At 46.5% G+C, this 70,476-nt stretch overlaps 2 protein-coding genes across 4 annotated transcripts in view; both read right to left on the minus strand.

Annotated features, from left to right (window-relative positions):
- The window catches only part of TNK2 (tyrosine kinase non receptor 2), a 111,238-nt gene extending 94,675 nt beyond the window's left edge, over nt 1-16,563 (minus strand). Inside the window, exons 1-2 of one of the 3 annotated variants that reach the window (XM_081862187.1) lie at nt 15,384-16,563; nt 1,679-1,957 (exon numbers count right to left, since the gene is read on the minus strand). In XM_081862187.1, the coding sequence (XP_081718313.1) occupies nt 1,679-1,702 (24 nt within the window). In that variant the 5' untranslated portion in view covers nt 1,703-1,957; nt 15,384-16,563. Of the gene's footprint in view, nt 1-1,678; nt 1,958-5,785; nt 5,807-15,379 lie in introns of those variants that run through there. The other 2 variants (XM_081862186.1, XM_081862188.1) reach the window with 2 other exon arrangements.
- A 10,517-nt stretch (nt 16,564-27,080) lies between these two features.
- On the minus strand, nt 27,081-49,270 carry TFRC (transferrin receptor). Its single transcript, XM_081862383.1, has 19 exons — nt 49,247-49,270; nt 41,693-41,751; nt 40,390-40,603; nt 38,888-39,095; nt 38,631-38,759; nt 38,093-38,183; nt 37,098-37,220; nt 36,533-36,631; nt 36,158-36,297; nt 35,134-35,300; nt 34,458-34,577; nt 34,281-34,366; nt 34,131-34,194; nt 33,206-33,273; nt 32,525-32,571; nt 31,648-31,729; nt 30,586-30,819; nt 30,049-30,189; nt 27,081-28,984 (listed from the first exon to the last, which is right to left on the minus strand). The coding sequence occupies exons 2-19, from the start codon at nt 41,723-41,725 to the stop codon at nt 28,742-28,744; spliced, it is 2,289 nt and encodes a 762-aa protein (XP_081718509.1). The 5' UTR covers nt 41,726-41,751; nt 49,247-49,270; the 3' UTR covers nt 27,081-28,741.
- Between the last annotated feature and the right edge of the window lie 21,206 nt (nt 49,271-70,476).

Raw genomic sequence — 70,476 nt, forward strand, 5'->3', positions numbered from 1 at the left:
TGCCCATAAAATGCCCCTTTCTTTGTCCTCACCTCCCCATAGGGTGGGGAGAAAGAAACAGTTTGCTAGCTCCATGCTTGGTGCTTTGGGAAATGACGGAAACAATGTCCTTGAGCAGCGCAACGTGCAAGGGATTTTGGACAGGTGGGTGGGGCAATTCACCTGTCAATTATGTGACATCATCATGAGGGCATGTGACTGCCATATGGGTCCCGCCCACCTGTCGCATTCTGCCCATAATGCTGATCCTAATTAGCGTCTGACTTGAGAAACCAAAAATAGGTCTTCCCCCTTTATGTAGGCAATGCTGAGCCACTGAGTACCAGATAATGCACCTCCTTCATTTTGGGGGGTTGGGCTAGATGACCCCTGGGGTCCCTTCCAATTCTACAGTTCTATAATTACTAAGTTCCCAAGAAATGGAGCAATGAGCTGGGGAGGCCAGGTTTCAAATGCCACCCCTGCTGGGCAGAGATCAAATAAGTCTTGAGCAAGCCACACACAAGCCTGCTGAAACTTTCGTTTTCTGCCAGCCTCAATGACAGGTTTCCTGAAAACGGCTTGCACACCCAGGAAGCCACTTGCGCAATTCACCACCCAGTTAGATGCCATGCTCAGAAACATATGCAGCAGCCTATGTACTTAAAGGTAAAGGTACCCCTGACCATTAGGTCCAGTCGCGGACGACTCTGGGGTTGTGGCACATCTCGCTCTATAGGCCAATGGAGCCTACGTTTGTCCGCAGACAGCTTCCGGGTCATGCAGCCAGCATGACTAAACCGCTTCTGGCGAACCAGAGCAGCGCACAGAAACGCCGTTTACCTTCCCGCTGGAGCGGTACCTATTTATCTACTTGCACTTTGATGTGCTTTCAAACTGCAAGGTGGGCAGGAGCAGGGACCAAGCAGCGGGAGCTCACCCCGTTGCAGGGATTCGAACCGCCAACCTTCTGATCGACAAGTCCTAGGCTCTGTGCTTTAGAACACAGCGCCACCAACGTCTCCCAGCCCATGTACTTATTCGCCAGTTAAAACAAGAAATAAATAAAACCTTAGAGGTCTTAACTCCGCACCATCCGACCCCGTCCACAAAAAAGCCATTGAAATAATTTTTTCTATTAAGAAAAACCTAGACGCTACTTAGCAGTTCCAGGTTCGATGGTATCAACTCAGAGGACGCGCTAAAACCTCGGGAGGGAGGAAATAAGCTCCTGGTTCTCAGCGAGGTGGAAATCCTGTGTCTGGGCTGTGCAACTTCAGAGCAAGTGGTGTGTGTGGCGGAATCCCTCCTCAAAACACACCAGGGAGATATTTAGCCTAGAATCCTTCTCCCTGCTAAACAAACAGGCACTCAATCACCTGAACCTGCTTTTAAAAATAAATTAAAATTAAAAATAATAAATAAATAAATAAAAATAAATAAAATTAAAAAATATAAAATAAATAAAATAAAAAATAAAATAAAATAGGCATCAGGTCCTGAAGATGCGTTTCCACTGTAACCATGTCTGGACTTTTCTTAAACGCGGCTGGTCTTTTTTGTACAACCTGGAAAGTCAACATTGATCAGTCCTAGGCTGGACAGCCTAAGCATGCAATCCTATGTGCAGCTCCTTAGAAGCCTATGAAGCTCAGCAAGGCTTACTTCTGAGTAAACTCGCCTATGATTGTTTACCTACCTGAGGCTGTGTTATTTGGGTCATCTTCTGCCTCCCAATCGCAGCGTTTCCTTTCTCTCCAGAAGGCTCTGGAAGAGAAGAGTCAGTCCTTTGGTTCTTCACCTTCCCTTATGGCTTGCTTCTTCTCCCTCAAGAAAGGATCGACCTGGAGCAGGAGATCTACTGAGAGGAGGCCATCTAAGCACCCAGCTGCTTCAGACGGTTAGGGTCTCCCTCAGGCAGAGGATCTCAGGATCCCAGTTATCACAGGGTGGTCCATGGAGGTGAGTCACACCCAAACTGCAAGAGGATGGAGAAGACAGGTGTCAGTCACTAGAGATTCCTGTCTGGAGCTGGAAGTGTTTGAGGCAGAACAAGAAGAGGCTTCAGCAAAATATGGAGTTTTGTATTTAATAAAATTAGAGAATCAGAGGCCTGACTCTCTGCCGTGCTCTGTGACACTTTAAAGCTTCGAGTCCTCAGTTTTCTCCTTCCCCAATAATTCCTCCCCAGTCTTGGTTTCTATTTTCTACACAGGTAAGTTGGCCCCTGTTTCCCCCTTCCATGACAAATGGCCATCTGTCAGGGATGCTTTCGTTGCGATTCCTGCAACTGAAGCTAAGCAGGGTCTGGTGTGGTTTCAAATTGGGTGGGGGACCTGCATGTTGAGATTCCTGCATTGCAGGGGGTTGGGCTAGATGACCGTCAGGGTCCCTTCCAACGCTACAATTCTGAGATTCTAGGATATGTGCCCACTCAGCCATTCTGGTCTGTGGAACTTGCATTGCTACAAGGGCCATGTCATACCCATTTGCCGGTTGAAAACCATTTCACTGCATTGCAAGGTCCCAAATGCTGCAAGTGTTTCCTCGTGGGGGGGGGGTCTCAATCATTTGGGTGGCCTGATCCTAGTCACACAGATGCCCAGCCTAGCAACTGCCTTCCCCAGCCAACTCTCAGGCAAGGTCAGGATCAGGCCCTCCTCCCCCTGCACTTGGCTACAGCTAAAGGGAAAAGCCAGTGCTTTCTTGGCCTGCGAAGAACAACAGAGTTATTGTTGCTAATGGGGGATGCTGCTGTGTGATTTCTCGTGAGTAGAGCAGCTCAGACCTGTAGGAGGGCAGATTTCCCACGCCCTGTCGCTCCATCCCCTTCCTCCTCCGGCCAGCCGGCCAGTAGCTCTGCTTGGGAACATTTCGGGAGATCTGAGAACAGAAAAACACTCCGCTCCGTACAACACCCAGCAAAAACAGCTATTCCCAGGGCGATAGGATACGATACGATAATCTTTATTGTCATTGTCCCATACAGAACAACGAAATTGAAAAGATCTACATAAGACATTCAAAAACCAACAAGCCTGCTATCCCAGCTATCTCCACCTGGTTAGCCCCCTAAAAACTAATACCCCATTTTTAAATACAATATACTCCCATAGAGACTCCTTATACTGCGTTTAAAACCAAAATCGCATTTGGATAGAAACTGTTCTCAGGCGGCTAGTCTTAGTCTTTATAACCCTGTGGGATGCAGGTGGCGCTGAGGGTTAAACCACAGGGCCTAGGACTTGCCGATCAGAAGGCCGGCGGTTCGAATCCCCGCGACGGGGTGAGCTCCCATTGCTCAGTCCCTGCTCCTGCCCACCTAGCAGTTCGAAAGCACGTCAAAGTGCAAGTAGATAAATAGGTACCACTCCGGCAGGAAGGTAAACGGTGTTTCCGTGCACTGCTCTGGTTCGCCAGAAGCGGCTTAGTCATGCTGGCCACATGTACGCCGGCTCCCTTGGCCAATAAAGCGAGATGAGCACCACAACCACAGAGTCAGCCACGACTGAACCTAATGGTCAGGGGTCCCTTTACCTTTTACATTACCTTCTTTCAGAAGGCAGAAACTGAAAGAGATACAGTGGTGCCTCGCAAGACGAAAAGAATCCGTTCCGCGAGTCTCTTCGTCTAGCGTTTTTTTCGTCTTGCGAAGCAAGCCCATTGACGGGTTAGCGGATTAGCGCTATTAGCGGTTTAGTGGCTTTTAGCGGCTTAGCGGCTTAGCGGATAAGCGGCTTAGCGGCTTAGAAAAAGGGGGGGAGGAAAAAAACCCCACAGGAACTCGCAAGACATTTTCGTCTTGCGAAGCAAGCCCATAGGAAATTCATTTTGCGAAGCACCTCCAAAACGGAAAACTCTTTCGTCTAGCGAGTTTTCCGTCTTGCGAGGCATTCGTCTTGCGGGGCACCACTGTAATTTCAAGGGGGCGCATTATCCTGTGCTATCTCTGCAGCTTTCTTATGGCACCTGGAAGCATAGATTGGATCCAAGGTGGGAAGAGGGCACCCAGTTTGCCTCCAGCTCTTCTCCCTCGCTCTGCCTTCGCGAACCCTGGATACAGAAAACTTTTTCTCCCTCTCTCCTAACTCTACAAATCAGGGACATCTCATGAAGCTAAATGCTGGAAGATTTGGGACACGCAAAAGCAAGGACTTCTTCATGCAGAACACAGTTAAACTATGGAACTCCCTGCCACAGGAGGCCACCAACCTCGATAGCTTTAAAAGAGGATTACACAAATTCACAGAGGAGGAGAGGGCTATCAAAGGCTGTCAGTCATGGTGGCTCTGCTCTGGTCGACAGTTGGAGGCAGAAATGGTTCTGAATGCTGGTTTCTGGAAACCACAGAAGGGGAGAGTTGCTCTTGTAATTTATTATTTCTTCTTCTTTTTCTTTTTTATTGGTTTTCACATATTATATTACATTACAATACAGCTGTACCAAAGCCAACACCATTTCTTCCCCATATATTTACATTTATATTTCCTCAATCCATCGTATTATTCTTTTCTCCTTCCTCCCACGTCCCTCCGCCCCCACTCGATTTCCTCCACATTATACAATTTACAATAATCTTTGCATTCTACAATCTTCTCAGATCATCTATATATTCTTATTATCTTTCTTTACTCATTTTTCTTCCATCCAGTACTTCACATTTTAATCTAGGCATATTAGCGTATCTATGTTTTGCCATATATTCATCAACACATTTCCACTCCTTTTTTAATTTTTGATTCGACTGATTTCTTATTATAGAGGTTAATTTTGCCAAAATTAAATATTCATTTAGTTTACAAATCCATTCCTCCTTTGTGGGTATAGTTTGTGACTTCCACCTAGCAGAAATCACTATTCTAGCAGCTGTACTTGGATATAGAAAAATTCTCCCCCCCCCCCCCCCCGGTCTCTCTTCATCTATCAATCCAAGGAGATATGTCTCTGGTTTCTTTGCTATTGATATTTTCAACATCTTCTTTAGTTCTTCATGTACTACTATCCAAAATTTCTTGATTTCCTCACACCTCCACCAAATATGTCTTGTTGTTCCTATTTTTCCACCACATCTCCAACAGAGATTGGATTTCAATTTATATATCTTTGCCAAGTTAACTGGCAATAAGTACCACCTATAGAACACCTTTACAAAATTTTCTTTAATTGTATATGAGGCAGTAAATCGTATATCCTCTCGCCAGAGTATCGGGGAGAGTTGCTCTTGTGCTTGGGTCCTGCTTGTGAGTTTTCTATTACAGTGGTACCTCAGGTTACATACGCTTCAGGTTACAGACTCCACTAACCCAGAAATAGTACCTCAGGTTAAGAACTTTGCTTCAGGATGAGAACAGAAATTGCACGGCGGCAGCAGGAGGCCCCATTAGCTAAAGTGGTTCTTCAGGTTAAGAACAGTTTCAGGTTAAGAACGGACCTCCAGAACGAATTAAGTTCTTAACCCGAGGTACCACTGTGGTAGTAGTAGTAGTATACCGCCTATACCCACAGGTCTCAGGGCGGTTCACAAGATAAAATCACAATATAAAAACATGAAATACAAAAATTAAAATAAAAACAAGAACAACCCAATCGTTCCCCCAACCTGAAAGCATTTTAAATGGGCTTCTACTCAGCCACTGGCCTGATCCAGTTCTTCATTGTAGGTTCAGCATTGCAGGCAGAAATTCAGGTGGGCAGTGTTGCCCAGTGGTTAGAGTGTCAGACTAGAACCTGGAAGATCAGGGTTCAAATCGCCACTCAGCCATGAAGCTCACTGGGCAACCAGTCACTGCTTCTCAGTCTGGCCTACCTTACAGGGTGGTTGTGAGAATAAAACAGGCTGGAGGAGAACCTTGCAGGCCGTCTTGAGTTCCTTGGAGGAACAAGGGGGGATTAAATAAGAGAGGCTTCTGCTGGATTTCTGAGGGCAGGAGAAAAGCGAGTGAATGCTAACTCATAGGAACATAGGAAGCTGCCTAATACCGAGTCAGATCATTGGCCCATCTAACTTAGTACTGTCTACACTGACTGGCAGCAGCTATCTGGGATTTCAAACAAAAGTCTCTCCCAGCTCTACCAGGGAGTGAACCCAGCGTTAGAAACTCATATATATATTCCGGTAATCCAATTGCCAAATAGCACCTTAAACCTAGGTTACAGTTGCCCCAATGGAATGTCTAGGCACCTTTTTTGTCAATGGAGATTATTATTATTATTATCAATACCGTTTTATATTTGAAGGGGGGAAATCCAAAGCAGTTTAGCACCCATTAAAACATCAAATAAAACAATCCTTCAAGGGAAATATTCCAGATCTTTCTCTTTTTGCTTTCCCCAGTTGCCAACCCAGCATCCAGAGATTTCCATGCGGCCGCAACTGGACCTGTGCCAGTCGCAAAACGCACCTGGCTGATTTCTAACTCTGATTTGAAACTGGGACCTTCTGCCAGTGAGCCACGATCCCCTTCCCCCAGCCAATGTACCAGATCCCCACGGATGACCCTAAGCCCCCACCGCTGCCTCCTGCAACTTTGGTTATCAGCAGAGAGTGGGAGAGAGCGATTAACGGAACAGAACAGAACAACCAAATGCCGTTATCGTCAGGGCCTTCCTCCCTCGCTGATTGTTTCTTTTCGAAGCATCCGGGCAAGGCGGGGGCCCTGCCCAAAGCGTGGACAGAATGGGCTCCGCAGAAGATAAGGCTCGGATGCCAGCTTTCCGGCGGGGGCTCAGCCTTCCCAGGCCGGGGGGTGCCCTCTAGACGTTGGGGCTGCCAATGGGTCAGGGACAACAGCAGCCATGGTGCAGGAGCATGGGGAGGGCACCAGGTTGGGGAAGGCTAACTCAGGCTCTTCAGGCCTCGGACATAAGATCTCCAGGTTGATGGACTATATGTAATTCACGGAAAGGACTGGCAGAATCCGAAACCAGGGAGAGGAGTTGATGGAAGAAGATTGGAAAATTTAAAGTTTATATATAGAAATATCGCAAAATTAATGAGTGATAGAAAAACGGCGGATTGATATTTTATGGATTTAGCAGAAATGTTATAAGGAGTTAAGTATATATAAGTATTTTAGTTTTAATGTTAAAATAAGGTTAAAAAAAAATTGGTGAAAGGAGGGAAAGTAAAGTTACATTATATTGAGATAAATTACAGAACAAAAATTGGAAAAGATGGAAAGGATTTGCTGAAATAGTTAATCGAATTAGAATACAAAAAAGGGAGGTGTGAGGAGGTCAAGGAAACAAGCAAATGAAAGATAAGTTGGGAAGATTAGTCGTGTTTTTTGTTTTTGTTTTTGTGGTGTTTTTTTCTTTTTCTCTTATTGTGATGTGTTGTTTTGCTTTTGTTTAATATGGTGTTATTACTCTTATTTTTGCTTTTTGTAACCCTTAAAATTTTAATAAATATTATTTATCAAAAAACAAACAAAAACTCAGGCTCTTCAGAAGAGTGCCATCAAGAATTCTTTGTTGTGCCCATTTCCACAGCTGAACAATGAGTGGCTCACAACATCATAGGGAATAAAATGCAACATGGTTCAGGATCTCAATACTATACCTTAAGGACTGTCCCTCCCCATACGAACCGACTCAGACCCCGAGCTTGTTATCTGGGGCCCTTCTCAATGACCCCCATCCCAGAGAGTTTCAGAGAACGGGGCCTTTTCGGTGGTGGCTCCCTGACTGTGGAATGCTCTCCCCAGAGAAGCTCGCCTGGGGCCATCATTACATGACTTTAGGTGCCAGGCAAAAACATTCCTCTTTACCCAAGCCTTTGGCTACTGAATAATCTATGGCTGTTAAAGCTGTTATGGCTGTTATTATGATTCTTTTATTATTCTGTCCGCTACTATGCTTTTTATTACATTTTTATTATCCATGCTCTGTAATACAGTGGTACCTCGGTTAAGAACTTAATTCGTTCCGAGGGTCCGTTCTTAACTTGAAACTGTTCTTAACCTGAAGCACCACTTTAGCTAATGGGGTTTCCTGATGCTGCTGCCGCACAATTTCTGTTCTCATCCTGAAGCAAAGTTCTTAACCCGAGGTACTATTTCTGGGTTAGCAGAGTCTGTAACCACTGTATGTTCGTAATGTTGTACAATGCCCTGGGATCTTTGGATAAAGGGCGGTATATAAATTGAATAAATAATATTAATTTCAAGATAATGTGTTAGGAGTCACAAAACAGAGCGCAGCTCAAACACCTGTCGAGATATCATCTGCACCAGCCTTCCCAACCTGGTGCCCCCAAGATGTTGCTCAGCTGCAGCTCCCATCGCCCTTCACCATTGGCCAGCCTGGCTGACGCCCATCTACATCTGGAGGGCAACATCTGGTTGGTCTCCTCCAACGAACCACGGCTCTCTAGCGCCGTTGGAAAAGAGCCGTTCCATTCCTGCTGCCCTGGCCTCCTTTGGCAGGAAGGGCAGGGTACAAATTCTACATTATTATTATTATTATTATTATTATTATTATTATTATTATTGTCCTTCCTAGCCCTATTCGGTAGGCCAATGGCCTGATCCAAAAGGCGCTTCTTACATTCTTGCAAGGCCTTTGGGAATTATGCCGAGGGCAGCAAATGGCACGGTTTTGCACAGATCATAATCCACCCCACAATCTTTTGTCGAATGCCAACAGACAAGTTCTGGTTTTGCAGGGCTTACCGTATTTTTCGCTCTATAGATGCACCTTTTCCCCTCCAAAAATGAAGGGGAAATGTGTGTGCGTCTTATGGAGCGAATGCAGGCTCCTTGGCTTCAGCGATAGCAACGCGAAGCCTCCGAAGTGCAGAGGGAGAGCTCCCCCCATGCTCCGAAGGCTTCCCGTTGCTTTCGCTGAAGCCGCCTGAAGCCCCCGGAGCGCAGGGAACTCTCGCTGCGCTCCGAAGGCTTGCGGATAGCCGCCTGAAGCCTGGAGAGCGAGAGGGGTTGGTGGACCCCGATCCCTCTTGCTCTCCAGGCTTCGCTTCGCTGGAGAGGCGCTGCACAGTTTTCCCTCTCTGCGCAGCACCCCTTCAGCGAAGCGGGAGGAGAAATGGAAGGGGCTCCGTTTCTCCTGCCGCTTCGCTGAAGGGGCGCTGAGTAGAGAGGGGGATAATTTTTTTTTCCCTGTTCTCCCCCTCCTATGGTCCGATGTATCCTATGGAGCGAAAAATACGGTAGTTGTGATCCTCTGTCCTGACAGCTCCTCCTGCATTGCGCTTTTCATTGGCAGAACGGCACCCAAAAAATCTCCCACTTTGTGCCATTTCTGGATCCCTGAAATGAGAAGCTCCCTTGCCAGCAATCTGCCTCTCTCTTTGGAGGCTCACCAAAGTCGCTCAGCACTTTCTCAGGCACAGCCGCCTCCAACCACCAGCCTGGATGTGGCCCAGAGCACGGAAGGGGAAACAAAGGGAGGAAAAGAAAAGAGAATGGAGAGGAAATGCTTTGGGGCACCATCTGCACAACATCTGGAGACCCAGGAGAACAGAAGGGCTCTGATCAACAGGAACCATGTGTCCCCCCTCCCCACACAACATGTTCCAGTGGTGCCACGTTGGGTGGGATGTGGGCTTGTGCGAGGCCAAAGCACATTGCTGTGGGGGGAAGAAAAGCAGGCTTAGAATTATAGAGTTGTAGGCTGGGAAGGGGCCCCCAAAGGTCATGCAGCCCAACCCCCCTTCAATGCAAGGAATCTCAGCTCATGGCAGGTCGCCATCCGAGCTCTGCTTAAAAACCTCCGAGGAAGGAGAGCCGCTTCCAGGCTTCTCACGGTGGGATGTGAAACACAAGAGCAGTCAAGTACAACATTCCTAGAGTGAACATGTTTACACATGGGGAGGAATGTTTGTCCAGCCAGCAGGTAAACTTCATGTTTCCTTCTGGGCTGGGACAGACTTCCTCTGCATGTGACTAGAGGTGGGTGTGGCCTCACCTGTGCAGGTAACGACAAAAGCACAGGCCAGGGCAGCCACCTCTCTCTCTTTGACTACATGCATCAAAGAAGCAACATCTGCTTAGCCAAAGATGCTCTCTTGGGCCCCAGCCAAGAGAGGACAAAGGGACTGTCTCCTTATGAGATAGTTTCCAGGTGTATGTTACTTTTCTAAGCTAAGTCTGCCTTCTGGGATTCTGTTGTGAACAGAATGATGTGTAAGTAAACCTTTTTATACTTTTAGAGAAGACTGTGTCGTGTCCTATCTTTTATGAGGGAATAAGGGGGAAATACCAGAACAGTTATTATAGAGGCTTTAGCGAGCCTGCGTAAACGCATCCGCTGCGAGTTTAAAAAGCGGAATGTTACTCTGCTAAATTGTGAACTTGTTTACACAAGTTGGAAAGGCTATAATCAGACAATATATCCTCTCCTGCATCCCTGAACATTCCCACACTCACTATTTCACGGGTGGGATTCCAGCACAAACCAGCAAACCTTTCTGGAAACCAAGCCATGCGACAAAGCCCATGATATTTTTGCGGGGAGGCTGGTAAAATTCAGGCTAGGCAATGCTTCTGTTAGGAGGATTTGTAGCTGGCTGACCATCCAAAAGCGTGCTCAGCAAGGGGTCTTCATCACCCTGGGGAGAAAGTGAGAAGTGGGGTGCTGCAGGGTGTTGTTCGACATTGTTATATAACTGAAGGAATTCAGCGGAAGCCCATCAGAACTGCAGATGACACCAAACTGGGAGGGCTGGCAAATTATTACCTGAGAAAATAGGATCAGGATGACCTTAATAGATTGCAGAATTGGTCCACAAGTAACAAAATGGATTTAAATAGAGACACATGCCAAGTTCTGCACTTAGGCAGGAAGAACCAGGTGCACAAATACAGTGGACACGCGAGTTGCGAACGTAATCCGTACAGGAAGCACGTCCGCAACCCGCAGCGCCGCATCTGCGCACTTGCGGGTTGCTATTCGGTGCTTCTTTACATGCACAAAGTGTGATTTAGTGCTTCTGCACATGCGCAACTGCCGAAACCCGGAAGTAACCCATTCCAGTACTTCCAGGTTCGGCATGGTGCGCAACCCGAAATCGCGCAACCCCAAGTGTCTGTAACCCGAGGTATGACTGTATAGGATGGGAGACAGAAGAATGTGTGAAAAGGATCTGGGGTCTTGGTGGCCCACAAGCTTAACGTGAGTCAACAGTGTGATGCAGCAGCAAAAAAGGCTAATGCTATTCTAGGCTGCATCAACAGAAGTCTAACGTCCAGATCAAGGGAAGTTATAGTACTGCTCTATACTGCCTTGGTCAGACCACGTCTGGGGTCCTGTGTCCAATTCTGGGCACCACAATTTAAGAAGGATGCTGACAAGCTGGAAGGTGTGCAGAGGAGGGCAACCAAGATGATCAAGGGTCTGGAAACCAAGCCATATGAGGAGTGGTTGAAGGAGCTGGGTATGTTTAGCCTGGAAAAGAGGAGACTGAGAGGAAATACGATAGGTAAAGGTAAAGGTACCCCTGCCCATAAGGGCCAGTCTTGCCAGACTCTAGGGTTGTGCGCTCATCTCACTCTAGGTGCCGGGAGCCAGCGCTGTCCGCAGACACTTCCGGGTCACGTGGCCAGCGTGACAAGCTGCATCTGGCGAGCCAGCGCAGCACACGGAATGCCGTTTACCTTCCCGCTAGTAAGCGGTCCCTATTTATCTAATTGCACCCGGGGGTGCTTTCGAACTGCTAGGTTGGCAGGCGCTGGGACCGAACGACGGGAGCGCACCCTGCCGCGGGCATTCGAACCGCCGACCATGCGATCAGCAAGTCCTAGGTGCTGAGGTTTTACCCACAGCGCCACCCGCGTCCCAGCGCCACCCGCGTCCCTTGGTCAGACCACGTCTGGGGTCCTGTGTCCAATTCTGGGCACCACAATTTAAGAAGGATGCTGACAAGCTGGAAGGTGTGCAGAGGAGGGCAACCAAGATGATCAAGGGTCTGGAAACCAAGTCATATGAGTAACGGTTGAAGGAGCTGGGTATGTTTAGCCTGGAAAAGAGGAGACTGAGAGGAGATACGATAGACATCTTCAAATATCTTGAGGGCTGTCACATGGAGGAGGGAGGAAGCTTGTTTTCTCCTGCTCTGGAGGGTAGGACTCGAACCAATGGCTTCAAGTTGCCAGAAAGGAGATACAAACTAAACATCAGGAAGAACTTTCTGACAAATCCTTCCAGTAGCACCTTAAAGGTAAAGGTAAAAGGACCCCTGACCATTAGGTCCAGTCGCAGATGACTCTGGGGTTGCAGCACTCATCTCGCTTTATTGGCCAAGGGAGCCGGCGTACAGCTTCCGGGTCATGTGGCCAGCATGACAAAGCCGCTTCTGGCAAACCAGAGCAGCGCACGGAAACGCCGTTTACCTTCCCACCGGAGCGGTACCTATTTATCTACTTGCACTTTGATGTGCTTTTGAACTGCTAGGTGGGCAGAAGCAGGGACCGAGCAACGGGAGCTCACTCCGTCGTGGGGATTCGAACCGCCAACCTTCTGATCGGTAAGCCCTAGGCTCTGTGGTTTAACCCACAGCGCCACCCGCGTGGGTCACCTTAGAGACCAACTAAGTTTGTTCTTGGCTTTTGTGTGCATGCACTACTTCAGAACTTTCTGACCGTAAGAGCTGCTTGGCAGTGGAACAGACTCCCGCGAGAGGTGGTGGCCTGTCCTTCCTCGGGGGGTTTTAAGCAGAGGCTGGGTGGCAGTCTGCCAGAGATTCTTCAGCTGTGATTCCTGCATTACAGGGGGTTGGTCTAGATGTCCCTTGGGGTCCCTCCCAAGTTCTTTGAATCTATTCCCGAAGCCACAGGTCCTAATCCTCCCTTTGCCCTTTCCGCCAAGGGCACAAGTCAGCTCAAGAGGCCAGGCAGCTGGGTCAACCTGGGAGCTAAATGCAGGAATTTAATCCATCCCGCAACTGAACTCTCAGGGCGGCAGCGTGACTGGCAAGCCACTTACAAGGGCATAGCGGCTCTGAAGAGCTCACGCCAGCTCCCACCTTTGCTCACTGCAAGAGCCATCCCAGAACTTACCTCCCCACAGGCAGGACCCAGCCAGGCTACATTGGAAGTCACAGGAGCAGGATGACTGGTACTGGGACACCCCAAATCTAAGACTCTTAAAGGAAACCAAAATAAAATCTGTATCAGGGACAACAAAATTCTCAACTCTTAGCAAAGCAGCCATGTGCTCTTGCTGTTATTTTAATTGCACAAAACAATGGGGACTAACCACTTGACTTTTCTCCCTTTCTAATTTCAACCTGAAGCTTATGCCAAAGTCCAAAATCCGCAGGAGCAAGAGGCCCACTGCCCTTTATCGATTGCCAGTTGACAGGGGTTTTGTGCAAATACAGTTCAGGCAACTCTCTCTCCCTCTTGAAAAAATAAAAGAGAGAGAAAGTCTGGGGTGCTTTAGTTGAGATTCCTGCATTTCAGGGGGTTCCCTTCCAACTCCTCTACAGTTCTATGAAATCTTGAGATCGCCTCTAAATTGTCAGGGTTGAAACGGGCCTCTTGATCCAATTTGCCCAGTCAAATACAGGACAAGGCAGCCCACCACCGCTTCTTCAAACGCCACCCCTGTTCACGCGTGAAGCAGGGAGAGAAGTCTCCGGTTTTCATACTGGAAAGGGAGCCTGGGGAGAAGGAGGCAAACTGCCCTGCTGGGGAGGAGAACAGGGAAAGCAGGTGGAGAGCAATGAGGCCTGGTTTGGTCCTGTGGTTTGGCTCGCTTGCTTGAGTGCTCTGGAGCTATCAGTACCCAGGAATCCTCCTTTGCTACAGAGCAAGGAGCTACCGGTATAGCCACACGCTGTTCAGGGGGAAATATGCAAGCATTTCTGGCCAACTGATGTCAAAGAAGGATAGAACTTTTTTAATGTATGCCACAACAGCAGCAAGAATACTCATTGCGAAGTATTGGAAGACACAAGATTTACCCACCCGGGAAGAATGGCAGATGAAGTTGATGGACTATATGGAACTGGCGGAAATGACTGGCAGAATCCAAGACCAGGGAGAAGAGTCGGTGGAAGAAGATTGGAAAAAATTTAAAGAATATTTACAGAAATACTGTAAAGTTAAGGAGCTTTAGAAAAAAGGTGGAATGAAGCTAGACGGCTTCGGCAGAATGTTAGACAGAATATGTTAAAATTAATTATAAGACAGAAAATAGATGAAGATGGAAAGGACTTGCTGAAATAATTAATTGAAGTGGAATACAAAAAGGGAGGCGTGAGGAAGTCAATGAAACAAGTGCATGAAAGTTAAGATTAGAAATATTGGAAGTGTTTTTAATTCTTTTTGTTTTATTTTGTTGATTCAATGTTTTATGTAGTGTTTTTGCTTTTGTTTGTGTTTTTGTATTTTGTTATATTGTTATGTCTAATCTTTCTTTTTTCTTTTTGTAATTTCTAAAATTTTAATAAATATTACTTTAAAAAAGAAAGAAAGAAATATGCAAGCATTTCACAGAATCGTAGAATTTCAGATTTGGAAGACACCCAAATGGTTATCTAGTCCAATGCAACGGGGGAATCACAGCATTTTATGCCACACAGGCAGGGTACTTGGGACTGTCACACCCCAAATCTAAGATCCATAAGGAAAAGGAAACCTGTACCAGAGACAGCCAAATTCTCTTAGCAAAGCAGCCACATGTTGCCGATGTTAAATTGTGTATAATGAGGACCAACAACTTTTTTCTCATTCCAGTTTCAAACGGAAGCTCATGCCAAAAGCCAAATTCTGCAGGGGCCGGTTTGTGCAGCTCTTGACAGGTCTGAAACAAGCGTCTTCATCTACCAGCCTGCCCAGAAGAAGCCCACCCTGGTGCCCCTTCCCCAACCTGGTGCCCACCTCAGATGTTTCTGACTATGACTTCCCCCCAGTCCGCTTTCTGCTACCCATGCAAAACCCTCTGTGGACACCACAAATCTGCCTGTACAAAGCAGTACAATTATCCGTTCCAAGACAGAACTGTTTATGAGAGAAGAGAAGCAGTTTGTATGGGGGGGGGTGTTAGGAGGAGATACAGGGCCTGTTCACCCCCCTTGCAGATTATTTGTTAGTATGAGATGTTCTTCCGTACTGTTATAATCCACAGAAATTCGGAGAGCTTTCCAAACCCTCCTTTTACAAGTGGTTTACAAGGTCTGCAGTTTTTGCGCTCGTGTTGCAAGCCGTGGAGCCAACGTTTCATAAAATATCATTTAAAAGCACCCCACAGGAACCCACTTCCTTCCTCAACAGGCTGTAGATATGGCTTCAGTCAGTCCGATCTGACCGACGCAACCTTCAGATCAGAGTATAGTAAGCGATTGCCTGTTGCCTGAACAGACAAGACAAGGAACTCTACACAACAGGGGGTGGATCATTCAGGCCCCCCCCCCGAATCTCCCCACCGGCATTTCACTTACCCACCAAAGCCTCTGCCTTCCCTTGCGGCCCTTTATCTCCTTGTCCTGCCATGGGAATCCCACATCTGCTCTCCAGCAAAGAGAGGAACGAATTCCAGAAATTGCAGTGTGCACACTCTGGCTGGGCTGTTTTGCTGGGCTGGCCAGCTGCCGCCGCTGCTGATCTTACACGCCAGGAGGCCCCAGCGAGTGTTGTTGACACACGCAGACAACCCCTCTCGGTTGCTTTGGCTGCTGCACACTGGCAGGGACAATGCGCTCTCTTGTGGCCGCACACTGCCAAGGCGGCTGCTCAGGTAGAGCTGCTGCTGTTAATCCGGCAAACAGTGAGATAACATTGTTGTGGCTTTCCAGAGCAGGCAGAGACACAGGCAGCTGTTAGATGGTCAGGCTGGCAACTCGCACACTGTGCAGAACTCCACACTAGGAGGACATCAGAAGCAGCTGCGGCAATCCACAGGACCACACAGGGATGCTGAACATCAGGGCTGAGGTTTACGGCCCATCGCGAGGCCCCCCTGCTCTCTTTTGCATGGCACACTGCTGGGGATTTGCAGAGCCAAGATCTCTGGCGGAGAAAGAGGCTGCTGATGGATAATCCAGATAAAAGCAGAGGGGTGAACAAGGCGTTCGTGATGCACCGCAAGGGCTTAAGACTTCATGCAACTTCCAGGAATTTGCAGGGATTTGTGTTTCCGCAGGGAAGACGATCCTGCAGTAGGTTTCAGTCCATGCAGAAGTAGGAAGAAACACACACAGAACGGCTTGCAATACACAGTGTTAAAACTTCCAGGACTTGGAGCGGAAAGGATGCACAGAAGGCCAGGAACGGCGGCGGGGAAAGCTGCGCAAAGAGACTTGTGGATGAGAGAAAGGCGATGGCAAGGGTCATTGAGCCCAGGCAGGACCTCTCAGCAGCCTCTGCCACAACGGGAACGGATTCTGCCCCCTTTGCAGCAGATCCAGGGTCCTTTTGGCAGGGAAAGCCGAGAGCCCCTCAGTTTTCCAAGCGGCCCTGATTGAGCTTTCAGGGTCCGCTGGCCTGGATCTTCTGGGAAGGGGGGGGGGGGTTCTTGGCAGCACCTTTCTAGCCCTGCAGGGGCTGCCACCTGCCCGCGTTCCCTTGCCCTTCCTGCAGCCCCCAGCCCAAGCCGCCCAGCTCCTGCCGCTGCTCCTGCACCCCCCGCCTCAGCCCCCCCACCTCCTGCACCCCCTGGCCCAAGCCCCCTTCCTGCGAGGCCGAGTGCTGCACCGCCTGCCGGACCTCCTGCCCCTCAGGCTCAAGGCCTGGCGCCGGGCTCACATCCCTCTCGCCATGGGGCTGGTGCTGGCCCCACAGGCCCACCTCCTGGCCCAAGCCGGCCCGCCCCTGCTGCTCCTGGCGGCCCCCCAGGCTCGGGCCTTCCTCCTCCTGGCCTGCCTGGCCCAGACCTTGCTCCTCCAGCAAGCCTGCTCCACGCGGACCCCTAAGCAGCTCCCCCTGCTCCCCCTTCTCCTCCCAGACCTCCCCCAAAGGCGGGTGCTCCTCTTCCACCCCACAGCGCTCCGGCCGCTGGCCAGCTGACCCTTCCTGCACTCCAGCGCCCCTTGCCAGCCGCCTCTCGCCTGCCCACTGGACCTGCCCCGGTGGCTCCTGGGGAGACCTCACCCGCCTCTCCCCCACCCCACTCTGCAGCCACCCCTCGCCCTCCTCCTGCTCAGCCCCAAGGCCCCCCAGCCAAGGGCCTCCCCCTGCCCACCCCCCAAGGGGCTCTCCTCTCCCCCTGGCCTGACTCTGCTCCTGAACCCCGCAACCCAGCACTTCCTCCTGCACCCCCGCCCCCAAAGCCTCCTCCTGGACCCCCACCGCCAAGCCCCACGCCTCCTGGACCCCCTGCCCCAGTCCCAGCGCCTCCTGCTGGCAGCAAAGCCCTCGCCTGGCCCGCACCTCCGGCCGCCGGATGGCTCAAGGGGGAGCCGGCTCACCCCACCGAATGGTCACCTTGGGACACCTGACCCCTTCTTCTCCAGCCCCACAAACTCCCTCTCCTGCTCTGTCACCTGCGCCCCGAAGTCTCCCCAGCCTCCTCCAGTTCCTGCCGCTCTTCCTTTCCCCGACCGGCCCCCCGGGCGCTCCGTCCGGCCCTCCTCTCCACCTTGACGCCTGCAAAGCGCCCTCCCTCCTCCTCCAAGCTCCCCTTCTAAGAGTCCCCCCGCAAAAAAAAAAACACCCGCTTTCCTGCTCCCCAAAAACTACCCCCAAATTTTAAAAAATTAACTTTTCCCCCTCGATCGCCTTTGCCAGCAGCCCCTTCCTCACTTTGCGGGCGCGCCCGAGCGTCGCCCTCCCCGCCCGGCCGCGGCCTCTGCGCCACCCGGCCCGGCTCGGCTGGCCAAAGTCGCCCGGAGCGTGGGTCGCCTTGTTCCCTTCGCGCTTCGCTCCGCCTCCGCCGCCTCCCTTAAAGGAGCCTCGGCTCTGGAAAACAAAGGAAAGGGAAAAGTGGGGGGCCGCAGGGCGAGCGGGCAAGGGAGGGGGGTCCGATCACGGAAAGTGGGGGTATCGAGGGCCAGGGAGGTGAAGGAGAGGGGTTGGCTCAAGGGGTCTCTCTGCGCCTCTCATCTGCGCCCAGGGCGCACCGAGGCGGCCCGGGGAGAGCTGGAAGGAAGGGGTTAACGTGAGTTTGTGCCCAAAAGGAGGGGGGTGGGGGTGGCAAACCTCCCCCATTCATTAAGTCACTGCCCGGGTTATGTAACAGGCGGCGATGACTGCGCAGACCGTCGGGACAGGCGAAGGGCGAGCCCCCGGAGGAGGAGGAGGAGGCGGCGCCGCCAGGCCGGAGTGGTCCAGCCATTCCTGCATCCCCGCATCCTCCGGCCCCAGCGAGACGCGCACTTGGGGCAACTCGCCCCCCCCCGCCCACTCCCACCCCCAGGATGATGCCGACTGGTCGCCAATAGCTAATGGCTCTTTGGGTTTTGGATCCAGATTTCAAAGGCTGAGGGAGACCTTAAGGGGTTTGGGGGCGAGCCGTGAATCTTAACAGGGGCTGGGGGAGCTCTCCATCTCGGCGTGAAACGGCGGCCTCCAACGGTCAGACAGCAAAAGTTTCGATTCACCCAGGATGACCTTTTCTGCCCTGTGTATTTTATTACATCTACAGTTTTTAACATCTTGCTTTTAATAGCTGTTTTAGCATCTCACAAACATGAATAGTTTTCAAGGTGGGGGTGGGGAAGTCTTTAGGGAGGGGGAGTTGATAGATAGATAGATAGATAGATAGGTGGGTGGGTGGGTAGATAGTCAGTCTCAGTTCAGTTCACATGTGATGATTCCTGAAGAACACCAGCATCTCTGGCCAACTCAGGGAATAGTCCTATACTGAACAAGCCATCCTCTCGCTTTCTAGATGTGGTTGGGCTCGCTCAGGACTCCCATCAGCCCCATCTGGAAGAGCCAATTGCCAGGAATGGTGGGGGGGTTATGGTCCTCCATCACTGGAAGGGTCAAAGGTCACCCATCCTTGATCTAGAAGATCTTGCCCCATAATGCCAATTTTATTCCAGGCATTTCCAAAGAACTCTACAGACACAATGACTAGAAGCTTTTGGCACAGTCCAGCAGACGTTCTCCGGTCCTGGTTGAAATGAAGGGGACTCAAACAGAATGACTAGTGTGCTCTTGCACAGCTCTCATTCATTTTAATTAGGCTTGTGCAAGTGATCTTCCCATTGGAGCATGCCCATTTCGCTTTTACAAAAACATCCCAGACTTCACAGCCTTAGGCTTGTGTGCACATTAACTTTTGCATTGTCTCCAGTGTGCTCCAATCACTGGTGTTTGAAGCCAAGTACGCACAACATTACCCGTAATCCACATCAGTCCTATAGTTGCTTGAAGAATACTCCTGTTGGGTATGTTTTCCTTCAAACTGGCTTGCCTCCGAGTTGAAAAGGTAAGCCACATTCCCTCGGCAGTTAAGCCGAGGTGTGTGCATTTGAGACAGCTGTTGCACATGGCTAGATGACGGCTTTATGAATAGGAGTATGGCGGGGTTGCAGGTTTGGGGAAACCAAACAGGTCACACGCATCAGGTGAAAACATCCCCGTCCCGATCTCCAGTGTGCATAACATTTTGCAAATGCAACTTTAAATGCGCTGCGTTTTAAGCCACTAATGTTTACATAGCCTGAGTGATACGCCATAGGGCTTTCCATAGAACTGCAGGTGGATTGAAAAGCCTTGAGTGTTGCACTCTGCCTCTGTTATGGAATTTCTCACAAAGAGGAGGCATTTATTGCAACAGCCTCTGACTCCATAAGGGGGGGGAAAACAGAGCAGGAATGATCTCATTTCTGTGCCCAGACTTGCATCTGCTGTACGGATGAAACCTGAACCGTCTCGTTCAATAACTTAATCTGGTCCCACTGCTCCAGAGGTTTGGCTGCAAATCAGTCTAATTCCCTGGAAAGCACCTCTTCCTGTGCTGAAGGGGTGGTGGTTGTTTTTTGCTAAACTGGCACAGCAGGTGTTCTTCCACATCCTAAATCTGCCCCCTACTCTTAATCATTATGCGTTGCAAATCAGGGTATCAGATTCCTCCTCTGCCCTCCTTCTCTCTGCTTTCTAGCTCTTCTGTGTGACATCACTCGGTGGCACTTACACAACTGTCTAGGTTTGCATGCATGCACCCCTCTGTGGGACTGCACCCCTCTTTAGAGACAAAGCTGCACTGGCTCCCACTGGAGCACAGGATCAGGTTTAAGGTGATGGTTTTAACCTTTAAAGCCCTATACGGCCTAGGACCCTCGTACCTACGGGACCGCCTCTCCTGGTATGCACCGCAGAGGATCTTACGGTCTTCAAACAAAAACATCTTGGAGATCCTGGGCCACAGGGAGGTTAGGCTGGCCTCAACCAGAGCCAGGGCTTTTTGGGCTGTGGCTCCGATCTAGTGAAATGCTCTGTCCCAAGATACTAGGGCCCTGCGGGACTTGACATCTTTCCACAGGGCCTGCAAGACAGAGCTGTTCCACCAGGCCTTTGGCCAGGGCACAGCCTGACTCCCTCCTTTGGCAATCCTCACAGAACTCTAGCCCAATGGTTGCCATTAATCTGATTTGTATTAATTTTATAATGAAATGATTTTAGAATGTTGTATCATTTTATTGTTGTTAGCCGCTCTGAGCCCAGCTTCAGCTGGGGAGGGTGGGATATAAATACAATTTTATTATTATTTATTATTATTAAAGACAAAATGGGATGCGAACTAAACATGACCAATTTCAGCAGCGCAGCTAAATTAACAAAAGGTTTTTGTCTGATATATTACTTACAATCTGTCTGTTCTGTGCCTTTCGCTCCTCAGTTTCATAGGGTAACCCCCCAATTTATCTGCTTGTTGCTAAGGTTTATGATCCAGCTTTCAAACAAGTTGGTTCAGGGCACCTAAACAATATATTATTTCAAAGTGCAGTGAAATGACTAATGCGTAAACATAAGTTCAGTGCAGCATGTCTCTTAAAGCAGCATGAAAATAATGCATGCAAAGAGAGAATAAAACAGATCGACAAAGGTTTTAAGAAGCCCTCACCTGGCACTGGAAAGACATCAGAGTGGGTGCCAGGTGAGCCTGTTCGGGGAGATTTTTCCAAATCCAGGGGCCACCACCAAAAAGACCCTTTCCCTGGTAACCACCCATTGGAGCTCAGATGGCACGGGTAATCAGAAAAGGGCTCTGGCGGTGATATCAAAGTACAGGCAGGTAATCCTTCAGATATTTTGGCCCCAAACCAGGAAGATCACTTTGATTAGGACCCAGCCCTACAAAGTTCTTTTGAGTGCTCTTTGTGAGCCAGGGGACAAGTCATAGCATAATGGGAGGGCATCTCTTTGAAGGCAGAAGGTCAGAGGTCCACCCCCTGAGCTCTCCAGGTAAGACTTGGAAATGCTCCTGCCTAAAATCCTGCCGAGCTGCTGCCGGTCAGTGCACGGTAGACAATGCTGAGTTAGATGGATCAATGGTCTGACTCTGTATTAGGCAGTTTCCTCTGTTCCTTCTCCATAGTCACATCCTGACAGCAGAATGCCCTCCTCCCAGAGTCTTGGATGGCTATAACCCTTGTGAGCTCCTGCTGCCTGGTCAAACCTTTTCTCTCAGGCCTGGTGTTAGCTGGTGCCAAGATTCTATTCATATTTATTGCTCTTTTACTTGGGATGGTTTAACTTTGTTTTATTATACTGCATCCGTATTTTTATTTATAAATTTCTTTATATGCCGCTTCTCATTAAAAAAAAATTCTCAGACTGGTTTACAGCAAATTGTACATATGATTAACAAGTTAAAATCAGAAATCATCTAACTATTGTGGATAGATGTATTATTATTTCTGAATGAACCTGCTCTGCACCCACCTTGAGAATTTTTGCCTGGCTGGAAAATATCATTGAACTCTGATAATGCCTGTTCGCCTGGAAGCAAAACAGAGAGGGGTGTGTGGATGTGTGTCGAAACTATCCTACTGCACAAATGTAAACTTCGTGTTCATTTCTCTGTCTGTTTTTCCTTTTTGCCCCCTCCCCCAGCATGCGGCCCCCAGAAAGTTGTCCAGAAGGGAAGAAGGCCCTCAGATTTTAAAAAAAGGTTATCCACCAGAGGCTTGCAGTATGGAGATTGCACAAAAAGGCTCCCCCCCCCATGCCTTGGGGTCAAAGGCACCACTAGCAAACCCAACCACTGATAATTTATTTTCACCTGGAAAATAACCTCACAAGGTTGTTGTGAAGATGAAATGGGGAGGAACAGAACCGTGTATGCCACTTTGAGATACTTGGAAGTTAAAGGTGGCATATAAATGTAATAATAATAATAATAATAATAATAATAATAATAATAATAATAATAAAAATAAAAATAATAAAGCATTTCCCCTTTGCAAATGCCTTAACTTTTTGCAAGAAGTGGGGAAATGTTCCCGTGAGCAGTGCTGCTGTGCCATCTACAGGACAAAAGGTGTTAGAACATGGCATTGTTTTCTCTTTCGTCTGTACAAAGCACCTTCTCCAATGGGGAAACAGACTAGGAGCCCCTAGATCAGGTGCCCTCTTAGTCCGCTCCACAGACAACTCTTCTCAAAGTTTCATCTTTTTGAGAGACCCAAATGTGTCGCTGCCAGGAGTACCATCAGACTAGATGACCTTCCCGAAACTGGCACCCTCCAGATATTTTGGACTACAACTCCCAGGATATAGGCTGGTTGGTGGGAATTACAGTGCAAAGCGTTTGCAAGACATCAACTTAGTAAGGTTACTGCAAAAAAAAAAAAAAAAAGCATGGGTTTACTCCAATTTTAAAACAGCTGCTCTGGCTGCCAGTTCATTTCCAGGCCCAGTTTAAAGTTGACTGACCGAACCCAAAGGGTGACTGACTGAACCCAAAGGGTGCTCATCAATGGTTCCTCTTCATCCTGGAGAAGAGTGACTAGTGGGGTGCCACAGGGTTCTGTCTTGGGCCCGGTCTTATTCAACATCTTTATCAACGACTTGGATGATGGACTGACTCAAGGGCATCCTGATCAAATTTGCAGATGACACCAAACTGGGAGGGGTGGCTAACACCCCAGAGGACAGGATCACACTTCAAAACGACCTTGACAGATTAGAGAACTGGGCCAAAACAAGCAAGATGAATTTTAACAGGGAGAAATGTAAAGTATTGCACTTGGGCAAAAAAAATGAGAGGCACAAATACAAGATGGGTGACACCTGGCTTGAGAGCAGTACATGTGAAAAGGATCTAGGAGTCTTGGTTGACCACAAACTTGACATGAGCCAACAGTGTGACACGGCAGCTAAAAAAGCCAATGCAATTCTGGGCTGCATCAATAGGAGTATAGCATCTAGATCAAGGGAAGTAATAGTGCCACTGTATTCTGCTCTGGTCAGACCTCACCTGGAGTACTGTGTCCAGTTCTGGGCACCACAGTTCAAGAAGGACACGGACAAACTGGAACGTGTCCAGAGGAGGGCAACCAAAATGGTCAAAGGCCTGGAAACGATGCCTTATGAGGAACGGCTAAGGGAGCTGGGCATGTTTAGCCTGGAAAAGAGGAGGTTAAGGGGTGATAGCCATGTTCAAATATATAAAAGGATGTCACATGGAGAAGGGAGAGAGGTTGTTTTCTGCTGCTCCAGAGAAGCGGACATGGAGCAATGGTTCCAAACTACAAGAAAGAAGATTCCACCTATACATTAGGAAGAACTTCCTGACAGTAAGAGCTGTTTGACAGTGGAATTTGCTGCCAAGGAGTGTGGTGGAGTCTCCTTCTTTGGAGGTCTTTAAGCAGAGGCTTGACAACCATATGTCAGGAGTGCTCTGATGGTGTTTCCTGCTTGGCAGGGGGTTGGACTCGATGGCCCTTGTGGTCTCTTCCAACTCTATGATTCTATGAAAGTGCTCATGTTAGATTAAATGACCCAGGCCCCAAATACGGGAAAGACTCTCCCCTCCCCTACAGAACCCTCTTGGGTGCTAAGATCAGCAGAGGGTGCCCTCTCAATTATTTCACTTCATTCAGTCATTCCATTTTGATCCCACCTTCTTCTCCAAGGAGTGCAAGGTGCTACAACTTGTCTTCCAACAACGCTGAGATGTAGGCTAGCCTGAGCAGCAGTGATCAGCCCAAGGTCACCCAGCAAGCTTCCTAGCCAAGTGTGGATTTGAATCCCGACACTCTTTAACTACTACAGCACACTGGATTGTTTCACCATCCTCAGAAGTTTGGGTCTGGTGACCCCCAAGTCGTGGAACTCCCTCCCGCCAGAGGTGGATCTGGCAGAGCTCCTAGAGGATGATGAAGATACAACTAATTACTGCTTGAGGTGTATGTTCTTAGAAGCCACCCGATTCCTGGGTAAGTTGTTTTGAACTGATTTTAATACTGTTTTGAACTGTGCTTTAATTGTTCTAACCTGCCCTGGGACCTTAGGGGGAAGAAGGGTGAGTAATAAATCATAGCAATAGTATATGGGTATGGCTTAGAAGCTATGCCAGAATGTGGGGCAGAGCAGCAGTGGAAGGCAAACTGGTGTCTTTCCGTTCCAAACATTTCGCAATCCCTTTCCCCCTAGAGGGTAAAAACCGAGAGCTGGGGCAAATCTAGTTTCACCTTCCAGACCCAAGTCCTGCAAGTTGAACGCACGTTGCCTCAGGCCTCCCTACAGTCCTAAGGAGTCCCTTTTGACATCTCCACGCCCTGTGATCTAGCCTGTCGGGTCTCAGATTTGGAGCAAGCCACAGAGGAGCAACACGGCTTGGCACATTGGGCCGCAACTACCCTAAATCCGCCAGAAGGGGCTCTGCGAGGCTGGAGATGGCTCTGGGCTGCTGCACTGTCTGTTCGATAGCTGCGAAGGTTGTACGTGCAGTCTGTGCTGCTGGTGTGCGAGACACAGCCGGCTCAGGACAGGATCACAGCTCCTTTTATAGCAACAGCTGCTCCAGTTGCCGGTGCAAAGGAGGGAAATGTCACACTGCAAGCCGGAAAAGGGACCTTTCGTTTACGTGTTGTGTTGACCCAACCAAACACCGCCTTGGCACGAGGTTGCAAAAGAGCAATCAGTTTGCCGTTGACAAGGCTGAGGTAGGGAAGGCAGAGGGACATGTCTTGTTCTTTGCACAACCAGCCGTTGTGCAACACTGGGCCTGTCGTCCTCTGCCTGATCATGGCGCTGCCTTGAGAAGGTGGGTCTGCCAAACACTTCGCTTGCCAGGAGCATCATCCTAGCCCTGCTTAGACACTCTCAGCCCACATACAGGCCCTAAAACATTTGGCTAGTAAACAGGGGCCCTTGCTCCCAGGGGCACATGAGTAACTCACTCACACGCCTTCCTCTGCAGGATGGAGAATTTGGAAAGCATCTTGGCTCTCAGTCCTGAGAGGTTTGCCCCTGCCTTGCTCACCTCTTTATGCCTGGGCTTGGGAGGACAGGATCCTGACTGCAGTTACAAAAACCGAGCCTGCTGAACAGACGCTTCGGCCTTGCAAAATGCAGGGCCTGGAGGTTTGCAGGAGTGTAACAAAAAACCTTTTGCCAAGCTGCCTCTTTAACTGCTCCACGCCTAATGTCATACATCAGACTTGGTTATCTTAGCCTTGAACCAATGGGTATTTTCAAATGAAGTAACATGTTTTCATCGCAACGTAAATTTGAAATTCCCCCACTTTCAACCTGAGGTGTCTGTCCTGCTAATATATCCCCCAATAAGGTGGATAAACACTGTGCAACAACCTCTCTAAGCTGCTATGAGGTGGGGAATCTATGCAAGGATGAGCCCGAGGATTGGCCTTTACATAATGGAGTTGGTATGGCTTGTACATGCAAGTTTGTAATATGCAGTGAGGTTATGCCTTTTCACACATGGGACTCTAACTCAGATAAAAATGGAACTGAATTGGCTTTGAAACGGCATTCTCAGATTCACAGTGCCATTAGTACAGTTTGGGCTAGACAGGAAACTCCTAATCAAACTAAGTAACTGGTAGAGATCTCAAGCACACTCAAAATGTGGTCTGCACTTTTTATTTCGGGGCAGGCCACAGAACAGGCTGGTAATTAGCAGCTTCCTAGGAACTTGCATGTCCACTAACGAAGCTTAATAAACCACTTCACAGTCAAGTCTTCCTTGTTCTTTATTGACAGTCAAGTCTTGCAGTTCTCATCAGCCATAACACCAAGATTACAACCCCCATCTCATAGCACAACAGCACAAAACACAAATTTCAGAGATACACATAGCTTATATATTTGAGATTCAGTCCAATTTTCCCCCCAGTAACTATGTCTACGCTTTATTACCCACCCAAGATGCATGCAGCGCTATGGGAAGACCGCCACTACTTTGATGACCTGGCATTCACAGGCCTCATGAAATGGAGGAAAGAAAACCACGCATGGGAAATTACCAAGCTAGATTTTTTTCACTTTCACACACAAAAGGTTTGAAATGTAATTGACTTTATCTACACCAGCTTTAACCAACCTGCTCTTGCCCTCCAGCTGTTTTTAAACTACAATCCCCATGAGTCCCTGGAGCTGCAGGCACTACCAAGTGGGGTAAAGCTGGGGTAAACAGAATTACAATGTGGAAGAGATTTTACAAGAACACATGACTTTCCATCCTTGTGCCCAGCTCATCAAGCTTTCTCCAGCACAAAGCATGAAATCCCAGTGTGCGGAAGCTGCTCATTTAAGCAAAGAGCCTTAAAAGCAGCACTTATGAATAGTATGGAGAGCATCTTTATCAGCCTGAGTCTTTGGAGAGCCAGAATACACAACTTGTTTCTGCTGAGGAACATCTAAAGGGATGTTCCCACAGATGTATGAACCAGATTTTTGTACCAGAAGCCAAGTAAAAAAAGTGAAGTGCAACAATCACAGTAGATTCAGTTATTTCAGTGCAAGCAACTGACCAGAATCATCCACTCAAGCTCTTGAAGCATTCCCAACCGACACCCACATTTTAACACAAATTTCTTTATAGCCATAAGCCACTCTTATATACATTCATCCAGCCATTTCTTGAAGTCTTAGAAGTAGATTTGAACAAAAAAAGAAGAGAAAGAAGGGTCAGGCTTCACCAAGAGTCAGCAAAAGCCCACTGCTCAGTCGTCTCCAAGGTTCTCAGCAATATAAAACTAGTTGTGGCAGCCAATTACTACCCTAAAGTAGTTATTGCATCCAGCACAAAGTGAGACCAGACAAAGACAGACAGTTGCAGATGTTTGAATATACATGTTAGATACTAACGATCATGCTCTGCAGGTGTTATTGCATGGTGAGCATTTACAAAAAAAATTATGGGAAACACTGTTCCCGATAATTAAGACACCCTTAGTGCAACATATGGAGGTCACTGCCTCCGATACAACACTGTGGTAGGCAAAAACTACCTTGTTCTTTAACATTATGGGAGACACTGCTCCCGATAATGTGACCCAAGTTCTCATGATACATCGCAGTGCTGGAAGTTCTGCACAAGAGCTGCTGTTGGAGTCAAGCACAGCTCAACACAAGCCTGCAATGGTTTGCATCAGCCGAAACACAACCAGGAGTCAGAGGACTGATAGAAAGCTCAAATGAGGGGGTTCCAGATCTACTGAAGGAAATCCCCATCACATACTGGTTGCACCCAATCAAAGGAAGCTTTTCATTGAAAGGGTCCGGCAGAAGGTGCGTCTCACAGCTTTCGCTCTATCTTCCGAGAGTGAAAAGCAAGAGTAACACTTCCCGGGACTTCCCCTCACCTGCTTGGACTGCATGCTCCAAGAGATGAGACGATGTCCCTACCCTCCGGAATCCCAAATAATCTTCCGAAGGGATGGTGCTGTTGCAGAACACTGAAGGCTTGGTGGCAAAAATTCCAGTTATCATGGTTGGATTGTACTAGCAGATGCTGCTTTATCAAAAACGACAGTATAACTGTCATAATTATGGAAGTCACTGCTTCCGATAATTATATTCTGTAGAAAAAACAAATACCATTTATAGTGAACACTGCCACTGATAAATAAATAAATAAATACCTCGATACCAAGTCTGCAGAGTCAAACAAGTGCTGCAAGTTAAGACTAGGCCAAGAGACTTCTCGTTTACTGAAAAGGCCTCACAGCAAGGGCTTGAGTACAACCAGTCTCCTCGTAGGAGGAACGGTTATCGTTTTAGTTTTTAAATAGTACCACAGGACCACTCAAGGTACTATAGCCTTCATTTCTTTGGCGTGGCCTTCCTTAGTACGGAAAGGAGCAAGTCACAGGAGAATTTCACGTGGGACTCTCTCAATTCCTATTGGGAAGGCGAAAGGTTTCATTTTCATTCCCTGCTAGACAGATCTTATGTCAAGGTGTGTTGGCTGTATCCCAGAGGCCAAGGGGTCTATGGAAGAGCTTCTGTACCCAGGGGAGATACTTCCTAATAGGATTAAAGACGTGGGAGCTTTTAGGCTCACAAGACACACAGCAACTTTGTGTTAGAAGAGTCTGGGAGGTCAGGTTGAATTCATAAGAATCCAAGAGCCCTTACAATTCTTATGAGTTCAATGCTGTGGTTGCTTTGTGTGCCTCTCTTGGAAGAAATGCTTTACTCAGCCCAAGATCAGCCCTCTCAAATTTTGGGTTAGAGAGGCCAGCACATTTTAAAAGGTGAATCTACATACATCTATGTTCTCTGGGTCAGGACATTTTAACTTGCTTGGAATTGCTCAAGTTTCAGCCTGGACAACTAAAAATCCTCTGAAGGCCTAAGGGGACTTTGTTATGTGCTACTGGTTGAAAAGGAAGGGGTTCCCTGTTGCTGTACTTCAGAATTAATGGTAGCTTTCAATTTTCTCAAAACTCATTGTCTGTGTTCCAGATGTCACCAGAAAGGGCATTAGCAGCACTCTGGATTGTCCAGGTTGCCAGAGCAAGCTGGTTCCTGAACAAATCTTCATTGAAGGCGCTCCTATTTGTCTTCAAGAGACCCAAGTGGTCCAGCAACGCCTGGAGAGTATGGGAGCCAGAACCAAAGAAGATGTGCCGGAGAGGAGTGTCTTTTGGAGAGAGGTACGGAGAGAGGAAGTTGTACTCCACCTTAAAAGGAGAGAGAGAGAGAGAGAGAGAGAGAGAGAGAGAGAGAGAGAGAGAAACACAAGTGAAAAAGAGCTCTGGGATTAGGCAACCCTGACAAGTGGAAACACCCTCTGAATTGCTGGTGACTTGTGGAAACCAGCAGAGTATGCGGAGCCCCAGCAGAGTCTTCAGACATTTCCTTCTCCCAGCAGAGCAGCTTTTTCAAGTCCCCGGGTAAGGGGAAAAACTCCTCTCCCACACAGTTCAAAGTGTTTGTCTCTAGACGCGGGCGGCACTGTGGTCTAAACCACAGAACCTAGGGCTTGCTGATCAGAAGGTCAGCGGTTCGAATCCCGGTGACGGGGTGAGCTCCCGTTGCTCGGTCCCTGCTCCTGTCCACCTAGCAGTTCGAAAGCATATCAAAGTGCAAGTAGATAAATAGGTACCACTCGGGCGGGAAGGGAAATGGCGTTTCTGTGCGCTGCTCTGGTTAGTCGTGCTGGCCACATGACCTGGAAGCTGTACGCCAGCTCCCTCGGCCAATAAAGCAAGATGAGTGCCGCAACCCCAGAGTCGTCAGGGGTCCCTTTACCTTTTTACTATTGTACTCTAGACAGTTATTCTGGTCTTTGAAGTAAAGATGCATATGTACAGATCCACTAACACAGAGGTTCCCAACATTTGGCCTACCGCCTCCTTTTCAGAAAAGAAATTACTCAGTGCCTCTGCTGGAAATCTACCTTCTTAGGCAAACCAACAGAAAGATGCAGTGACAATTTGTGTTCTTTTATATATCTTATTTCTACCTACATTCTACAACATAAAGAAAGATGATCAATATTAATGGATTCTAGACTACTAGCTGATTAGACCAGAGGGACCATGTACAGAGTTGACTACTCCTAGTTTATGGTTATCACGGATTTGGGCTCTTAGCCTTGTCACTGTAATTTGCACAGGGATTGATCAGATTCCAACTGGTCATCAGGTTCTTCTGCTATTCACTCCATCAGGGTTTACAAAATCTCTCAGAAAAGGCTCCCTTAAGATTCTCACCCCTTTGGGGAGGAAGGGAAACAACTCACTTTCATGATCCTGTCATTTAAAGCACGACAAGCAGCCTTGTTGGTGAGGTCGGTGTTTCTGATATCTTGTGTCAGGGTGCTTGTAGCTCGGTTGAAGTCTCCACGGGCAACCATCAGCCACTGTTGGCCCAAGCCCATATTCTGCAAGTGAAGACAGTAGGCAAGACTTTTATGCAATATTTGAAATGGGTGGTAAAAGAACAATTTTCTCCCTTATGCTCCTTTAGGAATCCTCCCCTCCTGTGCTGAAACACTACAAGGGCCTTAATCCAGGCTGGAAGTCTTGAATAGCAGCTCTCCTGTTAGGGCCCAAATAAGTACACAATACAACCTACTGTTGGTGGTCCCCACTGATCCACTACAGATGAACATCTATCCCTATAGACATTTGTCTCCATTAACCCTACCCAGTTCAGAAGCATTTACATTGCAAGAAACCACTGTGAACACCACAAGCGCTGGCGCAAGACCAGGCACGCCACTGCAAACCTGAAACAAAAACCCACTTCCTCAGCACCTCTTGGAATTTTGCACTACCTGCATCTCTTTCCGGTACGGAATTATCTTCCCTATAAAGTCACGCAGCTTGTTATTGTAGCTCTCGTAGTCCAGGTACAGTTCGTGGTCATGCGTCATCCTCAGAGCTATACGGCCAGCGATTTCAGCTGCTTTGCGGATTGTATTTTCCGCTTCATAGGGGGCGCTGAAACGCCTCATCAGGTTGTCCAGATTGTCTAATTGGGTGTCAAGGAAGGGATACACTTCCCCATCCTGCAAGAAGTAAACAGAGTAAGATTCTTTGCCTGGTGCTCCACACTTCCCAAATGGTTTCACTCATGCATTTGAAATACTTCACATTGTCCTAGCAAGTCTTCCACATTCAGAAGACAGAAAATTGCAGGTTCTTGTAAATTGTATTGTTTTAGTGCTGTTAGCCGCCCTGAGCCCGGCTTCGGCTGGGGAGGGCGGGATATAAATAAAATTTATTATTATTATTATTATTATTATTACAGTGGTACCTCGGGTTAAGAACTTAATTCGTTCTGGAGGTCCGTTCTTAACCTGAAACTGTTCTTAACCTGAAGCACCACTTTAGCTAATGGGGCCTCCTGCTGCCGCCGCACTGCCAGAGCACGATTTCTGTTCTCATCATGAAGCAAAGTTCTTAACCCAAGGTACTATTTCTGGGTTAGCGGAGTCTGTAACCTGAAGCGTCTGTAACCTGAAGCGTATGTAACCCGAAGTACCACTGCAAAAGTAAAAGAAAAGCTGCAGGGGCAGGGTATTTTTATTAGGTCCAACGGCGCGTCACAAAGTACCGAACAATTACTTTTCTTCCTAATTCCTCAGGGTGGCTCTCAACAAACGAGGTCTAGGATGCAAGCCAGTGAAGGGTCAAATTCAGGAGGTGGCTACAACTTGCCTCCATGATTTGGCTTACATTTTAAAATCTGAATGGGCCTTCTGCATAACTGACTGCTCCAGTCAAATTCTCCCAAGAGCAGGTATTGTGCCCTGCTGTGGCCGATAGATAATTTTCAAGAGCTAGCATATAGATGGGCTTGGGCCAGGAAAGCAGAACAGCATTAACCAACTTACATTACAGAACTGGAATGAAATAGATGGTATCCCCGAGTAGGACAGAAAAGGAAAGGCTGCGTCATCAATACGAAACGGGACCCTGCAAAAGGAGAAATTTTCAGCTGCTGTGCTCAGCACTGAAGAGTCATATACTTCAACTGAGGTTAGAAAAGCCAAACTCAAGGCCCAAGGTCACTGCAAGGTACACATGGCACACAGTTCAGCTTTTGCTGAGAGCACATTTCTAGCTTTTGGTAAGAGCCTATTTCTCGCTTTTTGGGTTGCAAAAGCTTGTACAGTTGTACCTTGGTTTTTGAACAGATGCGTCCTGGAAGTCTGTTTGACTTCCAAAATGTTTGGAAACCCAAGGCACAGCTTCCGATTGCGCAGGCGCACTGGAAACAATTGTGGAAGCCCAATCGGACATTTGGCTTCCAAAAAAAGTTCAAAAACCTGAACATTCACTTCCAGGTTTCACTTGTACCAGGTTTGATACAAGTACCAAAGCATTCGACAACCAAGTTATTGTCATATGCCTGCCCTGTTACCCAAGAAAAAGCACTGGCAAGGTAAGACCAATGTTCTGATGATTTAAATTGACATATTTTTTTATGCCAGATCTCAAGGCAGCCTTGGAGATGGGCAGAAGAAGCAAAACTGATGCCCATCTGCTGCGGATGGAACAAAGCAGGTACTACAGGTCGTTATACTAAGGTCACCAGATATTTTTCAATGAATCTGGGGACACTTTTCAACTTCAATGGATTTTGTATGGGGACTGATTTGTAAATCTGGGGAATGTTCTTGGGAAACGGGGATGTCTGGTAACCTTACGTTATACTACCAGGACCAAAAGGATTTCCCACCGCAGCTACCCGTCTGTAATGATACTTACTCTTTTCTGGCCAAAGTGGAACGAAGATCAGTTGACGACACAGTAATCTAAAAGTGAATAAAAGATGCACATTTCAATAAAACCATCTCCAGACAAAGTACAGTCTTCCACCCCTTCGTCTAAAGCAGTGTTTTTCAACCACTGTTCCGTGGCACACTAGTGTGCTGCGAGATGTTGCCTGGTGTGCCGTGGGAAAAATTGAAAAATTCAAAAGATTTAAAAATAAAGTATTTTATAATTTTTCATATTTCTGTTTACTTACTATTTCATAATAAATTAATTATAAAATACTTTCTTTGTGTTTATTTGATTCCTATTCAAGAGAATTACTTTATATATAGTCAATATAGGCACAGAGTTAAATTTTCTAATGGTGGTGTGCCTCGTGATTTTTTTCATGAAACAAGTGTGCCTTTGCCCAAAAAAGGTTGAAAAACACTGGTCTAAAGACTCTAGTGTTCTGCAAAATTCTGAGGGATGCTTTGTTATCAACAGGTATTCCCAGCCACTTTTGCCATCAAAGAGCTTGATGTAGCAAGACTCATACATATGGCTGTGGAGTGTTTCTCGAGCTTTTGATGAAGACCCTCTGTGCGGGGGAACAGAACATGGCCCCAGTACCAAGTTTATGGTTCAGCTTCTCCAGGTCACTGCCTGGAACTTTCAAGAGACGATACTCACCCCTGTGACTGCATCTTCCAACAACCTTTTCAACATGGGGCTGGCAGAGAACCTGAAGTCCTTTGAGCCTGTGGGGTACAATTTAAAAGTATTAGTTCAAGGCCTACTGAGATGGACTGATGATCTGCAGTGCAGCTATGGACTGTGGCTATACATATTCACTTCTATTTTAATTTCAACGAAGTACATCATCATTAGCAGCCTTTGGGATGGAGAGGTGGTGTTTACCTGCAAGCACTAGTTACATACCTCAGGTGCAAGGAAGCTGAGTTTTTTCCTTTTTGCAAAAAACTAAGAAACAAGGACACTAAATGCTTCTCAACTAATACCTTAAGGAAGTAAGGAGGGTGCAACTCTGATGTGACTGTAAGGGACAAGATTCATGTCCCACAGTATTTTTGCATGATGCTCCCATAATAATGAGGTTGTAGCAGGAACATTTGTAGGTTTTCATCTTACAACTTCCAATGCCTTTTCCACCTACATTTTCTCTACATGGGGCGCTGGATTAGATGGGACACTGGCCTGATCCAGCAGACTCTTCTTAGGCTCTTATGGAAGTTAGTTTTATGGAACAGTTAAAGGCCACAGCCCCCACCCCAAGTGGCTGAATTTCAGTAAATCAAAGTGGCAAAGATCTCCAAGGGAAGTTTAGCCTCAAAGTGCATTTTTAGTCCAATGAGCAAAAGAAACCAAGAGTTTAGTGCCCTCAGTCTTTTGTGCCAGTCTAGTCTAGAAAATGACCAGGATTGTTTATTTTTTATGTGTAACGCAAACACACTCACCCTTCTTAAGATTGTTTTGGACTAATTTGTTGTACACATTTATCCAGTTTATATTATCCAACTTAATCATCAAATCACATTTACAGTATTAAATTTACAGGGAACGCCCTCTATTACATGCAATCTTTAATGACAGTTACCCGAAACTGCTGCATCCAAGTTGATATACGCAACCGCCTTCATGTGGAGAGATGAGGAATAGCCCTGAAGAGAGTAAAGGAACAGCAGCAATTAGCTATTTGCGTGATTTGGCTGTTCTGAACTGACCAATACATTGGAGCCGAACTTACCTCCAGCCATTCTGTGGCACCAACAGCTCCAAAGGCTCCAGCACTCCAACTGGCAAACACAATGCTCCGGCGGGGCTTGTACCCATCTGCAAAGAGGAGAGGGGACAACTACTGTATCCAGCTCTAGATTCATGCCGAAGAATCCCTTTTGTAGATGCTCAGTGCCAATCTCCTTACCAAGTTTCACGATGTCAGAGAGTGCTTTGGCAAGCTGCAGAAGCAGGCTGGTTCCTACACCAGCCTTTACGACTCCAGGCCCCCAGGAATCACGCTGGGCTCCAATGACTACATACCGATCTGCAAGACAGGGATCAACCGTTAGAGCCTCTATCAGAATCGCAGGATGGAGAACTAAGGGTATGCTTAACACACACTGTGTTATGGTGCACACCAGCTCCTTGCAACTAAGTCAGCTGAAGACTTGGGGACTAGCCAATGCCATTATCCTAGTATATTATGCAGCTCAACCTTCTTCTGCTCAACAGCACCAAACTGCAATGTGTGGATGCGTTTCAGTATCTCTTAGCCACCTATTTCACTACCAAACAGGCATAATGCATTCATTGGAGCATCTTGCTAGGCTGCTTCATGTTAGCAATCTTGCAGTATTTCCATTACAAGTATCATCACCCGGTGAGTCTGGAATGTGCTCTGTTATTGAACACAGGCTGGGCAAGCAGTCTGGCATGCTGCCCCACAGCATCGCTGTAGATCATTTGCAGAGTAGGCCAAATGCCCATCAAGATCCCTCCCAACGCCATGAGGGAGCTCTGAATCACGAAATGGTAAGGAATGGACTAAGGGACACCAATCCTTCCCTTTTACATCTGCAAGAGATTGGCAAAGCTTTTACCTTGATCCTCAAAGCCTTTGATCACACCAAAGATGTTTAGGATTTTCTTTTCCACAAGCTCATTGTTCACCCGCAGCGTCACACTTCTTCCATGAGAATCTGACCGAAGCTTGTAATCAGGGAGATTTCCTTTCCATGGATCTGGACAGTCTGCCGTATTCATAGCGCTGAAAAGAGGGAAAACTAGTTATTGGAAGTACACAGCGCCTCCTACCAAGGTCCTGCTGAAATGACAGTCCTAATAGCCAAATTCTGGACTCTTGGTGATTTAAATCACAAAAGGAATTCAGCAAGCAGCTTTACTGGGCCTAACACACTGTTTATTTCTACAGTGGTGCCTCGCAAGACGAAATTAATCCGTTCCGTGAGGCTCTTCGTCTAGCGGTTTTTTCGTCTTGCGAAGCAAGCCCATTGACAGCTTAGCGGATTAGCGCTATTAGCGGTTTTTAGCGGCTTATCAGATCAGCTGATAAGCGGCTTAGTTGCTTAGAAAAAGGGGGGGAAAGGGGGGGAAACCCGCAGGAACTCGCAAGACATTTTCGTCTTGCGAAGCAAGCCCATAGGGAAATTCGTTTTGCGAAGCGCCCCCAAAACGGAAAACCCTTTTGCCTAGCAGGTTTTCCGTCTTGCGAGGCGTTCGTCTTGCGGGGCACCACTGTACTGGTAGAGGTAACCAGAGATAGCTCCTAGAAAGCACAAAACTTCCTCAGATCACAGTCAGCAGCTTTGGACTATAGGGAGGCACCTACTTCCAACCAGCGACAGAGCATTACAGCTTCTGCCCAGCAGAGTGCAAAGAGTAACTTGTCAGGAAGGAGGCAAACACATTTTTGCCAGGCATTATAGCAGCTTTAACCAGTAAACTTCCATCTGTTTTTGAAAGTGAGGGGGTTTTTTTTGGGGGGGGGGCGGCTGCTCTGATTTGGGTTTTTTAAAAACGGCATATCACCCTTAAATCTGGTAACAGTAGCTCTTGAGAAAGGGTACTGACTCTATCATTAGCTTGAAGGGAGAGTTTGTTTACCTGAATATTTTTATTGCAGCAGACCTTGAAATGGTTTGTACTGGAATGCGTGGGAGGCCTGAGGATTCAACTGGGGGAAACTGAGTATGGTTGAAAGACGGAAATCCAGGAGTAAAAGGGTCTCCTGTCCCAAGGTGAGCCTGCCAAGGCAAAATCCAAGAATTATATGAAAAATGGAGACCAAAAAGCAGTTCAAACAGGTCTATTTCAGGGCATTCACAAGTTAAAAGGGTGGGATTATGCCTCTGTTTGCTCAAGAGGAAGCTATTTCTCTTTGTTTTTCATTTGCTGTGCTAGGCAGGCTCCAGAATCCATCTAGGAAGCCTGCAGAAGAGGCACCCACATTCACCCAAGGAGGTCTAGGAAACCACTCACGTGTCCAAATTGGGAATAGCTCTCTCCAAGGCTCTCATAGTCAGGTGGATCTGGATATATCAAGACTCCTACAGCACCCATCTTCTTGGCATTTGCCACCTAGGAGGGGGCGTTTAGCATATTTATTAGCAGGTTTGTGCCAAAGAAAACAGTAAAATATTAAATGGAACTGGTCAATTAGTAGAGCCATTCCACTGTGACCAATGCCCAGTATCTATAAAAGCTCTACAGCCCACCATGTAGTCATTTTTCCATGCTTTTGTCCATTCACAACCACAGTGGCACATATGCTTTTACTGAGTAGTGGCCAGACCGTTTTTTTGCAGAGCACAAGAATGACCTGGGAAGCACCAGGTAGATCATAGAGTTCAATTTGGCTCAGGGGATGGTGTCTGTTGCATGTCCATTCTGGAGACAGTGCCAGCTCGTGAGTCCTGAGCATCCGTGACACATGCAAAAGAGATGGGAGTTGAACACGGAACTGGAAGAGCCACCACGGGCTCCCTACAAATTCCTTTATCATGCAGCATCTTTACTGGTCCTGTCTTAAGAGAAGAAAACTTACTTTTTCAGAAAAAGCAATTTTTCCAGCTCTCACAAGGATCACTGTTCCAGTTAAGTTGACATTTTTCTGCAGCAGTAGATAGAAGTCTTCATTGCGCCCATAGTTGGCATAAACCGGTTTTCCCTATAAAAGAGCAATTAAGCGGCAAACTAATCTTGCTGCACCTCCTTTCAACCAGACCACAAGATTTCACATTAGAGACACCTTCCTGAGCTACGATGAAGAACGGTTCCTGTTTCATCCCCAGAGATCTTAAAGCATCTCAGGCAGCATGACTGAGAAAATGTAGCCAACCAATTGTCTAAGCAGAGCATAAGGTCCAACCCCTGGCCCAACAGAAAGAGTAACAGTGTGCTTGGAATATTTCCTAAGGCCTGGAGACCTTGCTTGATTGTATCCACTTCTTGACGTGAGTTAGGACTAGTGTTCTACACGCTACACATGCCCACTGACTTATATAGGTGACATTAAAGATGAAGTTTTGTTTTCAGGTAACACACCGAGTTAAGTCTAGACCAGTGTTTCCCAAACCGTTTTTTTTGGCCATGCCCCACCTAAACATCTCTAAAATCCTGATGCCCGCCACCCAACATATAATTCTTATTATTCAAAAAGTGAATGGTTCACGTGGAAGCCTAAAAGGCCATTAACTGTAAATAACTCATTCTCGAATTGCCCTTCTTAAAAATCAAACTGCCCCCCGTAGGGCATGTGCCCCACATTGGGAGCCATGGATCTGGACCAGGCACCCCCAACCTGCGGCCCTCCAGATGTTTTGGCCTACAACTCCCATGATCCCTAGGTAACAGGACCAGTGGTCAGGGATGATGGGAATTGTAGTCCAAAACATCTGGCGGGGCGAAGGTTGGGGATGCCTGGTCTAGACCATTGCAAACCAGCTTACTGGCCAAAGCAAGTTTTACTTAATGTACAAACTAGCATGCCACTATGTTGAAAGCAGAACTTCAGGTACCTAACAAGCCAAGCCAACTTACAGAAACCTCTGTACTTTCACTGTATGCTACATAAGCTTGAGGAGTCTCCAAAGTTTCACGTGGCTGTTCCAGGTAAACTACATTCGGAGATCTAAGAAAGAAGAATAACAGCAGTCAATCAGAGCGTTAACACAGAATTTTAAAATGTTTTTGGTCCCAGTTACACAACTAAGGGCTGCACATATCCTGGACCATCTAACTATCACTCTTTGGGGAGCTTTGAAATGCAAGCCTGTGCTAGTTTTTACTGGTTACAGCTAACCTTGTGACCACTACCCTAGGACCAGGAGGACAACAGCAGAAATCACAGCCTTAAGATCAATTTGAACCCGGACCTTACTAGACAGGAAGCCTGTTCTTTTCTAATATGTGAATATTCACTTCCTGTATTTTGGCTTTCCACATTGGGTTAATTCTCAGAAGCTCTGCCAACCAAGTTATACTGCAGACACCTTGTTGACAGCTTCATATAGAATCAGCTCTAATGTTTGAGACCGACCAGAGGAGCTCTGATATGAAGAACTGAAGATGCACATACCCTGGGATCTGCAGCCTGACGTAGTGCTCATCATTCCAGACTTTATCCAACTTGGATTTCTCAAACTCTTGATGAATGATATTGGCTAGGTTCTCATCTCCTGGACTGCCAGCATCTTTCTGACCAAACCTGAACACAGACGTATTCCAGTTAAGTTATGTTTCCAGAAGCCAAGCATTGCAGCCAGCCATTATTTTGAGTCTACTGAAATGCTCTTTTAGAAAGGATTTTTGAGAAGGTTTCGAAAAAAAGCTTACCCAAATTTATCTCTGAAACTTGCAGAGCGCAGCCTGGATGACAACTTGCTTTTAAGGTCACTCCAGTATAGCACAGGTTCCGGTTCCGGTTCCGGGGTGTCATCTTCAGGCTTGGTTGAGCATCGATAGCCATGGCATGCTTCAACACCATCTTCACTTTTCATTGCCTGTATCCTTCCACGGAAACTCAGATAGCCAATCAGGAATCCTGTTTGTGTAGATTTATTCAATGAACTTAGTTTATATACCACCTTTCTTAAAAACAAACAAACCTCAAGGTGGTTTACAAATAAAAAACCAATACAGTGGTACCTCGGGTAAATTTGTTCCGGAGGTCCATTCTTAGCCTGAAACTGTTCTTAACCTGAGGTACCACTTTAGCTAATGGGGCCTCCTGCTGCCACCGCACCACAATTTCTGTTCTCATCCTGAAGCAAAGTTCTTAACCTGAGGTACTATTTCTGGGTTAGAAGAGTCTGTAACCTGAAGCGTCTGTAACCCAAGGTACCACTGTACAAAATAAAATGCAATATGCTATACACAAATACAGTGGTAACTTGGTTTTCAAACGCCTTGGTACTCAAACAACTTGGAACCCAAACACTGCAGTGTTCCAGTTTGCGAACTTTTCAGAAACCAAACGTGCTCCACTGAGTGTTACACTTTCATTTTGAGTGTTATGCTGACAATTTAGAGTGCCACACTTCCATTTGAGTGTTACGCTGAGGTCTGTCTGTTTTTGCTATTTATTTTGCCCTTTTTGTGGCTCTTTTTTGTGTGTGATTGTGTGGAACCCAGTTCAGCTACTGACTGACTGATTGTGTGACTGCAGTACATTGTTTGCTTTTATTTTATGGATCACTGGTCTCGTTAAATAGAAAAATTCATGTTAAATTGCTGTTTTATGGGTTGTTTTTAAAAGTCTGGAATGGGTTAATCCATTTTGCATCACTTTCTGTGGGAAACCGCACCTTGCTTTTTGAATGGACTTCTGGAACAGATTAAGTTTGAAAACCAAGGTACAACTGTACAGTATTCCAGACTTTGTAAAATTGAAATAGTTGATGAATAGATGCTGGCTTTACATATGCAAACCCAAGAAATTCAAAATTCAGGGGAACTTCTAGCTTGTTCACGGGAGCACCACCAATGGACAAAATTCCCCTCTTACTTTTTTTACAATTCCAACAGAGATCAGGGTGGGTTTTTTTTAAAGTCTATGACTATTTCTGTGGTTTGATACCATTGCTGCATCGTTTTTTCTTTATTTTCCTGTAATGAAGATACTCCTGTATATGTAAAATCCTCCATAGAAGTAAGTAAATCCTCCATAGAAGATCTAATACCCATGTGTCACCATTTTAACTGTTAATACACCAAGTTTATTTTCTAGGAAACACTGCTGAATTGTGCCTACTGGAGGGAATGCATTATTCAGTGTGCCTTGGAAGATACCAAAAAAACCCACAAATTGCTCTTTGCTTCTCACCTATCCATCTTACCTATAAGGAAAAGGAGAGCTGCCCCGGTAAGTACACAGCAGAGGTGTCGATTGTTGTTCCTTGGTTTTATTGGTCGGGTGTGAAGATGGTCAATTCCTCCATTTTCAATACCTTCCTCATCTTCAGCAGATAGTTTCATTTCCACATGACTGTTGTCGCCATCTGGCTGTCGAGACAGACTGAAGCGGGTGTATGAGAGGGGCTCTCCTCCAAACTAGATAGAAAAAATAATTCATCAGAGATGAATGAAGAGTGCTAATGTTAAAGACACCAAAAAGTCAAGCTTATTTGTTGGTACTGATAACACCAAGAGAGGCCTTTAATTCCACTCACCCCATTAGAACTTCAGAGTGTAAAACAGCTTTATGGCACTTTAAAATCTAACACATTTATTATGGCCTAAGAATTTTCAGGCTGTGGTTGACTTTCATCTGATGAAAAGGAATGTCGTTCACAAAAAATTATGCCATAACAAGTTTGCTGAACTTTCAAGATTGCTTTTGCTGCAGTCTGCTAATATAATAGCCTTGCTGCAAATTATTTGTAATAATTGAATATCTGAGATTGGAATAAAATCTGGTACATATGAATAGGAAAAGTAAGTCTGGCTGTTCTTTCCCTACTGTATATCTTGACTGAATCAAGGAAAGGAGGCAGAAATATATAAAACATGACATCCAAAGCAAGGTCTCACATACTTGGCTTAAAAATAAAATTGGGGGGGGGGGGTAGGACAGCATGCAGGCAGTATTTTCGATTCTCAAGTTGGATGCTGCAGAACATAAACCTATCTGGGCTTATGAGATTAACGAACATGATATAATCAGTCCAAGGCATTTACATAGACATGACCCTGCTCATTCATAACTGTGGTCATAATTAACCCATGCGTCTCTAGGTCTAAGGACCAATCTACATGGGAAGGCTTAGATTTAAGCTCAGCAGTTGAGGAGCTACTTCAGGCACGTACAAGCACAAATACTTGTTTCCATTGAACAACTGGCTATCTACAGTTCTTTGTGACAAAGTGGGGTAGATAGCCAGTGGCCCCCCCTGTCCCCATTATCTCCAGCCTGCATGGCCAATCATCAAGAATGGTGGGAACTACAGCTTAGCACCACCTGGGAAGCCAGAACAGCATCCCCATAATTAAGAGTGCCATTCAGGTCCAATTCTGCATGATGGAACAGCTTTTGCAGACCAAGCTACATGTAAAGACAGGGACTAAGTGGTGCATCAAGGTTTTGGCCTGGGAATTTTTATTATCTGAGTAAACCTGATAATGCAGTTTGATCATCCTTACCATGTTAAATATTGCCTTCCTAGCATGATCCATAGCTGGTCACTCCTTCAGGTACTTAACTGAAACACAGATGTATGAAGACATTTTAGCAAAGCAAGGTCTTCATTAGGACAGTAAAAAGCCACATCTATAAGGCACAAGAGCTCTTCCCATCAAAACTAAAAGCTGCAGTCACCACTAGAGGCCTCTACAACCACACGGACAGATTATCTGCAACACTTTGATATACAGGTGCACTGTGCTCCATTCTATCTTTATTGAGCCACATAGTATTAGGAAATGGCATTTATAAACACCCAGCTAGTAGGTAGCTTTCCAACATGGCTACCTGGCTCACTTACCACCTGTCACCCATTGTCAGTGATGCTCTTCCTGCAGAAAGAGGACATGCTGGCAGCTGCCACAACCAGTGGCCCTAGCTAGCACCCATTACCAGAGATGCCAAAGGACACCAGGCAACTATTGAAGCCATGCAACAGTGCTTAGAAGTTGCAACATGGCAACTCAGGAATTACAAGTCTAATTCAAGTACTTGTAAGGACATTAAAAGGACCCCTGACAGTTATTTTTCGCTCCATAAGATGCACCTGACCATAAGACGCACCTAGTTTTTAGAGGAGAAAAACGGGTGTGTTGGGGGGGAGGGAATATTCTGAATCAACTGTTGTACTAAACTATTTAATAAACTACCGGTATATCAGAGAGTGAAAGGGACAGGATCTGTATTTTTTTTAGTGTGCGCACTCAAGGAGCGATGAATGGGGAGGCAGCACACCCCCGGATGGACCCGACACAGGAACCCCAGCAGCCTCCTCTCATGTAAGCAGCTCCTCTCCCACTTTGCTGCTTCAAAGCGAGCCACGGAGGAGGGAAGGAAGGGGAGTCATGGATCCTCCGCTCGTGACTGCAGCGGGATCCCACTGCCATCCATAGGCATTCACTCCATAAGACGCACAGACATTTCCCCTTACTTTTTAGGAGGAAAAAAGTGTGTCTGGGGCAAAAATACGGCAAGTCCAGTCATGGACGACTCTGGGGTTGTGGTGCTCATCTTGCTTTACAGGCCGAGGGAGCTGGCGTTTGTCCAGTTTTCTGGGTCATGTGGCCAGCATGACTAAGCCACTTCTGGCAAAACCAGAGCAGCGCACAGAAATGCCGTTTACCTTCCCGCCGGATTGGTGCCTATTTCTCTACCCGCACTTTTTGGTGTGCTTTTGAATTGCTAGGTTGGCAGAAGCTGGGACTGAGCAATGGGTTCCCACCCCATTGCGGGGATTCAAACCGCTGACCTTCTGATCGGCAAGTCCAAGAGGTTGTGGTTTAGACCACAGCGCCACCCGCGTCCCTTTTAATGAATGGACAATTAATTTCAATCACTTTTTAATTTAAAAATGGACATGCAGTATGATGATAAACAACGGAACCAGGGACGGGATGGACTAAGGGGAAGTCAACTCTTTTCTTTATGTTTGAATATGTATTGTTGTTTTTGGAAAATTAATAATATATACATATATATTTATAACAAGTATAATTCACAAAGCAGGATGGAAATTTTGTCCTGAATAGCTCAGTTCTGCAGCCATGCCCGCTACTTTCAAGGACTTTCTTTGTGACAGGCTTCACCTGTCACATACAGAATAGATGACCTTTAACACATCTACATTTAGAAACTGTTGTTTAGAGTTCCTATGTAAGCTTGGCTTGAAGTCTATGTCCATATTTCACTGAGTTATTTTAGGGGTGGAAAGGGGAGCTTAAGGATGAAAAATCTTCACAGAAGCCCTAACTAGTAATCTTTTACTGGTGTTCAGCAATACACAGCTACTTTATCCTGCATGCCGCTTCTATGCTTTTGCATGCTAATTTTCTTGGTCGGCAATAACTGCAGCTGTAGTCATGGTTGAGTTGAAAGGTTTTTCCTTTTTAGTGTGTCATGTCTTGCGTTTTTACTATTTTTTGTTGGGAGCGGCCCAGAGTGGCTAGGGCAACACAGTCAGATGGGTGACATACAAATAAACTATTGTTGATCTGGCTTTTTTATTAGATTGCTACAAAGTGTGAATTGGTTAGTAAACAATCTCAAGAGCCTATCCAGCTGGACTTTTTCTTACTACTACCACCAACTATCCTGTAGGAAAGTCTTTTTAAAAACCACTAAATGTATTTGATTCTTGTAAGCTGCTTTGAAAGGATTGTATCACAAGTGGCACGGTATAAATAATTGTAATACAGTGGTACCTCGGGTTAAGAACTTAATTTGTTCCGGAGGTCTGTTCTTAACCTGAGGTACCACTTTAGCTAATGGGGCCTCCCGCTGCTGCGCAATTTCTGTTCTCACCCTGAAACAAAGTGCTTAACCCGAGGTACTATTTCTGGGTTAGCGGAGTCTGCAACCTGAAGCGTCTGTAACCCGAGGTACCACTGTAATACACAATGTAGTTGTGACATGGGATGTTTCAATGTATTTTGATGCCTATTGGATGAGCCACTGCGGAAAGGCAGCATGCACATAAAACTAAACTGAAGCTCTATTACCTGTAAATAGACTCAAACCTACACCCAAACAGATTTATCCTTATCAGGCCAAGCTCTTCATTCAGTTGGATCAAGTGGCTCAAGATTACAGTTTATTACCTCCGATCCTCCCAACAAGATTTGATCTTCAATCAATCCCTGAACAGACTTTCCAAGCTTCCTCAGATCTTGACATTTTATATTTAGGTAGATGCTAAAGTTCTAAATGCCAGCACCAGTTCTGAATAGTGTTTTCAGACAGCTTCTTTTCTTGGCAAAATATAGAAGGTATAAGATTTCGGCAGCAGCTATTTTACTTGTTTGAACTAATAGCAATATGAGTTCACATGCACCTTCAGAACTGATGCAAGGTGCATGTCTTTATGCTGTATCCAACACATCAAGCAAGAAGCAGCCCCCAGAAGTCCCAATACATGGCAGAATGGCCAGCCTCTTAGTTGTGAAAATGTGCCAAGCATACATATATACTGTGTTTGGAGTTACATGAAGCTCAGGAGTCAAGCTTAGCCACAGTCTATCTCTGGCTATTACACACCAGCAAATGATCCCATAGCCTGGCCAGAGAAGATAACCGCTTCGAGGAAAACTGGATAAGCTGCTATGCACTAGATAGGAAGCAAATGAACTCCACCTTTCTGTAGAAAGCAATGAGTCTTCCACAGAAGGAGGCAACTGATATGTCCCTTTCAAACTTCGACTTCAGGAATACTAGGGTACACAGAATCACCTTTTACACCGGTGGCCCCGTTAGGTAGGTGTTAAATGCTTGCAGCTACTGAAGTGGATCAACAAGCACACCGCTCCATTAAACACCAAACCAGAAACAGCTTACAGAAGTGGCAAACCTTAGGCTAAACTTTTAAGTTATTACACATCCACATTCCAAGCATCTACCTAAAGTAGTGATGATGAACCTGTAGTCCTCTGGATATTGTTGGACAGCGACTCCCATTATCCCTAACAACTGCCCGGGCTGGCTGGGGGTGTTGAGTCCAACATGTGTAGGACCACATAATTAATATTTTAATTGCACTTGTGCTCTACTGTCTTAATATTCTGCCACAGGAAGTTGAGCTAGTAAGAATCTGGAACTACTCGAACATAAAGTAATAAAGTTCTTCAGTATTTCATTCACAAACTGGTTCAGCACACTGCCTTATTTAGCTTGTTTGAGTAGGTTCTGGGATTGCCAGAAACACTGCAGTTGCAATATGCTGGAATTACCAGTTTGTTCTAACAGTTTATGAAGGAGTCAAACAAGCCAGTTTGGCCTGATTTAATCTTACCATACCTTGCACTATCATAGCAGTCAAGGAGTCTTCAGCACAATGAATAAAGCAAGAGTTCTAGAACTCTTAGAACATATTTTCATTCACGGCAAGGCACAAAAGTAATAGATATACTTTACCTATAACTTCACAAACTAATGTTTACAGTAGCACTAGGTGTGTCACCAGCTCACTGCCAAGGCTTTCCATTGGTGGCTAAGTTTTCATTTCAGTATCTGCAGGGCACCATGAATGGCAGAGCCCAAGGTGTGCCAGAAAGCAAAACCACTGACTAGGTGGCACAAACTGCTTGTTGAAACTGTCCTAAAACAAGTCAACTCACCATGAACCTTCATGTACATGGGAAGCATTGATCTGTTTAGTGTAACTTTACTGTCAACCAGACTATACACCCCATTTTTATTTATAAAATACGTATTTATTATTTCAATTTCTAGCCTGCTTTCTACAGTGCATAAAATATCTCAAGTACAAAAAAATGCAAATCAATATATCATAACTATAACTATCTAAATGCTAATTCATTTCAAAACATAGAATAGAATCCAAATAATTCATTTTGGTAACAGGGACATAACATTATAAAATACGTAAAGCCCATCAATTGATAGCCGTTAGCTAAAGCAAATAATAAACCAGAGACAGACATGCAAAACATTTCCAATGCAGTTATTTTACAATATAATCAGAAGGCAGCACATGGAGGTACTATGCCAAATGCTTTAAAATTAGTGAAGTGCACATTTTTTTTCATATAGGTTAAAAAGTACAGACAGTTCCTAGCTGCTTGATCATTTACTATAAAGTGCTCAAAATCACCTCTCAGGAAGACACTGTCGGCAATAGATGGCTTCAATCACCTTCAGTTTAGCCTCTCACCCCAGACTCCCATTAAAGCCATGAGGTAAGAGGTTTGTGGTTAAGAGTGCATATATGAAACCAACCCACCTCTCACAGTGAGGCCCCGCCCAACACCCCTCCCTTCATGGGCTGTCCCCCCTCACCAGGATTTATAGCTAGTAAAACAAATAAGAGCCCCCTCTGCCACCCACACTAAGGCTCAACCCCTTATAGGCTGCCCCCTCAATGCCTCCTTTTACCCCTGATCCTACCAGCACTAAAACAATTTGCCACCCCTGCTCAATGGCTGCTGCCGCCGCTGCTAAGCACTCTGCTGATCAAAGGTTAGTGTCACCTCCCTTCACCTTCACATTTATATGCAGTAAAAAAAAACCTGGAAAACATGAAAACCTCAATCTCGCTGCCATTACTATTTAAGTAATTGTTTAACAGAAGAATCCTAATCTTGCCTTCTTAAAAGAAGTCCTGTTGAATTAAATAATGTTCTAGCATGCAGTAGCAGCCACTTGCCACAAAGTCATCAGAACGGTCAAACATCTCTGCCCTACATGTGTGGTGGGATTCTGTGGGAACTCACGGTAGAATTCATTTAAAGGCACTCAACTATTGCATCTACTTCCCTTCCATCTCCTCTATTCTTAACCAGTCTGACTGCACAATTAACCTGTGATGCAAGGGTCCGCCACATTTGCACAGCAACACAAACCATGTCCTAAGGATGTACTTTAGGGTGGCGACACAAGCTTCTACAGAAGCTCTCCTAGCAAGATTTGTTTCTGAAGCGCCTTTTAACTTGGACTGCATACACACTATACATTTAAAGTGTTCTCAAAATAAAGCCTGCTGGTAGAGATTTGGGGGAATCTCCTGTCCGAAATCCTGGAGAGCCATGGCTGGTCAATGTAAACTAGATGAACCAAGGGTTTCCCTCTATTTGGCACTATGCCTAACAAGGCAGCCTTCCTCAACAACTCCGCACTGGGCAGGAAGAGGAAAATTAATGGAAAAGCAGCAAGTCATACTGCACCAGCAGACAAGCACATGAGCGGGCAGAACAAAGAATTGAAACGAAGATGAGCAAAAGGCCCTGGGCCCAGAAATATCAAGAAAAATGAGCCTCCTGTAATAACCCATCGTTATTCTTTATATAAGCAAGCTGGGGCAGAAACCGCGAGGGAGAAGCAGTAACAGCCAATGGGCAGGCTTGTTGCCTCACCCCTTCCTTTCCCAGAGTTATCCCTTCAAGGTCAGGAAATATGCAGCCATGCGCGCCAAGCACATGTAGAGCTCCCCTCCCCAGTCAAAACCCATGGAGGTTCACCTAAGCGCTCCTATCCCTAACAACAGGATCCGGCAACTATACAAAAAGCAGCGCATACATGCCCCACGTTCTCCCCAGATACTTTCGACTAGTAAACGGTAAAACACCCCCCCACCACCACCAAGACTTCTCTAGCGCCTTTCCTATTCCCCAGTAATAGGTCCTCCTCCTGTCGAGAAGCACGATTTCAGCTCTGCTCTACAAAGCACAAAGGCCACAAATTGCATTTCTTCCCCCCCCCCCGCCTCAAACAACCCATTAGCCTGGAGATCTTCCCCGCCCGCCCTTACTTTACCCCACCGCACATTATGCGGAAAAGGGACGCCTCCAGCCCTGGTCGGCCTAAAGAAAAGGTCAAAGCCGAGCAATGTCACGTAGGCAAGCTTGCAAGGAGATCGACCGCGGCGCAAGAAATGCGCCGAGACTTTTAACAAAGGGAAAGGGACCTGCGAGGGCGAAGGGCCCCTTTTAAGCCAAGAGCCCTTTTAGGGCCGCAATGCAAACGGGATAGCGCCCACCCCCAAGTTCCCAGAGCCAGCCTCTCCCATTGCATAATGCAAAGCCTCGCGCAGAACCTTTTTTTTTTTTTCCCCGCCCGCCAGCGAGCTCTGTAGGCAAATGAATGGGAGGAGAGGGAATGAGCGCGCCTGGAGCGCAAGGCTGTGCGAAGCCGCCTTGCAAAGGGTGCAGCTACCATGCGGCATTTGCACGGACCGGGACCACAGCCAGACGGAGCACGCGCCCGCCCGCGCCCTCTGGGGCTGCCGCCCGCGAGACCCCCGCCCCTCCTCCCGGGAAAAGCCCTTCTCCCGGCGGCCTCCCCCGCGGCCACGCACCCGCTTCCCCCGGCGCATCACCTTTCCCAGGCAGGGCCCCGCAAGCACAACCAGCTCGGTCTGCAAGGAAAGGGCGTCCAGGGACGTCGCGCGCAGGCGCGTAAAAGGGCAGCCCGGAGCCCCGCCCACCGGCGGCGTGAGCGCGCGACCCGCTTTTCAAGGAGCGGCGGGGCGGAGCTCGCCCCGAGGCCGCGTCCAACACGCGCCGCTGCACGTGGGAATGCTGAGACGCGGGTCCGACGCGAACGGGAAGCGGGGGAACCCCTCCCCCCCCCAACACATAGAAAATGATAAAACTGAACGTCCTCTCCTTCGGGCAAAGAGCGAGGCTGTCGGCCCTTCTTCACCTCAGGCAGCTTAAACGGGCTTTCAGCAGCGAAAACGCCTTTTAAGCAAATAGTACGATGGAGATGATTTTCTGAGGCGCGCCTTTAGCTAAGACGCGGGTCGCTCGCCATGTCTGTAACTGGCCTGAGGCGGGAGATAACAAACACTCGGAGCACCTGCTGCTTGGGTCTTGGAGGGGCTTCTCTGACCGCGCACAGAAATCCCCCGCCCCGTAATGAACCTGTTTATGCAATCCCTGCCCGCTTTACGGGTCTATGACAGATTCTTGTCATGGCGGGTTGGGCTAGATGACCCCTTGTGGTCCCTTCCAACGCGACAATTCTATGACAGCCTTGAAAGCGCCTCGAAGCTCTCGGTTTACCCTCTATGACAAGCGCAGAGCAAACCTTCCCCCCTCAGGAAACCGTCGCTTGTGGTTGCAGCTTCCGAGGCAGGAGGGCGGTGTTAAAACCCACCGTAGCTGAGGGAAAAAATGGGTTCCGGGGTGGCTGGGACACGTCGCCGTCCCCTCAGAGCTTTAATTCTCCTCAGGCAAAAAAGAGAGGCACGAAAGGAAGCGCGGGAACAGGGTGGGGGATCGATTACTCCTACAAGCGCAAAGGTCCGTCCGCGGCCTGCCTCTCCCCTCGCGCCGGAGAGAGAATCACAGCTTTCTTTAAAGCGACGAAAACAAAGGAGGTTTTTTTATTTTTATTTTTATTTCAATGTTATCTCATTCACCTGACGGGATTCAGGTTCGGTGGCGGAGCCGGTCGCCCGCAGGGAGTTTCTGAGGGAAGCGAAGCTAAACGGCCCGTGGGGGAGGGGAGGGGAGAGAGGCGAAAAAGGCGGGAAAAAGAAAATGCGCGGCCTGAGAAGGGCGGGAAAGAGGAAGGAATGGCCTCGCTCCTCATAGAAGTTGTTGTTGTTGCTTAGTCGTGTCCGCCTCTTCGTGACCCCCTGGACCAGAGCACGCCAGGCCCTCTTGTCTTCCACTGCCTCCCGCAGTTTGGTCAAACTCATGCTGGTAGCTTTGAGAACACTATCCAACCATCTCGTCCTCCGTCGTCCCCTTCTCCTTGTGCCCTCCATCTTTCCCAACATGAGGGTCCTTTCCAGGGAGTCTTCTCTTCTCATGAGGTGGCAAAGTCTTGGAGCCTCAGCTTCAGGATCTGTCCTTCCAGTGAGCACTCAGGGCTGATTTCCTTCAGAATGGAGAGGTTTGATCTTCTTGCAATCCATGGGACTCTCAAGAGTCTCCTCCAGCACCATAATTCAAAAGCATCCATTCTTCGGCAATCAGCCTTCTTTATGGTCCAGCTCTCACTTCCATACATCACTACTGGGAAAACCAGAGCTTGAACTACAGTGGTACCTTGGGTTACAGACGCTTCAGGTTACAGACTCCGCTAACCCAGAAATAGTACCTCGGGTTAAGAACTTTGCTTCAGGATGAGAACAGAAATCGTGCTGTGGCGGCACAGCAGCAGCAGGAGGCCCCTTTAGCTAAAGTGGTGCTTCAGGTTAAGAACAGTTTCAGGTTAAGTACGGACCTCCAGAATGAATTAAGTACTTAACCTGAGGTACCACCTTTGTTGAAAAGGTGATGAATCTGCTTTTTAAGATGCTGTCTAGGTTTGTCATAGAAGTTTGAGGGACCTAAGTGGCCAAGCCTTTCCTGCGCACTTGGCATAGGTTTTATGCAGCGCAGTGAAGGTGCTCCGATCCCCTTGCCACTTAACAGTCCTTTTCTATTTTTTTTTATAGAATATTTATTAAAGTTTTCAAAAAATAATACAATATAAAAGAAAAAGAAAAAATAACAAAAATACAAAAACAAAAACAATTAAAAACACATAGAATTTCCATTACTTATTTTCTTTTAACTTATTTTCCAGACCTCCTCATACCTCCCTTTCTTGTATTCCAATTCAAATTGTTAGTTCAGCAAATCCTCACCATTGCTTTTTACTTATTTCTAGACCTTTTTTCTCATATCTCTTAAGCATTACAGCTGGAAACCACTTAACAGTCATTTTCTAAGCCTTTCCCCTGAAACCAGAGCACAAGACGCGCCATTCCTCTTTCGCTTTGATGCACGTAACAAAGTGGCCCAAATATTTATTACATAAATTTTTATATACTGCTTGATCGTCAGGGGTGGGGAAAACATGTCAGAGCTGCTTACAAAAGATAATAAAATCATCAATAAAATCAGCTATTTGAAACATTCAAAGATAAGGTTAAACACCCACCAGCTTTCTACATATCTGGGTAGGTTCGCCTAAACATAAATATTATTATTATTAAAATTATTTATATCCCGCCCTCCCCCTGCAGAGTGCAGAAAAGTACATCGCTATGACAAAATAAATTTGTTAAGACTTTATGGTGTCGCAAGACTTGTTTCTCCTTGTTTCTGCAACCACATACATTATATAAGGGCATTTGGAAGCCAGCAGCTTTTATTACTTGACAGTAACCAAAGGGCAAAGAACACAGATGAAGAAGTTATGGAGAAAGGTGGTTGCCAAGTCCTTCAAAGGCAACCCCCCCCCCCAAACAACTCCAACTCCACAGCCTTGTGTTATCCATCTAGTGATCACCCTTATTATTAGCTATAAAGTCCGAAAGCTTCCCCCTTTTACATCTTTGAGAAGTGACTTCTCTGTCTTGGGGAAGCAAGTGGTTCCTATTAATTTGAACGTGTAAAATGGCACTCAGGGATATATACTTATTAATATAGATAAGTAGTCTTAAAATAGTCAGGGACATATACATATATATTATATAGTCTCAAAAGACTGCCAGAAAGCATAGGTACTTAATTCTTTCACAGCCATTTCTCTCCTAGTGTAGTCCAAGTGAGGTGCATATTCCTCCTTGTAAGCAACTACTTGGAACAAGCACTAGACTGAATAAAGCAGGTCTTTGCATGTCCACAGATTCTGACTCTCCAATCTTTGCCACAAAAAGGTTGCCGTCTTCCAAATCTTGGATATGTTCGCTTGCAGCTGTTATGAGTTAGCTAGCTAGTTATATAACATCATAACTGCATGGGCGTTTGGCACTTTACGAAAGTGTAAGAGAACTGGCCATTGCCCCGAGGAGCTTACAATTTTAAAATTCAACCCAAGGGAGAGAGATGGAATCAGAGGGAAAACAGGGGAATGCATATACAGCACGTTATATTTATTTACTTATGCTTGGCAACAGGTGGGGTTCAGGGAGAAAGAGGTTCTAGTGTCTTCTTCATGAAAGCTAGGTTTTGAAGAGAGACGCGAAGGAAGAAAGTTGGCTCACACAAGTTTTGTCTTAATTCACATTTGGTATATGCGAAATTTAGTTGTTGTTTAACACTGGGGCTGTAGGCTAAACTAGAAGTGAAGCGCAGTATCTGCATTCACCATGAAGGTTCTTTAAAAATGCAAATACAGTAGTGCATTTTGGGTGGGCTGATAATTAGCAGGATTGCAGCAGGTGGAGCATGGGTAGGCAACCTAAGGCCCGGGGGCCGGATCTGGCCCAATTGCCTTCTCAATCTGGCTTGCGGACGATCTGGGAATCAGTGTGTTTTTACATGAGTAGAATGTGTGCTTTTATTTAACATGCACCTCTGGGTTATTTGTGGGGCATAGGAATTCGTTCATCCCCCCCCAAATATATATATATATATAATCCGTTCCCCCACAAGGTCTGAGGGACAGTGGAGCGGCCCCCTGCTGAAAAAGTTTGCTGACCACTGAGGTGGAGAATATAAGAAGCTCCCAGCTAGCTCAATATTGTCCACACTGATTGGCAGCAGCACTCCAGTCTCAAATGGGACATTTCCAGCCTTACTTGATGTTGTTGAGCACTGAGCCTGGCAGCTTCTACAGGCAAAGCATAAACTCTACCACTGATTAAATTTAATATCCTGCTGAGGTCCTAAGGAGAATTCCTTCCCTGATGCTAGTATTTGCAAATTAAATCTTTCCCCAGAAAGCAACTACCCATTTTCACACAAATGCTTTTCCTTAGCAGGGGAGGAAAGGGTTACACTCTCCTTTCCCACCTGCAGTGATTATAGCAATTATCAACCTCATCCCCACACAGCTGGTGCTGTTTGCATTAAAAACAACATCACCTACCTTAATGTTAAATGCAAAAAAAAAAAATTATGTCACATGTGGCTTGGCCCTGAGCTTGAAAAAAAAACCCCAAACAGGAAGTGGGTGGGGAAAACCCATATAAATTATTAAATTAATTTATATGCTAAATCTGCTTTTAGAAATCTTTTTTTTTTTTTAAACAGGCACATTTTGTCCAGCCCTCCCTAATGATAAGTACATCTGTTTTTCAGTCATACTAATACTGGAAAAGGGCAACTGCAAGAGATGACAGTACCAGCTTCTTTAGACCTATCGGGGTTACCAGTGGGACTTTGAACAGCTGGATCATTACAATCTTTCCATCTCTTCCAGGAAAATAAGAGTTGATCATTTTCAATTGCAAATGGAGATGCACTTTGAAAATATTGTAGGCCATTGATTTGCATGGAAGTTAGCCAGTGGAAAAACAGGGTAGGCAAGCTGAGAAACTTCCCAGGAGGCAAGACTCCCTATCAAGGTTATTAATAATTTTTATTAGCTGCTTCTTACCTCATGTATTAATTGAATGGAGAGGAGTTCCATAGCCATTTAAGGTAGTTGTTAGGTTGAGAGGTGAGCTATGTACAGAACTATGGCTGCTACATACTGTAAAGTGGGTTTCCTCTTGTAGAGGAAAATATTGATCCATGTAGATTGCTAATCAGAAAATAAAACAAATTCTAGAAAACTCTCCCTCTTCCCCAAACCAGATACCACAGTCCACAGGAGCTGCAGAACCCTGACCCCATAATTTGCCACCTACCTGGATTGAGAAAACAATTGCCACTAGACTGTTGCTGAGTGATAAACATTGCATACATATATGTCAGAGAGAGCACACTGCACATGCAGAATGGAAAAAATGTTGCACTATCTTAACAGAGTGTTATAGCAGCTATGTCATGATCAACTCGTTCTCTTCTGTGTGGTTGTTCCATCTTTTTCTCAAACCACATAAACTCACTTAAGAAAAGAATGTAAGAGTAGCACAATGTCTTTAGTGCTAATCTTCTGTCTTTCAAGACACAGGGTTTTGACAGGCGCTGCACTGAGTTGGTGAACCGATTGCCACTTTGGGATACCTTCACTATGACCTTTTCAATGGCATTATGTTGTCCCAGTGTTTATTATATTTGGTTGATCTTTCAATTAGCAAGAAAACATGTCTAGGCTTTTCCGTTGCTGCTGTTTGAGCCACTTTTGCACTTCAGGTTTCTGCAAAAAAAAAAAAAAAAAAAAAAAAAAAGTATTTGGGTTGATTAAGCAGTAGCATTTTAACTTGTACAAGTGAAAATTAAAACTTTTTTTAAGATTAAAAAATAATAATTGATGGATGCTTTGGTGAATTTTCCACCTTCATGACTATGCCACACCCACTAGTGTGGACAAACCATAATAGGATGTACACACCAAAAATGGTCTATCCCCCTGTAATGTCAACAGCAGTTCCTCTTATGGCATACAGTGGAAGAGCAGTCATTGGGAAGTTGTGGGATGTGGACTAGATGGGCCACTTTTGGGGTTCTTCATATGTTCTTAAGGATGAGAAGTTCCCTACAATCCAGGATTCTAATATGGATGGTTGAGAAGCCTTTCTCTCCGCTTGATTGGAGAATTCAACACAAATAAGCAAAAATAAATAGCAAATGACCCTAGATCTAAAAACATTTCCAATGTAGATTTCATGTAAGAGGTTATTAGACTATATTTGCTACATTAAGGGTGAATTCATTGACTACTATTTATGCTGCTGCAGCCCCAGAGCCGTATGTGGGGGTACACTACTGAGGCGTATCTTAGCAGGCTATTTTGATAATAAAAAAATGTGGATCCATAGATCAACGTCTGACACATTATTCGTCATTCTTAATGTCTTTGCTTGTCTGGTTTTCTAGAAAGCTTTCATTTTTCTGTAGCTAGATGGAAACATCTGGACATTTGCTGTACTCATTTGGACATCATTTGTTTATTTTTTTAAATACAGACCCATGAGTATAAGGGCCAAAGCCGGGCAGAAATTGGCTGGGGGGTGATTTGAAACACAAAATTAACTACTGGTTTACAGTATTCTTGAAACACAAGCAACATAACTCCTTCCCCCAACTTGAGTTTTTCTTAAACAGGTGTGGGATGGAATGTTAGCTATTACTTTTTTCTCCTTTCCCAAGTCAAAACATGGACAGTGTTAGAAATGTCGCTGGCATCTTAAAAGCCCACAGATTCATCCCCCAAGGAGGGGCCAGCACCACAGGTGTGCATGGTTGGGCAGCTGCTGAAACCCACACACTGGCAGACATGGGGCACAGCTGATAGTGGCACAGCTTCTGATTCTCATTTGCACTTTCCCTCTAGCCCAGGGAGGGTGGCTGAGCAAAGAGTTAGGGGTGTTGAGGAAGGTTGAGGAAGAGTCCCCATAGCCTGCTCATTTGCTTGCCAACTTGCAAACGGGGAGGGGCATCCCTCCTGCAGTTTATGGCAGCTGGTGCACAACAGCACAGTAGCAATAATAAAAATAGCAGCAGCTGGTTGCAATGAGGGAGGAGGGCCTACTGAAGGTATTCTTAGGCTTGTTGTTGTTTAGTCATTTAGTCGTGTCCGACTCTTCGTGACCCCCTGGACCAGAGCACGCCAGGCCCTCCTGTCTTCCACTGCCTCCCGCAGTTTGGTCAAACTCATGCTGGTAGCTTCGAGAACACTGTCCCACCATCTCATCCTCTGTCGTCCCCTTCTCCTTGGGCCCTCCATCTTTCCCAACATCAGGGTCTTTTCCAGGGAGTCTTCTCTTCTCATGAGGTGGCCAAAGTCTTGGAGCCTCAGCTTCAGGATCTGTCCTTCCAGTGAGCACTCAGGGCTGGTTTCCTTCAGAATGGAGAGGTTTGATCTTCTTGCAGTCCATGGGGCTCTCAAGATTCTCCTCCAGCACCAGAATTCAAAAGCATCCATTCTTCGGCGATCAGCCTTCTTGATGGTCCAGCTCTCGCTTCCATACATCTTAGGCTTAGGTTCAGTATTTTCTTGACCGACAACGGCTCTTGAGGGTTTAAGGCAAAGGGTCATGCTCAGCCCGACCTGGATGAACCAAGGATTGAACCCTAGGATCTTCTGCATGCAAAGCCATGGATATCACTGAGGTGGAGTCCTCCCCACCCCCCATGGGCAGCAGCTCATAGCAGAATCGGCCTGTTCATGCAACTCGAGCATGAATTTGTGAAATGAAACTCCCTGCTGATAGCAACGATAAAGTCAGCAGAAACAAAGAGGAAGTTTTGCCAGGTGTGGTTTTTCATGCTGGAATGACAAAAGACTTGCTGAGGGAGCGATGGAAGCCACTTCCCCCTTCCAAGGCATTAAGCCTCCCATCATTGCCAGCTTCATAAATTGTATAGATGTGAGCTCTGTAAAGCATAGACCTCCCACCTTTTTTGTGTGTGGAAATCACCTAGCATGTGACCACAAAGAAACAGTAAACAGCAGTTATAGCATTAAACTGAGACTAGCAGAAATCCCCACTTTAATTGTACCAATTTTCACGGTGGTACTTTGCTTCTCTTTGTAGCTTTTCTTTAAAATTCTCTCTTCTTGTGTGTCTGAAATACCGCGTAACTCTGGGGCCTAGAGTCTAGGCTGTTAAGTATGTTAACAACTTTTATTTTATTATATTAGCTTGTCAGCATCCCTGGAAATATTCACACTGAAGGATAGCTTATCATTAATGCGTATATAGTTAACCAATAAAAGTATTTTCTCTGCCCATATGGAGTTTTCACCTTGAGTATGGTTATCAAGTCAAATATCAAATACCATCAGTACAGTGGTACCTCGGGTTAAGTACTTAATTCGTTCTGGGGGTCCGTTCTTAACCTGAAACTATTCTTAACCTGAAGCACCACTTTAGCTAATGGGGCCTCCCGCTGTGGCTGCGCCGCTGGAGCACGATTTCAGTTCTCATCCTGAAGCAAAGTTCTTAACCTGAGGTACTATTTCTGGGTTAGCGGAGTCTGTAACTTGAAGTGTATGTAACCTGAAGCGTATGTAACCCAAGGTACCACTGTACTTCCAAGAGCTGCTGGTTACCATTACTGTATGTTTTTGCGCTCATGTCAAGGGTTGGTTCTTGCCTTTAAATTTTGGTTCAGGGATACCTTAGGGCAGTGGTTTTCAACCCGTGTGCCGCGGACAACACTGGCCTCTGTCCCTCATCCCTTCCCTTCCTTTTTCTGATGCCCTTTTGCATCTCCCAAAGGCTTGCACAGCTGTTTTTTACAACAGCCCTGGCTATAAACTCCACAGGCAAATGGTGCCTCTGGGAGGTACCTCTCCTTGGTGCACAGGGGGCAGCTCAGAGACCAGGGATGGCAGCAGGAGCTGCCCTGAGGACTCCTAAGGAGAGGAGACAGGAGAGGAGGCTGAAGGAAACCCAGCCATATTGTGTTGTTATTGTTTAGTCATTTAGACGTGTCCGCCTCTTCGTGACCCCCCGGACCAGAGCACGCCAGGCACTTCTGTCTTCTACTGCCTCCCGCAGTTTGGTCAAACTCATGCTGGTAGCTTCGAGAACACTGTCCCACCATCTCGTCCTCTGTCGTCCCCTTCTCCTTGTGCCCTCCATCTTTCCCAACATCAGGGGCTTTTCCAGGGAGTCTTTTCTTCTCATGAGGTGGCCAAAGTCTTGGAGCCTCAGCTTCAGGATCTGTCCTTCCAGTGAGCACTCAGGGCTGATTTCCTTCAGAATGGAGAGGTTTGATCTTCTTGCAGTCCATGGGACTCTCAAGAGTCTCCTCCAGCACCAGAATTCAAAAGCACCAGCCATATTGGTGGGGTATAAATATATTATTATTATTATTATTATTATTATTATTATTATTATTATTATTATTATCCACAAGGGAAGGTGTTCAAAAAAGCGTGAGAGGCTGCCAGCTCTGCAGGCAAGGGGTGACATAACTGGGCTCCTGAGTCCCACAGGAGAGCCACAGAAATAATGTAGTTGGTTAAGGGAGCTGTGGACTCAAAAGAGGTTGAAAACCTCTGCCTTAGGGAGTACCACCAACTCCCATATGTACCTCACCAACCCGCAATGAATCTCTGCTGCATGTACAGCCTACTTCAGGGTTAGATGGACTTTCAAAATTGTCATTCTTTGTTGCCAGCCTGAGATTCCCCCAGATTAATTCACCACCCCTTGAGATTCACCAGATTTGAGGGCTTGACCTCACACAGGGGTTGGCAGCATGGTGTCCTCCAGATCTTCTGGAACTGCAACTTCCATCAGCCCCAGCCAGCGTTACATGGCCTATGGTCATGGAAGCTGGCAGTTGTATTCCAATATCATCTGGAGGAGGGTCTTCTTCTTCTTTGGCGATCCCTCGTAGCCGAGTAAGATCGTTTTCCATTAACATGGTTTTAACAGTGAGTCCGTAAGTGACTGTGGAGGCCAATTCTGGATCCACACATCCTTCCACAGTGGGGACATTGGTTTCCGGACAGGAAGTGTACTGTGTTGCCTGCCCCACTGTAAGGCTTTCCAATGCAGAGTTTGGTTTATTCTCTTCTCCCTTCCTTTGATATGATTTTAATTGGTTTCCCATGGGTGCTTTAAATAATTAATTAATTGATTTAAATAGTCTCTCTACCACAGTGTTTCCCAATCTTGGGTCTCCAGCTGTTTTTGGACTACAACTCCCATCATCCCTAGCTAGCAGGACCAGTGGTCAGGGATGATGGGAACTGTAGTCCAAAAGCAGCTGCAGACTCAAGTTTGGGCAACACTGCTCTAGCAGATTATAACCACTCAGATACAGTACAGTGAAAAATATGAGATAAATATTTAAAATCACAAGCATGAACTTTAAATGTTTTCGAACGAACTGTTCCGTGGAGAGCATTGGAGCGGATTGGTGAGGACCTGGCAGTCTATGTAGGGTCAGGAGGAAAAGAGACAAATTAATGGATTAGTTTATCAGCTCAGTGGGGCAGGGTAGAGGAATTCACCCTCTGATAATGAACACAGTTTGCCAATGGCTACATGTTTAGGTAGCTTTAAAAGGAGATTAGGCAAACTCATGAAGGATGCTCTATCAATGGTTATCAATCATGATGACTACATGGAACTATTTGCTGGGGAACTGATAGGCTTCCCAGAGGCCTCTGTGGGAAGCAGACTGTGCTAGCTTCACTATGTGTGAAAAAGCATTAAAGAATCCCACCTGCTCCACACATACATTTCAGGCACATTTCTCTCCTCGCCCCCAGGAATCCTGCAAAATGTAGTTTGTTAAGGGTGCTGCGTGCTGGGAATTGTAGCTCTGTAAAGGATAAACTACAGTTGCCAGAATTATTCAGGGGCGGGGGGGGGGATTGGGATTTAAAATGTTATTTAAATCTGTGGTGGTTATGTAGTAGTCCAGCCCAGAATTCTACCACATTTACCACTTCATTATACATAACATGTCGATTTTAAAAGTAGAAACTAGTAGTAATCAACTAATCTAACCAAGCACTTGCCTAAAGTTGTTTTACTACTTTGAAAACCAGGCTAAGGTTTGGCACCTGCTGAAGACATTCTTATGTAGACAAATCTGCCCAGATGTTTAGAAAGTGTGTGGGCATTTAAATTTTTTTAGTCTATTTTATTGCAGTTCTATCCTTCTGTATGCTTTATATTATGGTGTGAATTTTTAGTGATAATTTTGTTTTATCTTTTTTGTAAACGGCTTTGAGGTTTTTTTTCTAGAATCCAGCAGTATATACTTTTAATGAAATAATGACAATAACAATAATAAATAGAAGATGGGGCTACAGAGGACCTTGTTTAGGATCCTCTCTGACTGTGCTTTACCTTGCAGCCCACCCCAACCTGGTACCCTCCAGCTGTATTAGACCACAGAATAAGAATAAGAATTGAAGTTCAAGAATAACTGTAGGTCACCAGGTTAAGGGAGGCTGTCCTATAAAAACAATTGGCTCCAGAAAAATTAGAATAACCTACTTTATGAATTTTCTTACATAAAATGTGACCTGAAATAATCTTTCAGAACATAGAGACTGTGCGGTTCAAATTATAAGGGTTTGGGTTTTAAAAAATAATAATTAAAAAATATATTCAATGCCTACTTCCAAGAAAAATCATCTGTCTATGTGGACTTGAATCTTTGATGCACAGCTTAAACGCTTCCCCCAGCACCAGTTGTAGAGAGGCTTGCAAAAGGGGGGATCTGGAAAGTTTAGCATAACACATGATTGTAAAGAGGATTAGTTTTGTAACAGAAGAATAAATGTTCTCGAGGTTCAGATTCCTACTTCACCAAAGGAGAAATTAATTTGATCTGAGTCTTGGCATACACACCTTGTGTCTAATTTCCTGAGGCTTTGCCTGCGTTGGTAGCACTGGAGGTTCTGCCTGCCCAGTGACTGCATTGGCATAATATTACAGTGGTACCTCGGGTTACAGACGCTTCAGGTTACATACGCTTCAGGTTACAGACTCCGCGAACCCAGAAATAGTACCTCGGGTTAAGAACTTTGCTTCAGGATGAGAACAGAAATCACACGGCGGTGGCACGGCAGCAGCAGGAGGCCCCATTAGCTAAAGTGGTGCTTCAGGTTAAGAACAGTTTCAGGTTAAGAACAGACCTCCAGAACGAATTAAGTTCTTAACCCGAGGTTAAGGGCTTTCACCAGAGGGAATTGGCTCCCATGCCATTAACAGTACAGTATTGGTAAAGAAGGTGTCTACCATCTCTGGAATGAGTACAGGGTAGCTCTCATGCATTTGGGTGGATCTATGGTTCAGACGTTCCCCCTGTGGGCCATGGCAGAGACAAATGTGGCATCAAAGATCAAGTGCCTAACTTGAAAATCAGACATGGCCTAAGGCAGGGGTCAGCAACCAAAGGCCCATGGGCTGGAAACGGCCCGCGGAGGCTGTTTGACCGGCCCCCAAGCCGCCCTGCCTGCTTGCGTGCTGCGCTAAACTGGCACAGCGTGGTGCAGGGACTCGCTTCTGTGACGCTGAAAATCGCATCTGCGCATGTGTAGACATTGAAAATCGCAGGTGCGCGTGCATGATCCGGCCCACGGACGGATCTCTGCAGGACTGATCCGGCCCAGGGAAGATAAACCTTGCTGACCCCTGGCCTAAGGGCTAGAATGGCAGGCAAGCATTAATTGCTGCATGCATGGATAAAAGAAGCTGTGCCTGTTGGATTTCTGCCTGACATACAACTATTAGGGGAAGCCCTGTTAGGGAAAGAAGAATGTGGAAACCTTTGGGCTTAGAAGTTCAGAAACAGTGCTCCTGGTGAAAGTTCTATGGCTCTGGAGCTGTTATGTGAGGTTTTTCCTTACTGTGGCTGCCCTTGATTTGTTTAAACAACTCATATACAGTGGTACCTCGGGTTAAGTACTTAATTCGTTCTGGAGGTCCGTTCTTAACCTGAAACTGTTCTTAACCTGAAGCAACACTTTAGCTAATGGGGCCTCCCGCTGCTGCCGCTGCGCAATTTCTATTCTCATCCTGAAGCAAAGTTCTTAACCTGAAGCACTATTTCTGGGTTAGCGGAGTCTGTAACCTGAAACGTATGTAACCTGAGGCACCACTGTACTGCTTAACTATGATAGTCAGAGTCCTACAAAGAAGCAATACGGGAAAAAAAAAAACAGTTAAAACTATCAAATCAGGCTTCAATTAAAATGCCTTCTGGAACGAAAGAAAAACTTCAGTAGGGTGTGGGCTTGTCCGATCTCAGCTGGAAGTGAGTTGCATAGAATTTAATTCAATGAAAAGGGAAATGAGCAAAGAGTGAAGGAGCACTTTTCTGTGCCATATCACTAACAGTCTTTTTTGCAAGCTGAGCTTTTCTTCTGCATTCCTGAGATGAGCCCCAAGGCTAGAACTTATCATGCCTCACCAAGGACATCTTGAGTCCTTTAACACTCTGGCCTTCTCTAAAGTACCCTTGGCTAAGAGGAGATACTGACTTATCCAGACATTAGTCATCATGACAGCGAAAATGATAAAAGAGGCAACAAAGATAAATGGATGCGCAGCTGGTCAAATTCTGGAGCTTCATTCATGAAAGCAAAACCAAACAGCCCAAAACAGTTCTGTAGGAGTTTTTCTGAGGTGGGGACTTAGCCCAAGAGCCACATCCATGATTCTATGATGTAGAGCAGTGGCTACAAGCTCCCCAGGTGAATGGCGCCTCTAGCGCTGGCCAGGGGGTGCTGGTTGCCAGGAGCTGAGGCAGCCTCAGGGTAGGCAAGCAAGCGGGCAAGGGAGTTTAGCCAGCCAGTCCGCCAGCCCTTGCTCTTGGGAATGGACAGTCAAGTCCCAGGCCCCTGTGGGGCAGTGTAAGGAATCACCTCTCTTTGGGGTGGGGGTGGGCAGCTCAGAGACCAGGGACGGCAGCAGCGGCTGCCCAGAGGACTCCCAAGGAGAGAGGAGAGGGGAGGAGGCTGAGGGAGGGTGTTTGAAAAAGGGTGAGAGGCTGCCCACTTTGCAGGCAAGGGGTGACCTAACTGGGCTCCTGAGCCCCACAGGGGAGCCGTGGACTCAAAAAGGTTGAAAACCCCTGATATGGACCACATACTGGGTGGTAAAGGTAAAGGGACCCCTGACCATTAGGTCCAGTCGTGGCCGACTCGGGTTGTGGCACTCATCTCACTTTATTGGCCGAGGGAGCCGGCGTACAGCTTCCGGGTCATGTGGCCAGCATGATTAAGCCGCTTCTGGCGAACCAGAGCAGCGCACGGACACGCCGTTTACCTTCCCGCCGGAGCGGTATCTATTTATCTACTTGCACTTTGACGTGCTTTTGAACTGCTAGGTTGGCAGGAGCAGGGACGGAGCAATGGGAGCTCACCCCATCACGGGGATTCGAACCGCCGACCTTCTGATTGGCAAGTCCTAGGCTCTGTGGTTTAACCTGCAGCGCCACCCGTGTTAGTGGGAGGGAAAAGTCAATATGGCCAGAGGCAAAAAATCCAGGTGCAGATGTACAGAAGCCTACACTCCAGACAAGTAATGTCTGAAAATAAAAAATGGGTGCGTGGAATCAGGGTTGTTAGTCTCTATACGCACACACGCATCTCTCCCTATTTCTTAACCAGGCAAACGAGAGGAATTACATTGCTGTTCAAGTAGACATTGCAGGCAGGCTAAAGCACTCAAGGATGATGTTAAGCATGGGCTTTGAGTATGTGACTGAGGGAAGTTCTGAGGACCGGAGGACCCTTTGGGACTTCCGGACCCAAGGATCCCCACCCTTGAACTAGGTTCTCACAAGGGGTGCTTGCTGGGCGTCTAGGGCTTTCCCATTGTCCCACATGAACTGAGAGTGTGCCCTAAAGCATACCCAAAAACATACCCTCCTGGCTGCTATAGGAAATGGTAAGGAAAGCCATCTAACAATAACTTGTCTTCTTCTGATAAAATCCAGACTAGAACACCGTTTGAAAGCCATTGAAGGCTTGTGGCCATGAGGGTCTGTTCCTTCCAATATGATGGAATGCATTTCATTCTTTTAAATCCAAGCAGGTCACAATGTCCTGCCCAACCGGTTTTCTGCACCTGCTCACCCACTGGAATCGAAACGATCAGATAACTTGCACTGTCATAGCTTTCCTGCTTAAGAGTCCATGGTTCACAGCCATGGACTCAAGGGGTGGAGTACAGGCTGTACTCAGGGGAAGCATACATTTTAGGACCAGCCTAGGTAGCCAGATCTAAGGCCAGGAGTTTTGCTTGCTTTGCAGAAAATTTGGGGCCCAGGCTAATAAGACACAATGTTACATAAAATGTATGCATGTATACATGCAGATTTAGAATTTAAAAGTCATTGCTGGTTTACAGTGACTGGCAGGGCTCCCTCCCAGCCCTACCTGGATTTGCCAGGGATTGAGCCCAAGACTTTCTGCATGCAAAGCAGATGCTCTGTCAATGAGCCACAAAACAGCACAGCCTGGGTTAGACTGGAGGGAGGTGAGCAATAGACCAGTTGCTTCTGCCCATGGCTGGTGTGGCGTTTGTCCTCCTAGGTGACATCATGCTAGGTCATAAGGAAAGGGTTAAATGAGTGTGAAGTGATTGGCAAGTGGGAACCCAAGGGGAGGAGTTAGAGGTAGAGTTAGTGTTGTTAAGGAGTCAGTCGGGTGTTAGAGAAGGGAGAGGGAGGATAAGTCTATGGGTTAGGATAGTTTGATGTGAGAGAATGAGAGAATCTGTTAAGAGGAGTCAGATAGACAGTTGGGATAATCAGTTAGAAGTTATTTGGAAGGTATAGGGACGCAGGTGGCACTGTGGGTTAAACCACAGAGCCTAGGACTTGCCAATCAGAAGGTCGGCGGTTCGAATCCCCGCGACAGGGTGAGCTCCCGTTGCTCGGTCCCTGCTCCTGCCAACCTAGCAGTTTGAAAGCACGTCAAGTGCAAGTAGATAAATAGGTACCGCTCCGGCGGGAAGGTAAACGGCGTTTCCGTGTGCTGCTCTGGTTCGCCAGAAGCGGCTTAGTCATGCTGGCCACATGACCCAGAAGCTGTACGCCGGCTCTCTCGACCAATAAAGCGAGATGAGCGCCACAACCCCAGAGTTGGTCACGACTGGACCTAATGGTCAGGGGTCCCTTTACCTTTACTATAGGCCGGTAAAGAAACTAAGATTAAGAAACTGACAAGAAAAATTATCTGAAACCATAAACTTATTAATGCTTATAGAATAAACTTGTTTATTTAGATTAATGTTAACAACTGTCTGGACTCCGTGTGTACCCGAGAGGGTTGGTGGCAGCGGGGAAGCAATCACAGTGGTGGCACAGGGATCAATAGACCGTCAAACGTCCGGGGACCCTGTGTGATCGCCACAACAGGCAACCTGAACACCAGCTTCTGCAGCTGGGTAACTTGGTGGCTGAATAAATTGATGCATGCACTCACTCCCTTGAGCTCAAATTGGATTTGGGGTTTTGCTAGTTGAGAGGACAACGGTGTTTCCTGAATCCGAATATACTGTGCTAAGAACTGGTTGGCGGGGAGAGGCACATTCTACCTCACTCACAGTTGAAAGCTAACATGATAGAAGTTCATGAAATCGGGCATGGCATGGGGACAGTGGATAGGGAATTACTTTTGTCCCTCTCTCGTAAGACTAGAACAGTTGGACATTCCATAAAGCTGAATGTTGGAAGTGCCAGGAAGATCCTTCTTCACACAGTACATTGTTAAACGATGGAACTTGCTCCCACAGGAGGCAGTACAGTGGTACCTTGGGTTAAGAACTTAATTCGTTCCGGAGGTCTGTTCTTAACCTGAAACTGTTCTTAACCTGAAGCAACACTTTAGCTAATGGGGCCTCCCTCTGCTGACGCGCCACCAGAGCACGATTTCTGTTCTCATCCTGAAGCAAAGTTCTTAACCCGAGGTACTATTTCTGGGTTGGCAGAGTCTGTAACCTGAAGCGTATGTAACCCGAGGTACCACTGTAATGGCCATCACCTTGGATGGCTTTAGAAGACCATTAGACAAATCAATGGAGAGGGTTGTCAATGGCTACTAGCAACAATGGCTATGCTCTGCCTCCACAGCTGGCAGCAGCTGTGCTTCTGAATACCAGTTGCTGGAAACCACAGGAGAGTGTTGGTCTTGTGGTCAAATTCTGCTTGTCCCACATGCATCTAGTTGATCACTGTGAAAATAGGATGCTGGACTAGATGGACCCTTGGCTTGATCCTGCAGGCTGTTCTTACATGAAATAAAATCCATAATTGTACACTTAGAATGTAACATTTGTCTGCCAGTGCCTTCCAATAAATAGTATCTCTCCTGGTTCTGTAATAGTGGTGACATTGAACAAAGGGGTGAGTGATTTTATCCTCAATCTCCCTGGCAAACTTTTCACACCAGGCCTAAAAACTATTATCAGGGACAGATATCAGCAGTCCTCTTGCCACATGGAATAGCTCTTTTGGCTGGCTGCTCAGAGATGTTTCACCACTGCCATGCAATAGGCGCAACCATGCACTCCGGCACGTATCTGATCAGCTTTTAATCAAGTCTTACACCACTTGCGCCCAACCTGTTTCATAGCTTGGCTCCAGAGGCTTAGAGAGGGTCCTCAGGAGCAACTGCGTCAGAGCCCAGCACATCTCGCCTTACCATAGCAGGACAAAAGACTCAACGAGATTGCTGGCTCTGACTTGTAGAAAATCCCCCAAAGCATGCCCAAATCACTTCTGACAAAGGATGGGGGCAGACCTTCCTAAAAAGGTCCCCCCCTGCATGCACATTGGGGGGGGGCAGTCTGACACTGTAAGATCAGACGTCACCAGATAGTGGTCTGATCACGACTGCAGGGTTAACCCTCCCAATATTCAGACTCAGCCCCTCTTCAATTCACCAAACCAGGCAAATCTACCACCAGCCAGCCTCCTCTCCTCCACCGTCTACTCAGACACATCCTGATTCATATCAAGGTTTTCATACTCCCCAAACCCAGGACCCTGAATCAAAAAAGCTCCCGAAATAACACACAGATAGCAGTATCATCCACCTTTCATATGTGCCCATGAATAGCTTCCATGCTCTCACCAGGTCACCATTCGACCTCTCACCAAGTGCTTGGGTTAGGCGCATGTATATCCTCTGCATTGTTCTTGACTCTCACACAGAAGCCAACACAATTGACAAGCCAAACAGATTTACTAAGGGGGTAAACGCCTTCGCACCGTTGGTTCCTTGCAGCCAAGGCAGCGGCATTCCTGAGGGCTGTGGGGCTGAGGGCAAAGGCAGACACCGGTGCCAGCTATCAGAAACTGCTGAGCCAAGTCTGGGAAGCCAAACTCTCTCGCAGAGCCAAACAGCTCTGAAAGAGCCCCACAGGTGGAGACAGGAGCACAGCAGATGCTAAAAGCACACTGCTCCCTTTCTACCTGGGCACATGAGCCAAAAAACAGTGAGCCTTGCGTGTGGTCTGATCATGCCCATGTCCTCATTCAGACTGCAGTTGCTCTACCTGGGAGGTGCCATTATTTGTTCAAGTCCTGAGAATCCCCCTTCATGTCAGAACTGCTACTCTTGCGCTTCCCCACATTGAAGCTGGGGTGGGGGGTGGGGGGTCCTTCCAAGTCTTTATTCCTTTTACTGTAAGTATCTTCTTTGAAAAAGGATTAGCCTCTCTTATTCCTGATCCAAGGTTTTTTTTTTTAATGCAACAACCAGAATTTATTTGTTTTAATTATACTGGGATTAGTTTCAGAAAGGCAGAGAAAGCATTGGGGGGGGGGCAGGGGGGGGGCGGCGGCAGCTGTGTTGCACATGCACCTTATCTTGCCACACAGAAGCACCCAAATCCCACCCTCTTTCTACCTCCAGGAATTAAGCCTTTGGCAGCATCGCAGATAAGTCCCTCCTTCCATCCTGGGAGATCTGCTCCTCTAGTGATAACTGACCGTACGGTCCCAATCCTGCCCTGTTTAAGGCACCTTTGCTTTGGGCTTATCCATATTGCAGGTCAAATTTGTAGGCTGTTGGCAGGCTTGTGTGCAGTGCTTGGATCCTGCCAAACATCTCCCATGTTCCTCCACTAGCAGCTCAGAGCCACAAGAGTCTCTCTGCCACCAAGGATCATTGAGAGCTGGTCCAAAGAACACAGCAATTGCTCTGGTGGAGGGTCCATCTTAGTCTAGAACCTTGTTGTCTCCAGCAGCTAGAGATGTAATGCTCCTGAACATGGAAGTTCTACTTTTGGCTGCAGTAGCAAAGGAGCAACGTTACAGAGTCAGGAGAGCTGCTATAATTCAGAGAAACCCAACAGGCCTTCCACAAGATGAATCCTGGCTGGCCAAATGTAAGGCATATATTTATTTGATGGTACCCATCAAACGGGACGTGGGTGGCGCTGTGGGTTAAACCACAGAGCCTAGGGCTTGCCAATCAGAAAGTCGGCGGTTTGAATCCCCGTGACGGGGTGAGCTCCCGTTGCTCGGTCCTTGCTCCTGCCAACCTAGTATCAAAAGCATGAAGTGCAAGTAGATAAATAGGTACCACTCCAGCGGGAAGGTAAACGGTGTTTCCGTGCGCTGCTCTGGTTCGCCAGAAGCGGCTTAGTCATGCTGGCCACATGACCCGGAAGCTGTACGCCGGCTCCCTCGGCCAGTAAAGCGAGATGAGAGCCACAACCCCAGAATCGGTCACGACTGGACCTAACAGTCAGGGGTCCCTTTACCTTTACCTTACCCATCAAACAAACTGAGATACTCTGTTCCTCTTCAGCCTTGGAGCAATTCTTCCAGCTCTGACATTGACTATTGCTTGCCTTGATGCCATCTGACACTCCAGCTTTAGGCCCAACTCTGCCCATTGGCAGCACCCACATTCTTGGCTGGTCTTGAGAGGCCAGGGGTTGCCAGTTGACTGGGAAAAGTGGCCAGCCTATGTTCTTTTAACAGCAGGCACAGAGATGAGCATGTTATCACCTGGTAAGTCCTGCAGGTCACCCTGCTGTTAAAGGCAAAACTCATTGCCAGGCTGGTAACCTTACGTGACATTCAAGTTTGTGTAAATAAAAAAAATTAAAAAATTGTCCAGTAGCCCCTTAGAGGCCAACTAAGTTTATCTGGGTGTAAGCTTTCATGTATCTGAAAAAGTGTGCATGCACACAAAAGCTTATACCCAGAACAAACTTAGTTGGTCTCTAAGGTGCTAGTGGCAATTTTTTAGTATTTTATTTATTTCGACTGCGTCACACCAACACGGCTACCTACCTGTGGCGATCACACACAGGGCCCCCGGACGTTTGGCGGTCTATTGACCCTGTGCCGCCACTGTGATTGCTTTTTCCGCTGCCACCACCCTGTATCACACGGGGACACACGGAGTCCAGTCAGTTGTTAACATAAACAGATAATCAAGTTTATTTTTAAATGCAGGAACAAGCTTATGGTTTCAGTTAGTTTTTCTTGACAGTTTCTTAATCTTAGTTCCTAACAACTTCAAACTGATTATTCCCAACTATCTATCTGACTCCACCTAACAATTCCTCTCACTCTCTCACAATACACTTCTACCAACCCACACCTAAACCTCCCTCTTCCTTCTTCAACTCCCAAACCTCCACTCGCCACTCAACTGCACTCAACTCAACTCTCAACTGACTTTCAAAACCTCCCACTCTAACTTTTATTCCCCCCTTGCATTCTCACTGGCCAATCACATCACACCCATTTTAACCCTTTCCTTATGACCCATCTTAGGAGGCAAACGCCACACTACCTGAATCACGTTTGTGTGCTACACCCCACCCACCAACCTGCCAGTGAGTGTTCTGCTTTCCAACCACCCCCTCAGTCGATTTTCGTTTTAATGGTTTCAAACAGCACTTCTCAGTTTTGTTTTGTTTTTTACACAAAAATGCACTAAATATAGGCAATTCAAATAATTTCTAAAAATCATCTGACAAGTCAGGCTGGAAGGTGGGAGAGGAACCAGCCATCTACTTTTATTTTTAAAAAGGAAAGGTCCAGGCATGTTCCCCTGCTGGAGTGTGCTGGGAGTACCATTTTCACTTCTTGTTCTTGGAAGACCTCTCAAAAGTACACACAAAGAGGATGCGAGGAACTGAAACAACGCATGGTTTCTCATGAAACATGAAATGCCTGGAACAAAACATCCATAAGCAGACCCAGGTCTGCATAGATTTGCTCTGTCCACATGTGAAGTGGGGAGTAATGTGCAACTTAAGACTCCACCCTTAAGTGCTGCAAGGTTTCATAGAATCATAGAATTGTAAAGCGGAAGGGACCCTGAGGGTCATCCAGTCCAACCCCCTGCAATGCAGGAAGCTCAGCTAAATCACCCAAGACAGATGGCCTCCAACCTCTGCTGGAAAACCTCCAAGGAAGGAGAGTCCACCACCTCCCGAGGAAATCCGTTCCACTGCCAAACAGCCCTTACTCTCAGAAAGTTCTTCCTGATGCTGAATGGGAATCTCCTTTCCTGTAATTAGAAGCGTCGGTTCTGGTCTTAGGACTCAGCTATACAGCTACAAATAAAACGTTTTAAATGTATTGTAAAGTGCAGTATACAAATTTGACACTAGATGGCGACAGTGAGCTATGCAAAATTCAATGTATTTTTCAAAACGTTTTTTTAAAAAGCATTTTCACAGCGTTTTTTTAATATGTGTGTAGATTCCACCCTACTCGCCGGAGCAGGAGAAATCAAGCTTTCTCCATCTTCCATGGACAGCACTTAAGATATTTGAAGATGGCTGTCGTATCTCCTTTCAGTCTCCTCCTTTCCTAAACATGGTTTGCTTGAATGTATCCAGTATGCCTTGCCACCCAGCAAAATCTGGATTGGAACCCTAGCATCATGGTTAGGGGATTTTAGCCACTTGCTCCCAATCATTTAGAAAATGCCTGTGTCTGCATTTTCCACTGCCAAGAAAAGGTCCCATCCATTTCCATTTCATTCATGGATCTGCTAATGT

Source organism: Podarcis erhardii, assembly GCF_964252035.2.
Source record: "Podarcis erhardii genome assembly, chromosome: 5".
NCBI lineage: Eukaryota > Metazoa > Chordata > Lepidosauria > Squamata > Lacertidae > Podarcis > Podarcis erhardii.

Excerpts from the sequence above, each read along its gene's own strand:
- TFRC (XM_081862383.1), bottom strand. The coding sequence starts at position 41,725 with ATGGATCATGCTAGGAAGGCAATATTTAACATG. Across the intron at positions 36,632-37,097 it reads AAATTGCTTTTTCTGAAAAA|GTGGCAAATGCCAAGAAGAT; the intron begins GTAAGTTTTCTT and ends GCCCCCTCCTAG. Across the intron at positions 28,985-30,048 it reads TAAATGACAGGATCATGAAA|GTGGAGTACAACTTCCTCTC; the intron begins GTGAGTTGTTTC and ends TCTCCTTTTAAG.